The following is a 72,089-nucleotide window of genomic DNA, read 5'->3' as shown; positions in this document are numbered from 1 at the left end:
ATCGGCCCAACTTGTACTGCTTCCCAAGTTCATGGGGTTCCTGCCGAATGTTTTTTTTTTTTTATTCACTCTAACTTGTGTTCTCAGTTCCTCACGTCTGGCCACTATTCGCCTCAATTGCTTCTTGAAGATCTCCCGGAAGATTTTGTATATGTGTTGGTATTCCGACACGTGGTGCATCGTGGAGTGTTTCATCACCGTCTTTAAACTTGTTAAACCACCGCTGCACGTGGTCACGACACCTTAACCAAAAGGCCTAGCATATATTCCACCCCGCTGCAGTGGTGTTTGACCCCAGTTTGAACTCGTACAGCATACGCGCCCTTATGACGCTATCCTCAAGCATGCTCAGGATGTAACTGAACTGCCACAACCAGGTAGTATGTTGAATATACCCACACCAACAACTGACCTCCGCCTTATATCCATTCGCATTCAATTCACGGCGTGAGGGCCAATTGAACACAGACCTCCATGAAAAGCGACATAACTTTTTTAGTTATCTTTATAGTAGTAATAGTAGTAGTAGTGGAAGTAATAACACTAGTGTAGTGATTTTGAACAACTAGTTGTAGTTTTACGGTTAAATAAGCAATTGCTTATAATAAAAGAAAAATGGAAGTGTTGGGTAATCCCAATCGGTTAAGAATATCGATTTTTTTTTTTTTTTTTTGAAAAACCGTAAACCAGGAACAACGATTTATATGTTAAATGAAAGATTTGTGTATTGTGTTTCAAGCTGATATACTACTTGGTCATCTTAAAAAAAGTAAATGATACATAACAAGTTAAGTATCATATTCGACAATTACGATTTGCCCTGCTAGTGGGGTAAGTCCGAGCAACCTACCTATAGTATCGAAATATATATATAACACGATTATTGCATCTTATACAACCCTATTCCAACCTAACCTAAGAATGACAAATAACAGTTGCATTGTGATGTTTGTCATCAAATGTCTGAATACACTTGATTATTCAATCCTAATGGTTGCAGGAACTAGCATATGATATGCAAATTTTGCAGCCTCCTAAGCTTTTGTACTCTTAATCAACAACAACTGACAACTGATTTATTTTATATTATTTTATTTTATTTTTGAAGCAGTACAAATCACAAGTACATTTTTTTCCCCTGACATTGCTGGATCGAAATCAATTCACTGGTTTAAGCATGACACCATATTGCACACTTGCAACACTGCATCTAATTTTCTGTTAAAGGAACACGTACTTTTCCTCCCCAAAAAATGCAGAGGAAATTATTCAATATTAAGGTAATAATTCAAAGAACACCAAATCTGTATTAATACTTTGAATTATGCCTTCGTGTTTTTACTAAGTTTTTTCTATCTTCAGAAAGACGTATCTGGTACTGGACGTATCTACTCACTTTTTGAGTTTAGTTCCTGAAATACAGAACAATGTCAATACCACGGTGGTTCAGTGGTCGAGCGTTCAACTCTGGTGCATGGCCTGCTCGGTTCGATTCCAGTTCGCTCCAAGTTAACTTTGTGGTTAAACACAAAGTTTCCTCCCACTTTCTTCATTCCACTATTTCATTCATTTCTCATAATCACGGTCTCATTTAGCCTAGGCGGCATAAGCGTGGTACGTAAAACTTAAATGTGTGATTTAATTTTCAATGTCAATATTTTGTAGTAGGGAAAATTCGAACAGGCAACATAAATATGTTCGTCATTACCCCATTCGATACTTAACTTCCAGCCTAAACAAAGAAAAAAGAAGTCGAGATGATGATACAGATCACTAAGTCAATATTCATCAATGACAGTAATACTAATAAATAATATTACTAGAAAGAGGCCAAATATGAAGAAAAAATAGAAAATATGGAAATTGAAAGTAGAAAATATTGAAAATATGACGTGTTGATGATATATCTTTTAAATTGCAGTATATATATATATATATATATATATATATATATATATATAAAGGTGTATTATGTATATAGACCCTGTATATAAATCACCGTATATATATGGCATCCATAAAGCCCGTTGCCATTCCTTGTATCTTCGAAACGACTGTGAATGTGACAAAACGCAAAAACAGGTCCATAATTATTGTGAAGGGCTTGCATTTTGAGCTATAAATGGTTCATTCCGGACACCTCCATATAGGGGTACGTGGGGTTAACTTGAAAATTTGAAATGGCAAAGGGGGTTGAGTAATATACCGTTGGAAAGGTCTCAAAAAGAAACACATTTTGCCGAAAGTTTTAAGCCGCTATGTTGACCCCATCCAAAGTAACGGGGATTCACATTTCGTGTCCATAAAGTCCGTTATAACCCCGTGTATCTGCGAAAGGACCGCAAATAAGAGAAAACAAAAAACACGTCTTTTATTATTTTAACGGGTCGGAATTGTGTGCTGTAAAAGGTCACCCCGGACCCCCCAAATAGGGGTACAGATGTAAACTTGTCTACACTCCGGTAGTACTGGTCCCTTTTTCTGATGTCAATATTTTTGTAACTCTTTATTCCCACTTTTGACACAACCATTTGGTACTCTCATGGCAATACAGTATAACAGCAAAATGGGTCTCCGTTTCCCAAACTAGGGGCAACATGCACAGAAACAAAGTCTCCGCACAATAACTCATCATTTTCTCGTTTTACAAACGTATTTATGATACTTACACTCTGCCTAAAAATCACACACACACACACAGAAATAAAAAGCAGAATGACTGCTCCGAAATTTGATTTCACCGCCAATTTAGATGTCGGCCACCTAGCAAATTTTGAACTTACAGCAAAAGATCTCTTGTCGAGCCTGTTCAAATTACTCGACTCCTTTGCTGTTTGAAATGTTCAATTTTATTCCCGTGTCCCTATTTGGGGGAGGGGTCTGGGGAAAACTTTTACAACACACAACTGCAACCCCTTAAACTAATGACGGACGTACATTTGTTTTTTCTCATATTCGCAGTCTTTTTGCAGATAGGCGAGTTGGCAACGGACTTTATGGAGACCCTGTATATAAATCACCGTACATTTATACCTTACATATTCATTGAACCTTTTGGAACATATTTCCTGTATGTTTACGCCATTTATTCAAATACTAAAAGGCATGTAAAATAAGTTATTTCCAAATGTCAAAGAAAAATGAAAACTCCAATACTTAGTTAATCATAAACGACCATCGCTCAGTCAACGATTGGATTCCGTGGTGAAACAGATTTGGAGTCTATGATGTGAAGAATGCACGTTGCCACGCCCTATTACCAGGGAAGATCATCCCGCTCAATAAGTTTTCGAATGCCGGAAAATATTTCAGTCAGTGCAAGAGATGTCAGGAAAATACGGTAGATGAGGAAGGTTTTCATACTGCAATTCATGTAGAGTCTGCAAAGTGTTTTGAATGATATTTGCGCGTGCACTGTTATGCAACGAGGGGCCTTGTTTTTGACAATTTCTAGATGCTTGCGGGTAATATTGCTGTCAATTTTATGACCGAGAAATACGTGACGAATCAACCTGAACAAACATCACCTTGCGATCAAGATCATCGATGGGTTTGGAAACTTTTTCTGGACTTTGATCAGACACTGTCCTCATCGTTTACGATAGTTGTAGCAGATCCACTTTTCATCAAAAGTGGCAATCCGATGTAGGAAAATTTCCCGGTTATTCCTTAGAAAATTTCCCATCTCCACAAGGCGACTCTTGTTGGGCAGTGTCAACACATGTAACACCCACAAGTCCAATTCTTCACCTTACCGACTGCACGGAACCGTCGAACGAGAGCGCATGGTGTGTGACGGCGTGTGCCTAACTTATCTACAATGTCAGAGATACTTTTGTCAAAGTCCACTTCCACTATGTTTCAGAGTACATTCAAACACTATATTAGTCAGTGCCCACAAATTTTATTTTGGAACACTCTGTCACCGGAATTGAATTTGACAACCGGCAAATCATAAGTTCGTTCGCAATGTTCATCCCTGCCAAGAATCGCCCAGTTCTAAGTCATAAAGACAAATGATTTGCTATTCTGTATTCTCCATGGTTCATATAACGCTGCTCAAAACTCACTTTTCTCTTGTTGTTTGGATACCCCATCCCGTCTTCTCGATGTGTACAGAGTTCTGACGTTAGAGGTGGTACTTTAGTCAATTTCTGGGTCGGATTGCTGAGGTGAGTTTCCCACCATACGCCAAATGCAAACATTTCATTCTCACCAATCAAATAGAAGAAAATGCGTCTTGTGCAACTCTATTATAAACCAACATTTTCACATTTCGTGTGACTATATAATAAACAGACGTTTTCATTTTTTTTAATGGTAACACATTATGTATTATGGCTTCACTAAGCACTAAAGATGCTGCAAATTAATATGTATTATAATTTGTTGCAAGTAATATACTTGTATTACAGACGACATTGTATACAATATTTACAACGCTAAATTCATATATTTACACATGTCAATATTCTATAATTTCCTTACCCTAACGCATAAAAAAACTATCTTATTTGAAATTTGGAACAAAGGTAGAACCACTGAAGTTAAGTTTGTGACATTTTTTCTTTAATTTCAGTAAATCTATTCAAAAATACAGCTAAAACCCAAATTTTGATACAAAAATAACTAAGAATATTTATTCTAAAGACTAAAAGTATAATACTATCTTATATAGTTATTACCAGCAATTGCTGATAGTGGTTGAAATATGCAATTACGGGATGAAAATTAAGCTATTTTTAACCGTTTTAATTGTAATATACGCATAAGACAATTATTCGTCTGTGGTAAAGCACTTATATTTACTAGATACCCAGTCGTGAAGTTTCAGGGATGTTTCAGTGTTCTTGCGTTTTATTTTTTTTTTTAAATCCAACATGGAGGAGGACACTTTGGTTCAGTGGATGAGATGCGTGTTCGTTGTCCATGAGGCAGCATGTAATTCGCTGGTGCTTTGCCCAGTGTTTTACAATGCGAATGGCATTGAATGTGTTTGATTTGACTTTACGCTTTCGTTAGTTGTAGTATCGTTAAATTATGTGATTGCTTTAGAATTCCACCATGTATACCAAACATGTTAATGCATTAAAGTTAGAATTCCGTGCGATTCCTGTCTTTCAACCGTGTAAATACATAACGGTTGTGCAATATAGTCTAGGGGAGACAAATAATTATTGAAAATTAATAATTAAAGTTATGAAGAATCCGGTGGAGCGGTAATGTGGAAGAAAACAGGAAATGATTCGAGAAAGTCCACAGACATCATGATATGCACCAGAAATTCACACTTGCCTGGGATCTAAGTAGAGAGGTGTAGCACCAGGAATGTTATGGCTCTACATACATTAGTAAGATATAAAAAAGAGAATAAATACATACAATATATACGGGGATAGGTAAAGGAATAATTACCCTATATACACTGAATAGGATATCAATTATCGCGAATTATTTTTTTTAAAACGCTATTACTAACTCCCTTCGTAAACTGTGACAGAAATTGTGGACGAATTTTCTCGATTGCCTTTGCAACAATAGGAAGAGCGGAAGACACAAAACGTTCTTTATTGACAACGAATAACTCCGGAAATATATCGGAATAGTAAGCGCGTAAGTTATCTAATTTTTCCTTGCGTAGTGGAGTAATGAAAAATGATATTGAAAATGCAGTGAACAGCTACCGATCGATAGATGCTGTACGTGGTTAAGTTTTAAACTGAATGGTGCAGACACATACAGGAGTGGTATCGATCCCACTGTACCTGGAAGCTAGAAGACCCGGAGCATTACGGAAGCCATGAAGCAGAGAATGTCTTTCCTTTATTCAACTCTTCTGTTACGGACAGGTTTCATTCTCACAAAATGTCCAATTGATGAAGAAGGGAAAATTAAGGAGAAAATGAGAAGGACTGTAATTACTTTTCTCCCTAAATATTTAAACAGTTTCGTCTGATTTATCGTTAAATGCTTATTTTTAATTTGTAAAAAACTAACCATCACTACATTTTTCTTTAAATCCAGATGCTGACATTATAGCGTAACATTAGTGTACCATTCAATGCAAAAACAAATATTTACAATAGATATTGCCTAAATTTTGAGATGTTAATAGATACAAAGTTAGGCAGTTCAATTTTTTTTTTTACCTACAAAAAGTACATGATTATAGTAATTTATCTTAATCGAGCTTTTACTTTGCTTCTAAATAAAGCTTAACACTTCAGATTTGGGCACAGCATCATTATATCAAGCCATAATACATCAATTTCAATTTTCCATAGATTAGGCCTATCATTCGTATTTCCTCTTCGATTTTCAATATATATATATATATATATATATATATATATATATATATATCAAGAAAGAAATGAAGAAAGAAAGAATACTTCTTAGCGGTGTCTTCTCAAATCATTTGTAGTGCCAAAATTCCAAGTTTTAGCCTATGTAGTTTGGCCTGGGTGTTGATCAGACAGTTAAGGCTAAATTTTATGTTCATGTTTATCAGACATTGATATGTTTATATCTTGGAATCCCTTAATTTTACCGAGATGAAATTGAGTATTTAGAGTTTTCATTGAAAATAATTAAATATATGATTCAGCCATTCTTTTTTTTTCCTCCAATATTTGACCTAAAATGATAGAACACTGGGCAGCAAGGAGAAATATGAATTCTCTAACGTAGGCACAAACAAATTGTAGCACATGTTTACTTATTTTAAATGTCAAGTCGAAATAAAAAAAAAAAAATATCTAATCTTAACTGATTTCAAGGTATGATCGTTTTATTATCACAAACTTGACTTGGAAGTGAGTGAAATTAGGACCCCGCCGAATCTTAATATATCCTAAAAATCTTCGCTCCCATAAATGCAACTCCAATTAAAACACAAATAATCAAAATTAAATAAGAAGTAACACATGCTACTTTTATTTGTCCATATATCAGAATCCTTGATTTAGATAAGAGAATAAACCCTAAATTTTATTTGTTTTAGTTTAACGTCCCACGATTATGCCCCCTTTAGGCTAAGGGATACAGATGATTAAGTCAAATTAATGATGATGGAGTCGTGGGATGAAAAATTGGGAGGAAACGGGGAATACCATGAGAAAACCCACGGATACGATGCCGCCCACTAAAGCTTATTTGGCCGGAGATCGAATTAGTGACCCCAATGCAACAAAGGCCAGCGCTTTACCACTGGGACACCGTGCCCCGATGCCAAGGTAAACCGTGATGATGATAATATATAAAATTGTGGAATTAAGAAAGTAGGACGAAACGGGAGACCCCAGGACATCTCATGTATACAGTGTTTGTCTATCATGAAGTCCACTTGACTCCGGTTAAAATTGGCCTAGGGACCTCTAGCACCAGATGTAGTATTAATTAAATGTAGTAAATTGAATGAATAAATGCAGTATTAATTAAACGTTATTCTCCCTGTGCAAAGAACGGTGAATTCTAGTTTATACACTACTCACCATTTAAACTGTAACATCAAGGAGATACGATAGTAGTGTCGAAGTTTGCAGGCGGAAAAAAAAATGGTGCAAGTACCAAACGATTAAGTTTACCGTTCTCTGCGTCGTGTGACAACGTGACGTCAGGAAAGCTGAACTTATGACGGCTAGCATCCTATGGACCAACCATAGGCGGTCAGAACGGCTTCAATACCGCGAGGTTTCAAGACGAGGAGCACTTAGGTACCACATTGGAACCTGCATAAGGAGGAAAATATAGGCGTCGTGAGCCTATTACCGAAGTAGAGCCATATATGTATGCGATCATCATGATTATACAGAAAGAGGCGGGATTTACCTAAAAAAATAGAGTGTTCTGCCATTCGTCCCCCCATACACAACATTCACGACACCATTGCAGTTTTCCATATCTTTGCTGTGCAACCAGCAGAAGATCCAGCAATGGACACCGTGCAAATCTTCTTCGCTATCCAGATAGCGTATATCTACTTGTGTGGACGCTGGACGCTGTGCGATAGCCTCCTGTGTTTTCACCAGCATGTGGAATATAACTGTTCAGTCCGCCAGAACCATACGCACAACCCGTCTGTCCATGCAGCCTGTGGTTTGCCTTGGTCGTTGGGATTCGTCGTGTCTCTGTGCTGTGGTTTGGCTTGGTCGTTGGGATTCGGCGTGTCTCTGTGTTGAGCCTTCGTGGAACCACCTAGTCTATATACCCTGCAGTTCGCCTGCATTCTGTTTAATATGGGCACCAGTGCTGAAGAAGGATAAGCCACACTTGCGTTATGCACTATTCACTCGTGATCAAATGCCTAAATCTGCTAGAAGGACTGTCAAATTCTACGACGAAACATCTTTTGACCGTACGCACACACCCACGCACGCACTCAAATCACACCACCGTCTACTACTAACCTGTGGCTCTTTGAACGACTTCAGCATGTCCTCACTAGATAGTACACCCGGCGCTTCCGAACCTTCTTAGGGCTGTCACACTAATATGCCCTTTCTTCCTTCCATATACTCTAAATATCCTGCAAATTTTGATTTTGTAGGATGTCTCATTCATGTTTTTTTTAATTTTTTTTGGCGAGCAGTGCATAGTAAAAACAATAAAACCGATGTTACAATATAAAGCAAGTTGTGATTATTATTATTATTATTATTATTATTATTATTATTATTATTATTATTATTATTATTATTATTATTATTATTATTAATAATAATAATAATAATAATAATAATAATAATAATAATAATAGTAGTAGTAGTAGTAGTAGTAGTAGTAGCAGTAGTAGTAGTAGAAGTAATTTTCCCATAATTTGCTGTAAAATTCACGACGCTCATTCAAATAGCCAGGAAGAAGTCGTTGGTCTAACGTTTGAATTGTAAATAGATTGGACCTTAATACTTATATGATGCTTGAATGTTTCTAGGAGTTAGTGTAGGGATAGTCACAAAGTTTCGGTTCCGGCGTTCTCGGAGATCCGGTTTTCAGAAGATCCGAAAACCCGGTTCCACAACCGGATCATAGGAACCGGTTCCAGACCTGGATCCGAAAACCTGGTTAAAGAACCGGATCTTAGGAACCGGTTCCAGATCTGGATCTGAAAATCCGGTTCTAAAACCAGATCTTAGGAACCGGTTCCAGACCTGGATCCGAAAGCCCCCAAAGCCCCCCAATCGAGGCACAAAGTTCACCTTCAAAATACTGCGAAGAGGACCATGCGCTTGCTCCCTCCCCGCCCAGACCCGCTAGCCGCTACTGACCCCAGAAAAAAATGGTCCACCAGTGGATGTTTAGCCACATGAGTTGGCCAGTTTGCCTGTATAGCCAATGAGTTTGCCAGTTACCCAGCTTATTTAGCCAAATGAGACAAGCGGCCGCTGCCTGGGCGCCTGCCTGTCGCTTCCACCATTTCACCTAGCACACTATTTACAGCCTGCCAGAAGCTCAGGTTTAGCGTAGGGATGGTCACAAAGTTTCGGTTACAGCGGAACCGGTTCCGCGAGGAAGAGATCCGGTTTTCAGAACCGGTTCCATACCTCGATCCGAAAACCCGGTTCCAGAACCGGATCTTAGGAGCCGGTTCCAGACCTGAATTCGAAAAACCGGTTCCGGAACCGGATCCGTTCAGACCCGAAAACCGGTTCCACCAGGAACCGGTTCTGGCCATGCCTAGTTACGTGTAAGGTGGTTGGTTGATGACGAGAAGAGCCGGTGAGGAGTACACTGAAAAGTTAGTGGCACTATGTGTATACATTAAACCTGGATTTTTGTCATGCTACTTTGATTAAAATTCGTATTCTAGGGCAAAGAAAAGGGCTCAAAATGTAAGCTAAAATAGAGTATCACACTAGTTCTCATGATATAAATTTGAAACTTGAAATATGATATGTTTAAATAAATGGACTTACCCAGAATTACAGTCCAGAAAAAAAAAAGTTTTTAAGGTGAAAGGGAGAAGGGGCAATTTCAGCAACATGATTCTCAATACATAAAAAGCTTTATCGGCGTTGTCTCTCTTTACTGTCACGGGAAAGCATTTGAACTATTTCAGGTGAATTTTGGTAAGTAGTTAGCTGGTGTTCATAATTCAATTTCAACTCAAATACGTATCCTAAGGGGAAGAAAAAGGGCTTCAGATATACGTGTCAAATATTTTGCATAAATCGTGAAATATATATATATATATATCTGTTAGTCTTTGTATATTGCTTTCTGGTCAATATCATACATCATAGAAAGTTGTACTTTTGTTTAGAAAATAAGTATATATACTTATTCGGATGATCCCGGGGTTGGAAAATATATTATGTTTCACACAGGGTCACGTGTAGTCTTGGGAAGTAACGTAATGCAATGAACGTTACTTGTAACTCTTACTTTTTAAGTAACGTTTCCTAGTAACGCGTTACATTTTTTCCAAAGTAACTGTGACGGTAACGCGTTACAAATTTTTAAGTAACGCACCTAGTTTGCGTTACTTTTTTTCGCGTTATATTTCGGATGAGTAACTACAATACATGTATTTTTTTCGGAAACAAATGTTTCTTTCCTGTAAATGAATTTCTCAGAATGAAACAATCGAGCATGAACTACGTATGTCAGTGACCGACAGTCACAGACAGAGAAACAGATAAGTTCATAGTGCCACTTGCTGTTTTTGGAAGATAAGGACAGCCTTAGGAAAATCACGTGTACTGATTGCAAGCATCTGGAATATTTCGTCGTAGATTTTGACAGCTCCATATCAATACATTCAGTGAGTGAACTAGGAGTGCAATGATACCGGTAGTCTATTTCATTTTGATTGGTGTTGTTTTTATAAAGATGGAGAACGAAAATATTTTACCGTTCGAACTTTTTTCTTAAGAACTGAGGATGATGGTGGACAGAATTTAAAAGTAAAGTGTCTGAAGTACCCACGGCAGAAAATATTTATCAACAACTAGGGTGCCATAATTAACGATTTACAGTAAGGGGTTAATATGAATAAACTGTGTTCTGATGAGCAGGCCTACTTTATTACTAGAAAATAGTTTGCTGATGGTATGTAATATTGGAGTTCTGAAACTAGTTTTGAAAAGCATGTATTGACTGGCAAGTTTATATTCACTCCCATTTCATATGTTCTCATTTTATTAGTTGTAGTGTAATGTTTTTGTATATTCTGTGTTTTTAATTTTACATAACAACTTTATTATTATTATATAATTAGTTTAGCAGAATAATAATAAGCAACCATTTTTTCTAGCGCATAGGGATGAGCACGAGTCAAGCTAACACTCGACTCGACTCGAATTCAAGTCGAGTTTCGAGTCAAGTCAAAGGTAATATCCTCGAGTCGAGTTCCGAGCCGATTCAGTTTTTCGAGTCGTGATTCGAGTCCAGTCGAGTTTGATAAATGGCTCGTTCGTTTTAACTCGTCTTGAAATCATGGCCTGATTACACTGGAAAACGAAAGCCATGAGAAATGTAAGCTAAACAGTAATATGTAATACTTTTAGTGTTGCTCACGAGAGGGACACTGCTCGCATTTCTTCTCGTCTTGATAGCGAGATCACAAGAGATTTTTTATAACAACCTCAGCTCGGCTCGGCTCAACTGAGAAGATGGCTCGAGCCGGTTCACTTGGGGTGAACAATCGGTTCGAGCTGGCTTGGTAGGGATGAGCCATCTGCTTGGTTCGGCTCAACTGAGCCGAGGGTTCTAGCCGAGTCGGTTGTGTGAGCTGTTGGCTCGGCTCACTTCTCGCTTCGGGTCGATAGTGAATGAGGTGTGAGCCGAGCTGCTCGAGTCGTTGACAATTCTAAACCCGGTCCGAGCAGTTTTGAAGATATTTGGCCAGTGCCCTATAACTTTTAATAGTGTTTGGCTCGAGCCCGAATACTCAACCAAGACCCTCAACCCAAATTCAGAATCTCGTGAACAATGTCCTTGACTCCTAGACTTCATGACTATCGAGGTTGGCAATCAACTGGTTTTTTTAGTATTCAAATACAAACCGCCTATCTTTTATGTTTATATCCAGTGTTGTTGTTATTATTACTATTATTATTATTATCATTATTATAATTATTATTATTATTAATAATAATAATAATAATAAGTTGTAGTAGTAGTAGTGTCATTGATAATAAATATACTGTCTATGTAATGTACTTCAAGAATTTCCTCGAAACTACACACCGGATTTGGCTCGAGTCGCCTCGAAACTCGACCCTAATTCGAGTCGAGTTGGAGAAAATTTTTTCGAGCCTAGTTCTCGGTTCGAGCTCAAAGATGTCTGTTTCTAGTCGAATCGAGTTTCAAAGAAAACTCGCTCGTGTCCATCCCTACGAGTAACGCAGTATGGCATTTTATCAATGTTACATTATATGAAAATGGTCATATATCAAGTAAAAATTTGTCTTTGCATTTACATAAAGCGATTCAGAGTGCAATAATAATAATAATAATAATAATAATAATAATAATAATAATAATAATAATAATAATAATAATAATAATAGCGGTAGTAATAGTAGTACGGACAATTGAAGTCATAATTTTTTTTTTCACATTTTTAAAGTTTCAGATCTAAAAGTAACAGTTACTTTTTGTTGCAAGTAACGCATTACTAACGCGTTACATTTTAAGAGAAAGTAAAGTAACTTGTAACGCGTTACATTTTTACAAGTAACTTACCGAACACTGGTTATGTGTTGGATTAAGTTGTGTAATATAAAGAAAATAGGATGTAGATACATCAGTCTGAGACAACTAAACAAATAAAGGTAGCTATTAAGTAAAACACTACTTCAATTGTCAATTTCAGTTTAATATGGTCTACATGAAGAAGAAACAAAGGAACAAGAGACAAAACGCAAAATTTCTTATTTGGCTTCATCGGCGCAAGCGGGATCGTTATTAAATGAATCAAATGCTATACCGGAAAAGAACAGCAGGTTATCGAATATTTTTTTTTTTTTTTTTTGCCCTGCTGGCTTCAATGGATTTTTCACAAATTACTCCTTAATTTTGGTTCCAAGAAAGGTAATTAGACGATTTTATGTTTTAAGGACACTGGATTTGGCAGTGAAAGAATTAGCAAATCGCGCGAAGCAGATGCTTAATCATTGTAGTATGTTTCCAGTTCCGATGTTTTCTCTACTTCAATCACTTATTTGATCGTTCTAGATTAAATATATCAATAATGTATCGCATTTTCTGTATTGTAGCTATTCTGTTTGTCTACAAAGGTAATAATCATATAGATACTGCAATTTTGTAGTTAAATTTCCATCCCCGACTGTGCCAAAATGCAGAAAAAATTAAATTAAATTAAATATTTCAGCTTAACATCGTATGCGTATGCGCTTTAGGGTAAGGAAGACGATGATTAAGGAAAGTGGATGATGGTGGAAGAAATTGTGGAATGACAAAGTGGGAGGAAACGGCAGTGTCTCGAGAAAATTCACGGACACAATGACGTCCATCACATACTTACTTGTCTGTGGATAGTACCAGGTCCCCACGCACCAGATTTATGCAGGGACAAAGAGCTAGACCGAATTAGAATTCGTAACGATCTAGGGTAATTTCTTTGGACTTATTCTCTGGAACGCAATCACACTTTTTTGTGACCAGAACTGTGCCATGCAAATACCCACAAGGTCACATTGTTTAGCATACTAAGTGATATCGCAAGGTAAACGGTGTTGTCAAGCCAGGATTGAGTTTTTTTTTTTTTCAAATTTGCACTATGCCAGGCTATTATATATTACAGATCTGTATGCAAAAGGAGAGCATGCAAATCACATTTATCATGCAATGTTTCAAACTACTGACGCTACAGTATCACAATCATCCACATTTTGGTAGTCTCTACAGGAATAATAAAGCAAATGAAACAGACTGTGGAACACACATCCAAAGTACGAGAATCTACTATTATGATGTAATAAATACTATAATTGGTCAGAAAATAAGTTTTTCCATCTTGCCTCTGCAGATAGTTTTATTCAAGACAAACGTAATGATATAGAAAGGTCAACACACTATTCAACTATTTTTCCAAATAATTCCAATTGACTATGGCGCCTTCTCTCCACATCTTCGTAAGTTTGAATACCAGCTGTTCGTAAAACTCTGTGTCTTGGTCGCGGGCAAAACTCCATGCAACAGCTTGCTTAAATGTTTTCATTGGTGGTAAAATGTTGCTCTCCTATTGCCTTCTTCAAAAGAGGGGACAAATTGTAGTAACTGAGTGATTCTTCAAACTATAGAACAGATAGTCGTGGAGATAACTACGAAAGCTTGCAAACTAGTTGCCAGTTCTTGTCCCTGAGTAAATATGATGGTCCCTTCTACTAGTTGACTGTCTCCGAACGACAGTCGTCGTCGATATACATGTACATATATGTATAATCACAGCATATTACAAACTTCATATATTTATTGTTTCTTTAAAAAGAAAAGCAACGAAAGCATTATTTCGACTTTTCATCGCGTTGCATTGTAAGTGGAACATAAAACAAACAAAAGAGTAGCCTTCATTTTTCCATAACGATATTGTGATATGTGGTAATCACAATAGAGAGCCACTATTATAGTGGACAGAGCAATGAAGTTCCTAATTATTGAGATAATGCAATATTTTAGTGCTAAAATAGAGCAGTTAAGCATCATAATATTTTACAACTTACTTATAGCGCCTCATAAAGATGCAAGTGTATAGGATGCTGAGTTCCAGCACGAGTTCTCTGTAACTCTTATCCGTAAACTAAGACAATTTACACTATCGGGGCCACCCCCTGAGTGGGACAAGTGAGGCGTTCACACCAGGTCAATCAACAGGAGCCTCCGAAAAGTAATAGTACTCTCTACGAAAAGTAATATTACTTCTAAATCATTCTTGAGATAAACATTTTCAGAGACGATGAAATATCATTTTGTGAGACATTTATACGTCTGCATATTATAAAGGAAACCAAAAAATCTGTCGCTTTTTGGCGGAGATTTGTGTTCAATTGGCCCCCACACCATGAGTTAAATGAGAATGGAGATAAGGCGAAGGTCAGTTGTTTGTGTGGTTGTATCCAACATACAACCTGGTTGTGGCAGTTCAGTTACACCCTAAACGTGTTTAAAGACAGAGTGAACATGGGACCTCCACTGAGCGCCATAAGGGCGTGTATGCTGTACGACTTCAAAATGGGGTCAAACGCCGCTGCTGCGGGGCGGTAGATATGAAACGCCTTTGGTTAGGGTGTCGTGACTACGCGGGCAGTGCAGTGGTGGTTTAACAAGTTTAAGGACGGTGATGAAACACTCCAAGACGCACCACATGCCAGAAGACCAACACATGTACCAAATGAAGAATTTCACACAGCAATTGAGACGAACAGTGGCCAGACATATGAGGAACTGAAACTAAAATTCAGTGTGAGTGGAGAAACCATCTGGCAGCACCTCTATTAACTTGGAAAGCACTACAAGTTGGACCCACATGATTTGACTCCGGGCCAGAAGGCAACGCGAGCAGATACCAGTGTTATTTTGCTGTCTCATCTGAAGAAGAAGACATTTCTGGACAGGGTGCTAACATGTGATGAGAAAAGGGTCGCGTACGAAGCTCCACGGCGCCATCATCATTGGTTAGCATTCCGATGCACCGGTTCCAAAACAGATGAAACCAGTACTGCACGAGAAGAAGGTCCTTCTGTGTGTTTGGTGGACTGCAATCTGCATCGTGCATCGGGAACTGCTACCAGCTGGTCAGAGCATCATGGCAACTGTGTACTTTCAGCAGTCGAACCGTGCTCAAGAAGAACTCAAAGCTCTGGAGCCAGCAGTTCTGAATGGTGAACGGGTCCTCCTGTTACAGGGCAACGTTAAGCCCCACATGTGTAGGATGACACGGGACGCCATTCTACTCCTTGGATGGGAAACACTATAGCATACACCATACTCCCCGAACATTGCACCCTTCGATTATCACCTGTCCCATTCCTTTGAAAATCACCTTAGAAGAAACCAGTTCAAATCCCCAGAAGTGGTACAAAATACATGCGATACCTTCTTCGCTTCGGGCCCAGCACGTTCTACTGCGATGGAATCCATGGCCTTCCAGAAGGTTCAAAGAAGGTCGTCGATGCTGATGGGGACCATCTTTGATCTTCCAGGTACGTCTTAGGTGGCATATCGATATTCGAAAGTGGTTGGTGAAAAAGCGATAGAATTTTCTTGGTTACTTTTATATTACCGTCGCGCAGTACATTAATACTGGGAATATGGAATTTTCATTTACATAATTGGATCAGCAATTTGCTTTTGCCTAGTGCTTCTCATGAGGCGAGGCAAGTCGAGAATGGAATTTTATCGTCTCGTGTAGAAAATTTTGTAGAAATATCGTCTCACCTGAATAATCGAAGTATTGTGTCGTCTCGTCTCGATTTTCGAAAGGACTTCTCCCTTTCATCTCGTTTTGTGAACATATGCACTACTCTTGACAACTACTCCATTATATATACACAGATGTATTTATTTCTATCATATCCTAACATATGACAGTAATTAATATAAATAAATATATAAAATGACAATTAAAATTACAGATCTCTTCACTATACCATACTAATTTACTAGAAACTACAACATTATATAATTCATTTAGTACGTAATAATCTAAGTGCATGTTAAAGATTTCAAGGAACGATGTAATTACATAATTAATTATTTAAAAAAAAAAATCAGAACTACAAACTTTCTGTATGCAGACGATAAATATGGTGTGACTGCTCCACTAGAGTCGATAACTATCAGAACTATTTTAAACCATTTACCATCGTTAAGATACTACCTCAGTGGCCCATACATTATCTTGTTTTAATTGAATTGGCCTCAATTTCTCTTTCTTTGAATTTTATTGTCACATTAAACGTATCTACTGCTATCTCTCTCTATAATCATACCAGGCTTCAGTTTCCAAAGGTATATTTTATTTTCAGGTTGTTTCTCTGTCGTAAATCCAGTAATTTGGAAATGTTTAATCATCATATCGACTACCTTATCATGGCATGCTATACGACGAGAAGCATGCAGAACACACTTCCCAATAACATGGGCCATAGTTTCGAGTGATTTCTAGCAGCCACGATAATCTTTCGGAGTTGAAGGATTTACCCTAACCAACCGTGTTCACCTCATATTTATTCGTTCCCTTATGGTGTGAAATATGTTATCAAAAAAAATTTAAATAGCCTTTTTCATTGAAAAGTAAGTAATAAGTTAATGAAGTTGGTTTGGCAAATATATTATGTCTTGGTAATAAGCGTCATTGGCTTTATTTAATAGAAGTTTTCTATATTTATTATTTGCTATAGTTATGTTTGTAATTATAATTCTTTTCAAAATTTTAAATACTAAATTAGGATATATATTTTAATGTGTTTTAATTCATTTCGATTTTTTTGTAAAGGAATAAACAGTATGTTCGTGATTACGCAGACCACTGGGGTAATCCCGAACATAGGTACATTTCTAAAACTTCTCACTGATTTGTTGAAAAATATTACTTTTGACTCTCCTCTGCACTTTAGTAAACAGGAAAAACTCCAAGTTTTCTGTATACAAGAAATCTTAATTTTATCTAAAAAAAAAGTCATTTATAATCAAAGCTTAAGTGTCCGTGAATACCCCGGTCTTCCCTATATACAGTAAATGTATCTGATTATTTTTTTCTCTTTTTTCTTCAAAGTTTCAACTAAAGTTCCAATCTTATCAATAAATGTTCTAAGTTGACTATATGAAATTTATTTTCGACGCAGTTTTGAATGGTAAATGAACATCCTAGATATGTAAACGGTTCATCTACATCTGCTCTTTTAATTTTCAATAAATAATTGGAAAGGTTTTACAATCCAAGAGTTTCTCTGAGGATTGACTCCGGAATACAAATACTCATCCGCAGCTGTTCTAAGTTTTGTATTATCCAGAATATTCTTAAATTATCTACAAACGTCTGTAAGTCTTTTCCGTTACTATTGATTAACAATGCATCATCTGCATATGGATGGAGACTGACTGATGAGCATCAAAATTATACTTAATATTTAAATTAAGCATCTTTCGCACCACAGTGTCCAACACCAGGTAGAAAAGGAGAGGAGTAAAGGGATCCCCTTAATGATCCATTCTTAAGATTTAGCGCTACGCCATTATAACAAACTATCTGGTATGATTACTGTATAAGTTCTCCACTATATTTATATAATTTTGAGGGTTAGAACATTCTATAAGCGGTTTAACAAGGTAATTGTGGGATACCGAATCAAAGGCCACATGAATATCAATAAATACTCCAAATATTGCCTTCCTACTATTATTAAACGTAATTAATGTATCTAAGGCAAAACAATTAAATAAGGCAATATTCCTTTAGTGAAGCCCTTTTGGGCTTCAAGTACATTCACCACTGTTTCTAGAAATTCTTACAATAAACCCTTTAAAAAATCTACAAATTGCAGACGATATTGTGATAGCTCTTAAGTTGGAGACTTTACTTACTGTAAATCTTTACCAAGTTTTGGAGTCAATGCAGATCTATCATTTTCCAAGCAGTTTTTAACAGAAGATTATAACACACACACACACACACACAGACACACACACATATATATATATATATATATATATATATATATATATATATATGGCATATATTTTATTGATGTGAACATTCTTGAAGTCATCTGGTCCAGAACCTGAAGCACGTAAATTATTCTTGATCTTTTCAATAAATTATGAAAAGTTGTATATTATAATTTTTGACTGTAAATATATATATATATATATATATATATATATATCTTTTTTTCACTGCAAGTACCTTCAGTTGCCCACGAGTTACTGTAATAAGCATAGACTTCATGTGATTTTAAAGCCCTTGTATCATTGCCTATATAAATCATCCTATCCTCAAAAAGAAGTTTTACTAAGTTCACAGGACTACATTCAAACATTCTTTGTTTATCAGGATAGATCTCTTTATTACTACCATTGATTTTATTTTTCTTTCATCGTTCAAAATAACGCTAAAATCTTTAGCGTTTAGCATAGTTAATAATTTACTATACCAATCGTCTATAAATTTTAAGGAAACTTCATCACTTAAGAAGCTGTAGCAAACCAGCACAACTTTAAGTTGTATACCGTAATTGCGGGGTACTTGAACCCATACGAAAAACTCGTCTAAAGTCCCATATGCGATGTGATATTGAGTGAGTTCAGAGTTAGATCCATTAGATGCGATCATAATGCAGGCATACACACATTGAAACTAGTTCTGTTTTAGGCTACGAAGGAGCAGCGTTGGGGAGAAAGGTCGTTGACGAAAAGAATGTATTTATTGACCGCCAAACTTTTATGTGTGGACATTATTTGCAAGAAAGTGGAACCAATGCTAAGTAAACACATAAGTAGTTACATATAGGTTAATGAAACTCATATGGTAAACTTTCTCATATACAGTAAGATATGTGCGTAATTGCATTATTTATGAAGTATGCACACATGACCTGGAAAACATGGATATTTTGTCCCATCCCATCCTTTGTTATCTTTATCAATGAAAAATATAGGTTTGTTGTCACGTGTCACACAAGTAAGGACTTTTTATTGTTTCCTTAAGGAAACCGGTACAAAATGGTACATCAATATAAAAAATTGCCTGGAGGTCGAAAATATGCTGATTTTTCATAACAGCTTGAAGAATGTTTAGCAGCAATTCAGTCGCGGAATATGTTGCATAAAGAAACAGAAGCTCACTTCAAGATAAGTCGTTCCACCATAGAAAGAAGATTAAAGAACAAATCAAGGCAGAATCCGGGCCATTTCAAAATGTTCACTGAAGAAGAATAGTTAGCCTTCGCTAGTCATCTTGATAAAGTTTCTGATTTCGGATTCCTTGTTGATTACCTTGATTTCAGATTATTGTGAAGTCCTATTTAGCCATGCATGGGAGAACTGTCATTGCTTTATAAGACAATCTTCCCAGTCGAGATTGGGTGAAGTTATTTTAGACACTTCACCTCCAGTCAACGACTAGATTCGCTGCTAATATAGATAGGGCTCGTGCAGCTGTAGAAGAAAACGTAATCAGTCATTATATTTGATAGTACCTCTTAACATGTTCTCTTTGTGGTTTGCAGTAAATAAAAAGTGTAGTTCTTGGAACACCTACGTCCTACTTAGTCTCAGAGCAGATTTCAATGGTTTTCTGTAGGAAAATATGGGGTGGGTTCAAGTAGCCCGAACGCGAGTCTTACTTGGACTCATTTTTTACAATAATCGTCTGTGCTTTGTTTTCAATATATGTAACTAAAACTATCCTCGATATTTACAATAAAGCCTGTAGTTCCACTGAATATGGGTTATGACAATAACTTTCAAGTTTACGTGGATGAAAACACACCGAAAGAACGAATTTATTGCAAAATTGGGTCCAAGTAGCCCTCATCTACGGTACTCATACCGCGCTGGATCATCGGCACGCAATATTCGATCACATAATTGAACTTATTACCCTTCCCTATTATCCTCTTATTGTAGTATTTCCGGTACCAATTGTAAAACTTCTTGAATACAAACGAATTCCTACATTTGGCATTCTGTTAATAAATAAAAGGAAATTTCAATATTATTGAAATTTTCCTCCTTTTCTCCCTGAGAAATAGCATTTTCATAAACACTGAAATAGCGTTTTCTCGTTTTTAATTGAAAGTCTATATATATCGAGTTCCAGAACTCAAACTTAAGCGAATTCTCTCATTTGGTACTTTCTGATCAAATTGAAATTTTAGTAGTTTCAAAAATGTATCCGTTTCCTCCCTTAGACGCAAAACTAAAAGGAAAAAAGAACGCTTAAATAAGTATATCTTTATTTTTAACGAAGAGTTTATATGCTAAGTTTCACCTCTCTAACTCAAAAGATATATGATACTATTTTTGGCAAAAGAAGTCTAACCTTTCTTTACCCTCCTTGGATTTCGTACGCATTAAACAGAAACATCCAACTAATAGTGTTGACAACCCATTATTATTATTATTATTATTATTATTATTATTATTATTATTATTATTATTATTATTATTATTATTATTAATAATAATAATAATAATAATAATATTCAGTATTGCAAACTAAGATGCTATAGTATCACAAACATCCAAAGTCTGGAAGCCTGTATCACACATACAGCACAAGGAAGATGGACAGGATAATACACATCAAACGTACCTTAGTGTTGAATACCATGGTCATGGTATAGCTTGTTTTGAATGAATAGGAACGAAGTTAGAAGTGCTTGAAAATGTACTCTGTTTTCTTTTTTTTTTTAAAGTTTTATTACGTAAACATGCTTAAATAAGTATCACATCTAATTATTTACATGATTTTGCAATTTGCAAAATAAAAAAAAAAATCGCGGTTTATGCACTTCAATATCTCAAACAGTTTCAAAGATATGCAAAGCATTGCTGAAGTTTGCAACACTGCTTAAATCATGTATTTACGAGAACTTGTTGTAATTATAGCTACTAAAAGTTATTGTTGTAATGCTATAACAGAAAATGAAAATAACCCTTATTTTTAAATTTTCTCCAATTTTACAACAAAAAGCAAAAAGGAAAATACACTACATCAGTAGCGTAGCCAGGATGTGTGTTTGGGGGGAGGCAAGTGCTGTTATAAGTACATATAAAAAATACAAACAAAAAGATATATAAACATAAAAATATATATTAAAAAATAACTAACACACATCAAAGTACCATAGTACATTGTCGGACCTCTTTGGGGGGCGGCCGCTCCGCCCCCCCTTGCCTACGCCACTGCACTACATTGATTTTGCCCCGTTGCTGAGTTTAAGTGTGTGCATATTTTTAGCAGCTAAGCGTAACTTGAACGCTTTCTTTTGGAGCAGAGAGTATTAAGAGTACACCGTGAGATTTGCACCTTTCACATTTCTGAGTTATGATTTTATAAAAAACCGCTAATGAAAGTGATTGGATTCCTTAACATTAAGAAAAGCATGTAGTCTTTAGTCGGGCCCGTATCTATTCCCTTCCTTCTTCCCAACATTCAACATGGATGTTTTCTATGTTCCACAGCTCGGATTAAAAATAAATAGAGTATCTGAATGTCTGTCTTTTCGGGTACTATAGTAATCAATCAAAATATTGTGGTTGTCGTATCGATACCCCCTAAGTAACATCCAAACTACAGTATTACATTGTATAATGATTTGCGTAGTTTTAAATGTTCAGAGATGTTTGTTATTGTTTTCTTTAAGTCGCTTCATAAATGAATTGATTTTATAACGAATTATGCAATGTTAAAATAATTTAAATATGCAATGGATTATGAAACATATGGCACTAAAACGTTGACATCTATGACTTGGATGAACTAGTGTTATGAATGAGATTCACTAAATTTCTCATTTTTAAGACAATAATATATAGAGATAAATTTCTCATATTGTGGACATCACAACCTTTGGCCCAGGCCATCAAATTGACGGAACAACCGCGGGTGCAAAATTAGTAAGCTCAAGGCATGTAACCTCTCTCCTAGGTGAACATGTAATTTCCTCTGCAGAAAATTTAAAAACAAAGAGCTTTGTAGCTTATTTGTTGTGAATAAGACACTAAATGAGTACATTACACTTCAATAAATTATACTTATAATATATTGTTGTAAAATTAGTGCATTTGCTCCATTACACTTCAACGAATTGAGGTAAACAGGGTGTACATAGTTTATTTATTTATTTACTTATTTATTTTTTACTTGTTTTTAAATTTTGATTTCCTACAAGGGAAGGGTAACCTTTAGATCGCCCGGAGAATAGGCTTTTTTATTCCTTTTTCTCATATTGGCTTGTCTGTGTGCTCAGACACCCGTACTAATCAATCTTCCACTGAGTAACAACTTCAACCCGTCATCCTTTACGCATCTGCAGAAGAAAGGAGTCAAACCAGATGTTGCTTTTTTTGATGGTTCTGCTATGTTTTTCGCGTTATGTCTAACGACGAAGGAGAAAATAGCAAACGTTTTATTTTATTTTTTTTTCTTTTGTAATAAGACATTGTTTGTTCTAGATATCTAATGACATCGGAAGATGAAATGCCTTGTATAAAGCTTTATTAAAGGTTAAAATCTAGATATTACACACATTAAGTTGTCAGTAAGATTGGATATTGGTTTCGTTCATAACATTATCAAGAAATGAATGAGCGTTAGAGCAGGTCGTCTTACATCTTATCAATTTGTTCTTTGTAAAAAAAAATGTATAATAACCTTTACCTAGTGTTTCTTTCACAAATGAAAATGCATTTATCAATAAACACAGTACTCAGTAATAAGAATCATGCAAAATTTATATGCATGAGATAAGGGATATCGAGATATAAAACCACCATTACTTGATAACATATTAACGGATTATGTCAATTAACCGTCACGTCCGAGATAATTACTCAAGCTATATATTACAAAAAGCTATATATTAAAATATTCGCTTTCCCTCAAAGATATATCGTGTGAAGTATAGGATGAACGGACAGACGTACTTACAATATGAAAACCATTAATGAGGTCCTAATAATAGACTTCCATAGTATGCTATGCAAAGTAATGGAAGTATTATCGAACAGCTGTGTGTGTCCGGTCGTTCCATGATGTACAATAATAAATTTTTTTAAAAAAATGCACAAATCCTCAAAACATTGAAAGTTTTAAATAGCATGGCTTTGTTTGAATATAACGAGCTTTTCTGAAGTCTTTATGCGATTCATTGTACGTGGGGACCCACTGACTTGCGGGATAAGGAATCAGCCATTACAGGGTGGCATTGCTCTTCTCGGAGAGTGGATGAGCGGTTAGAGACTGGACAGCTTCTTGTCTTTAGGAGGAGTAACTGTCCTGAAAGGCGGATGGATTACAAGGTGGTCAAAGGTATGGAGATGTAAAATATTCTTCCCGAGGTAAAATATTCTGCAAGTAAAATAGTTCTCCGTTCAGATATCCGAGTCGGGACTACTATGGAAAGGACCAGAAAGGAGAAAATAATATCTTCCGTTTCAGCATAGGGACTTGGAACTCACGAACTTTACGGGTAAACTTGACAATTTAAAAGTGAAAATTGATAAATTTAAAGTAAACATAGTGAGTTTCAGTAAAGTGCGATGGGCACAAAAGAGTTAAATATTGACGGGTAATTACATGATATTCTATTCGAGCGGCGTTAAGGCCAAGAATAGTGTCACGATAGCAATGATAAACTAAAGCTAGGTGCAAAACCATTGGATATTGTGATAATACAAGTGTATATGCCAACAACCGACCATGATGACAATGAAGCTGAACAAATATATGACGAGATTAGTGACATATTGCATCAGGAGGGAAGAGGTGGAGTTTCGAGCCGAGTGTGCTTTTGTGTTATTCTGTTGCAGTAGGACGTGCTTTCGGCTCACCAATACAGTATGTTTTTGGGATAGTGCACCCACCATGCACCCTCTTCAACTGTTTGAAATAAAAGTCGACATAGATGTTACTGCCATCAGGAAAATGAAATTGTTCAGTTTCACGTCTCATGATTATGCCGGTTAGGCTAAAAGAGATGATGATGATGAAAAATAAACGGAATGGTTGAATGAATGAAGTGGGAGAGAATAGTAGAACTTCAGTAAACCCACGCACACGGTGTTTGGCCTCCACAAAGTTCACTTGGCACGAGCTGGAATCGAACAACTGACCCCACACACCAGAGCTGAACGTTCTACCAGTGAGCCACCGCGGTTCAACTACCGTCATTAAAAACGAACTGGAACCGAATTACTCACTTGTGGTTGCACTGCACACAGATCATAAGTTTATGTTCGAAACTCTCCTATTTGACGACCGATTCTGGAAGTTGTCTTCTGTTCAACCACTATTTTTGCACATTCGGATTTCGGAAAAACACCAACTTTTCGTCGCATGTGAAAACTTGTTTCAGGAAATGCACGTCACACGGATTTTGCATTAGTTATCTGCACACACCCACTCTTCTCTGGGCCTGAGCTGGGTCAACTCATGTGGCACAATATGACAACTGCTGCTATGTCGAATTCGAGAATTTGATGCACTACAGTAGACTAGGGTTGGTCTGACAGTCGTTGTATGCTGGTGGATATTTTTTTTTCTTAATGGCGTGTCGTATGGACATCAAATTTTGTTACCCTGGGGAGTCCAGGCCTTGTCTGATCTTCAATATTTTTAAAACCTGCAGCAAGTTGATGTACTGTGGTTCACTTCACCCTCCTCTTTCACATTATAAAAATTTTGGGTTGCTACCGCAGCGTTATGCCCAGATTCGAACTAATACAATACCATATCACTTACGAGATATTGTTGAGCACCCTTCGCTGCTATTAAATTCTAACAGAACATACTGACCGAGTGGTGGCCTCCGCGTTAAATAATTAACTTGCCACACTACCTCCAGCGTGAGTTTGACCTTGTACTTATGGTCAAACACGACGTATACAGGCAGCTGTTGCTTTGGTTGTGGAAACATTGTAAGACTTATGGCTCAACCTAATAATAATAATAATAATAATAATAATAATAATAATAATAATAATAATAATAATAATAATAATCATCATCATCATCAGCAGCAGCAGCAGCAGAAACAAAGAAATACTATCAATATCTCTGGATGTAAATATATAGACCTACTATCTGTTAACATAAATTATCAAAACATAGAACTGAGCAACCTGTACCTGCAAGATGGTTGCCGGCAAAATCCAAGATATTTCTCCTAAGTAATATTTTAAATTGTAAAATACTGTATAAACAGTTTCATTTGTTACATATTTTACGTACAAAAATCAAATGCTCTCAATTGATGCATTTTTCTTGACCTAAATTACTACCAAAAAATAAGGTAGCACAATTTCATCCCAAACTATGGAAAAAATTAAGTTCTCACAAAAGCGTTGTTGTACATATACTAGAAATTCCATACAATGAATATAGGTAAGGAAAGGTATTTATGTGAATTCTAATAAGTGAAATATATATATATATATATATATATATATATATATGATAACGGATATAATGTTAAAACAATGCAACTAGTAACGTAAATAACTTAAGATAGCAATATTAACCAACTTCGAATCATCAGATCTCCATGAAATTTACAAGTAACACCGGTGGAAGTGTACTCTTTCCATAAAAATATAGTTAAAATCGGTGCACTGTTGCAGTTATATGTGATCATACACACGCTTATGTATGTTAATTACAGTTTTCACGCTGCACCTGATAAGGAGTTTTATGGTCTAACACCACGGAGTAAAATTATTTTTTTTAATTAAATACATATGCAACCTCAATGAAAGTATACTGTTTTTAAGCAGAAACAGAATCATCAAAATTTGTACACTGTTTAAAAGTTATATGTGAATATACACATAATATATAGAGGTTGATTCATTTATTTTGAGGGAAAGGCAGTGTGTGCAATTGCACAGCACATACGTAACTTATCGTCGTGAAATTGCCACAACATACGAAACGGTATATCCTTAGTCATATAGTACAGCAGTGTGGTTGGACCTAGTCTGATGCAGCCGAAACTGAACAGATACTGGGAGGGGTTCCTTATTGCACTTTTCGACGCTAAGTTTACGGCGTCCAAAGTCGTAGACACGTTCCAAGTGAGTTATTTTAATGCAGGTCGTGCCATTGTGCATTATATTATACGGAACCATACGGCACACAGTCCTGGAACCATCACGTTGACGCGACCAGCTAGAACTGTTTCTCAAAAGGGTTCATGATTGTGGTCGGTTTATTGTACAGGGTCAAACCGTGTCTCCAAAGGTGGAGCAAAACATCAAAAACAATGCTGTGTATTACTAGACTCATGTCCTGACTGAAATATACTAGCAAGAAATCTCAGCACTGTACGAACAAACCGTGAACCAGATGAAACTGCACCAACATGTCGCATACAGCCACATGGCTGAAACATGGCTGGAATTCTGTCGCCGTATGGAACACGAAACTGGAATTTTGGCAATACCCTTCCCTGACATTCCTCTCAAGAATCCAGATTCCAGCCCAATTGACTATTGTACTTTCGGATCCCTCAAATAGTGTCATTCTCGTCGTAGGGGTGTTAGATAAGGCTGAGGACCTATCGAACTTTGGGAGTGAAAATTTATTGAGTTGTCATCGGTTACTCGAAACCGTTCGAGTATTTGAAATTATCAAAGTTTCGGGTATTATCGAAATTTCGGGTTTTATCGAAATTTCGAGTATTATCGAAGTTTCGGGTATTATCAAAATTTCGAATATTATCGAAGTTTCGCGTATTATTGAAAGTTCGAGTACTATCGAAGTTTCGGGTATTATCGACATTTCCAGTATTATCGAAGTTTCGGGTATTCGAGTATTAGCGAAAGTTCGAGTATTATCGAAGTTTTGGGTATTATCGAACGTTCGAGTATTATCGGTTTCGGATATTATCGAAATGTCGAGTATTATCAAAATTGTCGAAAGTTTCGGGTATTATCAAAATAGTGATGGTCGGTTTGGTTCCTTCACCTCTCCAATGATTGATTGTTGCAGCCAAACTAGTCAAACAACTTTTTTCATATAATAAGTTATTGGAAAGTTGTATTTGTGAAGAGAAAGGAAAGCGTACAGAAAGGGATTGCTTTTTCGTCCCCCCCCCCCACACACACAGGAAGTTCAGTTTCTTCCTGAATTTTATCTCTTGTTTGTTATTTGCTGACAGCTATTGTATCACTGTTGCCAGACATGCAGGTATTAAGCGTACAAATAGGGTAGTTTAGTTTTCATACGATATAGTATACGCCCAACACCTCAACCATATTAATCACGAACGGTGTTGCTAAAATGTTGTAGAAAAAAAAAAGCAAAATGTGTTACCTTCTGTCGTGTTTGCTTTCTCTTAATGGCCACTAGTTCACACATTGCCACAATCAGATATGATGATGCTTTGGCGCAAACTTCCCCTTTAGCCTTTCAGTAAAATAAATGTTAGCCAGTGGTGATTTCAGATTGTTGCTCAGGAGGAATATTCCCCCAAAACATATCTCTGATCATGTTCACCATGGCTTACCCGTATTTTTGCTACTTTTACCCTCCGTGTATTCAAGATTCCCCGGGGTAGGATTACCATAATTTCTGAATATTTTAAAGAATGGTGTGTGTTTGTTGAGCAGTTAAGAAAAGTCTAATCTTAAGTTCCAAAAATGCTTATGCTCATTTTCTATACTTAAAATATATATATTTTTATTATTGTCTTAATTATTTTCCTGAGTAAAGTATTCTTGCGAAGAACACCTTATTGCTATTGATTTTTCATAAATATCAGCACAAGACAGAATTGCAAGCCAAGCACTTGACCAAACGCAGCGAAATTTCCCAGTCTTCCATTTCCCCTAAAATTTCGGGCATTTGTTAATCCCAGACAATTTTCTGGACCGGGGTTAAATTTTGAACGTATGGTAAGCCTACCCGCGGGAAACCTTTAAATCATCACTAAGTTTAATGAAGATAAAAAATTGAAACAAATCTATTCCCTCGACAGTGAATATACGGTGTAGCATATGTTCTACACAGTCGGTTTGTACATTATGATGAATCCACACACTAGCGGATCCAGAAGCGTCGTTTGATGGAGGCAGATTGCTTCCTGGACGAATAATGTAGGCTTTAAAAACGTAAGAGTTTTGCCTCAATTCAGAATAACGTGGAGCATTATTTTATACAGAGTGTTTTAAAACAACACCGTGAACGTTTGGGAGGCGATTCCTCATATAGGGTTGCCATATTACCTATTTTAGCGGATACCACCAGATTTTCAGGGCTTATATTCGTTCCCCGCTTAATCATCTCTTGATCACGAAAAACCACCCGTTTTCTGGATTGAAGAAAAATCTAAGACGACTTTGTTGATAAATTGTTGTTATATCCAACGTAAATCGCTACATTTCCGTGTCAATCTCAATCGCGAATGGACAGATGACAGAAACAAGATGAACGTAGAAACTGTCAAATTATTACTACTGGTTTTGTACAATATTAAAGTTGTATCATGCGTAGAATTTTATGATAAGATTTTATGCAATCGAGATTTTTTAAAGAAATTTAAAGGGAATGAAAAATGTAAAAAAAAATGGTATATCATGCACATTTTGGTTCAACTCATGAATACTAATGTATGATCTCATGGGTGCGTGTTTCTTTGATAACATTCTGTCCAGTTCAACTGAACAAGCCTATGTTGTTACGTTATTTACATGTTCAGCTATTCTTTATAAATTCAGAAAGGATTGCAAATTGAACTACGGTATCCTTAGCATTTTGTTTAGATTAGATTCATTATTAGTATTTTTTAATATTTATACTGTATTTCATATATTGTGAAACTGTGGTAATTTCGTAAGAATAACTACTTGAATTCGGTTAAATTCCCCTTGTCGTATGGCAACCAAAACAATAGGTGTCTGGTGAAAGCAAACGAGAGCATTTTAAAATGAGTTCCATCAAAATCAGACAATCCGTTCGAAAGTTATCGTCGGATGCCACATACAAACAGACAGACAGGACAGCCTGTAGTAGGGAGTTTCCCACCCAAAATTTTCAAGGTTTGAATCTCAAATACTCGAAGGCATCCGAGCGCCAGATAGTAAATTTTCGAAACGTAAGTTTGATAAGTCTTCAGCTTTATCGAATTTCCTTACCTCTACCTATATCAGTAGCTGTCTCTATACAGAACTTTAAATTAAACCCTCGAAATCATCTGCTTGCCCCGTTATTGGCGCAATCGGCCAAAAAAAAAATTCTACTTTGCAACCGAGTTCACGCAAAACTCCTCCTCCACCACGGCGACCTCCTATGTTTTCTGTAGTTATTCGTGGTGTAGAACCTGATCTTACTGATGAAATTATTGCTGAGCTACCTATAAAGCGTTGTATTAGGATCAAGAACAACCAGGGGTAACCTATCTCGTATGATTGATCAACTTCTCTCCAAGGGCGCCTATATATATCGACGCCACAACCTGATCCAGCTAAGCCTGAACTTGCTGTTCCTATACGTTCGGTTGATGCACCAACTCCACCAGCAAATTCATTACGTCATCCAGTTACTGTACAAGATCTACTCCGTTTTCTCACTATTTCATTACAGACCATTCATCCATTTCTTCGCAACCATATTCTAACTCAAATAATGCACGCAGCCAAACTATTGTTTAATTTACAACTACATGCTACTTATTCCGGACCAACAGTGCACTTTCAAATCCAACCACTTGATGTTTATGTTTAATATGGATAATTCAACCTATTTACTTATATTCTTTATCATTATGAGTTACAACTAAGTTTTTCTTAACGTACGATCTCTGTTGACACATCAAGTACTCTTCACCCAGCTCCTTCAGGAAGAACAAATTGCCGCATTTGCACTAAGTGAAACTTATCTTGCACCATATTTAACGTGTTATATACTACTTCGCCACGACCCTCCAACAGGCCCACGTCTCTATGGAGGCACAGCTATTGGTATCCGGCACAATCTTCCTTATCGTGCAGTTGCCGTTCCACCTGCACTTCACCTTCCCGAACACAACATCACGACGGTCTATTTTCGAGGCCAAACAGTTACCATTGTCACCATTTGATATCGTCCAGGACGAGCTATTAACTATGATTTATTCCGCCACATTGATTCCAATTTCCGGCATTACATTATCATGGCCGACCAAAATTTTCATAGTCGCTCACAATGTGACAAGGACAACTTTTTAGATTTTGTTCGGAATGAAACAGGAGCTGAATTACATTATTTACCGAAACATATACGTCCTATCAGTAGCACTACTCCTGATGTAGTCATAACCTCATCTTCTCTCTCTCAGTCTTTCCTTATATCTGTGCTAGACTCCATAGGTAGCGACCATGTTCCCATCAAAGTCGAACTTCACTGTTCTCCTAGCACTCAGCCTAAGCCCTCTCCTCAGAAGGTCTACTGCTACCAAAAGGAAAATTGAGAGCAATATCGTTCCGACTTAGACGCTGCCACACTTCATTCAGTGTGCCTAGCACAGCATACGAACTCGATAGGACAATAACTGATCTAACTACAGCCCTTCAGGACGCAGCACAACGTTCAATTCCAACAGTTGAAGTTCAGTTACATAAACCTAAGCTACCTCTGCAATACTTAACATGTATTACAGCCTCATGCAGAACTTTCCGTGAATATCTAACCACGGGCAACCTTGAAGTGCTTCGTCTTCATCGCCAGTACTTATGGATAACTCATAACTTTATCGTTGCGTTTAAGAAACGTCACTGGATCGAAACTTGCAACACACTTGCTAATGAAGCACATCCTACCAAATTTTGGAGCAAATTTCATCAACTAACTGGCAGAGTTTCTCGTACGTCATACTCCATCGTTCATAACCATCAAGCAGTCCTTACGAATACAGACAAAGCCAAAATATTTGCTTCTTACTTTCAAGGTATCTTTACCCCACTACCCGGTTGGTATACACCAGACCGCTTACAATTAGCTATAAACCGACATACCGATGCAGCTTCTACTTCCTTTCGACCATACTTCCTGCTGGTCACACTTTAGAACCAAATAATCCTCTAACCATGGCAATTCACCCCGAAACTATCAGTAATACACTTCTAGGCAAACGGAATACAGCACCAGGCTTTGACGCTGTTATATATATTCTCGTCAGACAGACGTCTCATTTTTTACTCCTTTCTCTTAGCAGCATCTATAACTTTATTCTACGAACTGGATTTTTTTTCCGCTCGACTAGAAGTACTCCGAAGTTCTACGTTTCCATAAACCAAAGAAATCTCCATCAGAAGTCACATCGTTCCGTCCTATTCACCTCACAAGTTGTCTCTGCAAAATCTTGGAACGAATCCTTGTACGTCGCATGCACGACCATCTCAACTCACGTAACCTTCTTCCAATTCATCAAGCTCGATTTAGACCACATTTTAGTACTCTAGATCAGTTATTCCGTCTCACCACAGCCATTTATAATCAGTTTAATACACTTTCCTTCTTGCCTTGTAACGTTTGATATAGGAAAAGCTTTTGACAAGGTTTGGCACCTCGGTTTACTAAACAAACTTCGTAATTACCTTCTACCAACCTCCTACATCCGATTCATACACTCCTTCTTAATAGAGCGACTAGCTTATATCTCGATCAATGGAACGCTATCTCATCCAATCTTCTTGCACTCTGGGGTACCGCAAGGCTCATCTCTTTCTCCATTATTATACTTATTGTACGTCGCCGATCTAGTCGTTCCTAATACCACCACAATATTCCAGTTTGCGAACGACACTGCATTTTTCGCAACTGCCCGCACAGTACGATCTCTTAATGAAACCATGCAAACAGCTATTGACGCATTCGTGAGTTGGTGTCATATATGGAGGTTGAACATTAACTCTTCCAAAACACAAGCCATGGTTTTCTTGCCACGTAGACGCCGCTCTCGAGTACATCGAAATTCGAATCTAGTTCGCCTTTAGGTTGATCTTTCGCCTGTTCGCCTTAACTACTATTACTTGCATCGGTGTCATTTTTGAGACTCATCTTACCTGGGCTCCACATCTTACCAAACTCATAAGCCAAGCACAAAAACGACTTAATCTTCTGAAACGGCTAGTTGGCACAACTTGGGGACTACGAGCAAGTACCGTAATCAATACATATAACGCATTCATGCGGAGTACGTAAACATACGGACATACAGCTTGGATATCTGCAACGTTAAAATTCTACCAAAAACTTGCTATCCTCGAGCGCCATGTTATACGCCTAGCATATCGTATAAGTCTGCCGCATCCAACGAGATTACTTCATAAGATGATCGACTTTCCGCCATTACTAAATCATCTTGAACAACTTCGTATACGTTATATCTGCAAACGAATTGTTCAGCACCATCCCCTGATGTTTTAAATTCACCGCTACCACCGTGATAACGATGCGCCGACTCACTACGTTGATACTCCCTTTCAGCACTTCATTACACTATATCATTTACAATTAGATAATGATAAGCTGGACCCCGAAATCTTCGCAGTACATTATCCGCATGAACTTTCATCTCATATCTATCCATCATACGCACAGTAAGTACATATTAACAAAGGCCTCTTCTGTCCTTATCAGTTCCTGAATCACCCCAGGAACAGAAGATAACTTCAATCGTTTGTACTAACCTAACCTAGTGATGTGACGTACAGAGCATTTCGTTTCATCCATTCCATTAATTACATTCTCACCTTTATTTTTCGAGTCCACAAATTCCTCAATGCTTTGTGTTCATTTAATACCTGGCAATGTTAACATATTCACTTATAGCACCTAAAATATTATTGTCCATGTATGTGTTTATTTTTGTATGTATGTGTGTCTATGATTAATATTAATATAATGAATAAATAAATGATAAATATGAAACCTCTTAGACCACCTACATTTCATTCAATTCAATCAATCAAATTAATGCACTTACCCGAAGAAAGGGCACAACCCTTTAACTGGGATGACGGACAATAAAAAAACAACGAAAAAAGCGTTTTCATTGCTGATGTAACATTTCAATATATATTAGCCATTAACTAACCATTTTCAGTAGAAAGTTAATTCCCGCTCTCCCTGTACATGTCACAAACTGAATTAAACTTTCTTGTTTTAGTCGTAGGGCTTCAATTTAGCAATACTTAGTTTTAATGTTCAATTTGAAGGCCTGAAGGCATGTGTTACCAACAACATATTGCTATGCTGAAAATATATAAACATATATCGGATATATCGTATCAAAAAGTTTTACTCCAGTTTAATCAAATTTTCATTGAAACCAAGCACCATTACTCTCATCATTTTTTTTTAATATGAGTCTAGGGTATATATATATATGGGGTGAAGTGATAACCTTTTCCTCCTTTATCATAGTCCGTTAAAATAATGAAAACATATCTTACACAAAAATTTTATGTAACATATTATATTAAACTTCTATGTAAGAGATAAAGTGAAGGTAGTATAGATATAGTAGTATTGAGATAGTACGGTATGGGCATACTGCGAATAGAGTGCAAAGATAGGAGTATATAATATTCTTAGCTGAGGACGAAGTGAAAACGGGCAGACAAAAGAGTGATGCAGATATTCAAGTGGAACACTAAATTTCTTAGGAAAAAAAAGCAAGAACAGATGAAACATAATGGCAATGTAGAGATAGGTAGACGTGAAGGAAAATGATGGCAATGTAGAGATAGGTAGACGTGAAACTACTTGATTCCATCAAACGTTAGGGAGATTGTATTGATGATGGCTATTTAATTGCTATTTGAAAGACTAAGTTGTTTTCTTAGGAACACATTACCTTGCGTTTCCGAGCTCAAATAAAAGAAACCATTTAGTATATGGGAAGGTAACGTTCTATTTGGGTTTTAATTTAAAATTATTTTAGCTTCTGCCTCTTTCTCTTGTATTTCAAGTCGTTCAATAAAAATTGGAGGCAAATGTCATAAAAGAGCAAAACAAATAACCTTTGTACCCATAGCTTTTCTTTCTTTTTTATTTTTTTTTCATTCTCGCACCGTAATTTGAATTTGAAGATTCAACAAAATTTTCTTATATATTCAAGGCTTTTTCCTCCTTCGGATCGTAGTAATGAAAGTTTTATGCAGTGCAAAATGATAAGCACATCTCCGTGACGTGCATCTTTTCTTTCCTATTCGTGAACGAAAGGTACATCGTTTGTAGTAATTTGTTTCCAGAGTTAGAACAGAAACAGAAGTTTATGTTGATTGTCACAGATAATAAAAGTAGCTGTCTCAAGTCTTAAAGTTAATACGCGCAGCCGTTTCAAAAGATCACAAGAGAATTCTTGACGGAATAAGTGACTCTAACTTTGAGTAATCCTTTCCCATTATTTCGGTCTCGCTTTGTGAATAAGCAGCCCTTCAGTGTGCACAGGAGAGAGGTTTTCATCTTACTTCTGTCGGGAGAAACGGCGCTCATTTTAGCCGTGAAAAATCAATACCTCTCTTGTACACCTGATATAGAGTGCAATTTTAATGAACCGAAATTTCCAACTTCGTGATTTTTCTGAAAAGAGAAGTTGGAAAAGGACAGTGGGAAGAAAAGAGCAAAGTTTTTGAATGAAAATGAAGAAACACTTTACAGTATCGGAAGGAGAAAAAAAATGTCGAGAGGGTTGTATTGTCGAAGGATACCTAATTGTCTTGAAGTTTTTACACAGTTGAGCTGCAGTTACCTCAGAAGGTGTTCTTCCATCAGACTTCAGAGCTACTTTGTTCAGTGATGGTAAAGATAACAATTGAGATTTTCATTATAGTTACTGTTAGAATAGATTCACTGCGTTAACGTTATTTTTTTTTTTCAAATCTTACAGAAATGTTACTAACAAACATAACTCAAATTACTAGAACTTGTCATTTACGTACAAACGTCTTAATGTCATTTATGTGTTTTTGTCTTCAGCTCCCTTTGTCAATTATCCAATGTCCCATCTTAATATAGATCACGATGATGCCTATTTAAGCTCATTATTTTTAAAATTATTCATCAAAGGTATTATTATTATTATTATTATTATTATTATTATTATTATTATTATTATTATTATTATTATTATTATTATTATTATTATTATTATTTCAAGCAAACCATCATCTGTTTATAAATTAACTTGCACAACACAGTTATCAGACATAACTAAAAATATAAGCTAAAACATAATCAGGCCTGTATTTATATTGTGCGCCCCTGTGCTGTAAATAATTTACAGCTCCCGCACAAAATTTGTCTCCCTCCCGAAACTGTCCAATATAAGACTTGAATTTATAGTTTTCGCTGAGATGAATAGTGACAGTTTTAATCCAAATCAACTTCAAGGTCATACTCTAATACCGAGGGAGGGTGGGGGGTGAGATTTCCAAAGGTACCGGTAATCGAAAATGACATTGTTGAATTCATAGTTTTCGAAATCGCTGACTTTAATGATACCAGTTTTCATGACGTTCAAGTTCATCCTCACCCCTTGGGGTGGGAGTGTGAGAGGACGACATTTGAAAAATAATCAGATAAGCTAGCTAATTTACTAATTACTAATTTACTACTGTAATTTGAGCGAATTAGCATATTTTCTCGTGCTTGCGCGGGACTCTGCTGGTTGCAAGTTTTAAATATTATTTACTGTGAGTCTTAAAATGAATTCCAAAATGTTGCCGCCCTCTAAATTCTGCCGCCCTGTGCTCGAGCACAGAATAACACTTACCTAAATACGGGCCTGACAATAACTAGTAAAAGGGTTCCTATGGATTTTACAAATAATAAATAGGACATAGAGGATTTCTAGAGATTTAGGATTTAGTTTTCTGGACTCTCGGCATTTGAGGTCATTTGAGGGATGACGTCCCTCGGCGAGCACACTATCCGGTGAAAGGGGAAGAAGAAAGGCTTGGGAAAGGAAGGAAGCGGCCTGGGTCCTGTAATTTAGGTACCACCAAGGCATTTGCCTGGTGCGAATGAGGAAAACCTCATTCAGAGTGACATTTTAGACCAAGTGTCCCCACCGGGAATCGAACCGGGACCGCTCGCATCGAAGGTGAAAATAGGACATATATATATATATATATATATATATTATTGATTGTTAATTTCTTGTATTGATAATTCACGTGTTTTTATACCGTTACGTTAATTATATATATTGTATGGGGATATCTTGTATGCGAGATAGGCCCCGTGATGTGTACTTTTTCCATGCTCATTAATAAATATTATGTATTTATTCATGTGAATTTATGTATATTTAGAACTCTGGTTTGTACATCCGAATAAAAAAAAAAAAAAAAACTTTTTGGGAATAACGTTAAACTTGAATCGACAAGTGGGAAATCAGTGTGAGTCCAAAATAATTCATTTTGAGGTAAAGGCAAAAATAACACTAAAGATGTAGAACTACAAGCTGTAATGAAGAGCAGTACAATTTGCAAGACCTCGCACGTTAAGGCAGAACGCTTTAATGTCGATCGTATATTTGCGGCATTAACAAACGAAAGTTCTTTCTTCAAATGGCGTATTTCAATTTTCTGTGCTGTGATATGGGGGGGCTATCTAGGCGCTAAGATAGCCCCCCAGTTGACCTCTCAAGTAACCCTATAAGGAAAATGGTACAAACAAAAATATTTTCGGAACAAACGGTACAAACATAGTACAAACGAATAACCTAGTCATGGTTTCAATTTTCTAAAGTCGGGGGGCCATCTTGCCAGACGTCGACTATTTTCATGGACTCAAATGCAAATGCCAATCCCCTGTCATTTCGATTGTAATAAAGCTGCAAAGTCCAGAAGTAGACAAAACACAAACATTTACATAAGAAAGGGAAAATGCAAGTACTTAGACCTAACACAACCTAACGAAACCTAACCTAATGAAATTAACTAACTTAAACTATCCTAATATTAATAGAAAAAAGCGAAATTCTATCACTTTTTGAAAATTATGCTGGACCCATATACTAATATAATCTAACCTTACCTAACCTAAACGAAACTAATCTGAACCAACCTAAACTAAGCAAATGTGAATAGAAACTACCGAAATTGTAACATTTCTTAGAAAAAATAGCTGGACTCTTTCTGCTAAACATTGTACGTTTTAATACTTAACCCTGCAACCGACAAAACACTGGAGACGTTTCGATTTCTCTTCCATAATGTTATTAAATTTAATGATAGAATCTATAAAAAAAATAACACTGTTTAAAAGTAAGCAAACATTTTATTCTTCAGGTTATACTGCTCACTGCTTACAGCACGTTCTTGGTGCCAGACGTGATACGCCAGACAGACATGCGACAATAATTTTGGACATGAGTGTACATATGACCACTGCACAACACATTTAATCTGCACTGCACTCAGAAAAAGATAACTTAGCATATTAAAAAGTCACAACCTAAAAGAAAACCAGTATATTAAAGTTTAAAATTATATTTGTTATAAAATTATCTTTAAAAAAAATCAACTAATGATTATTATGATTTTCAAAATAACGCAGCAGATTTGTGTCTATGGAGTTCTGAAAACAACAAAGTTTCTTTTAACATACGCACGCAGCTACTATTTATAGCCAGCGGAACCACATGTCACAAATATGTTCCTCTATAACTTTTGAGGTATGACCCCGATTTTAACGGTCTAGGTATCAAAATGAAGGTCGAAGAAAGACAAAAAAAAAAGTTTGTAGTTTTCACCCTAAAGCTAATAGTTTTATTGAAATAAAATGAAATATCTACATATATGCAATTCATTTGAAGATGTGCTTGCGACATATTGAAAGTGGCCATTTTGAGGGTGTTCCCCTACATAGATTATTTTATATATATTTTTTAGTATGTTCAATAAGAACATAAAATAAAACAATTGGCGTTGGTTTCATTTCTTTTGTAGTTAATCCTATGTTAAATCGTATTTTTACTGGCCTAAAACTGACAATGCAGCATTGGCGGTACTTTACATGACACAGGGGAATTCGGACAAAACACTTGAACTCCGAAACCTCCAGCACAAAATCTTATAGGATAGGACTGAATTAAAGCTGAGACATAATTGATGGCATGTGGGTTAGGCAAATGAAACAAAGGCTGTGGCAAGACGTTATCATGCTCTAAAGGCTCCTGGCTAAACGGGCACGCTATAATGCTAGCAGGTAAGCAGGTGACACATATATATAATGAATGTGTATAAGTGTATTGCATGCTAACACCATTTAATGGAAATTCGGAGTTAAACAATTGTTAACTTAATATACATGATAATTTAGGAATTAGGTAGATAGAAATTAGTTTTTGTTAAATAATACTAGCTGAGCCTTCTCTCTATATACAGCACATTATTCACATATGAGCACGAATCTCGTTGTCATTCGTCACAATTGTACATATTCCTTTACAGACTCAAGAGAAAGACGTCTCGATAAAAATCGGTAAGGGGTGCTATAAAGGGCATACGTTTTGATTATTTTTTTTTCAATATCTCGCACTGTTTGCAAAATGGGGCCTACTTCCGGTTAGAGTTTCTAATTCATGTATGATCAGTGTTTTTTTTTCTTCTTATATGCAGTATATAATAAGCAAATTATTACATATACAATTAATTATAATGTAAGTGATATATGGTGTCCATCGGCCAAAAGACTCGAAACAATAAAGGTTCATCTTAGCCTGGAGAAATAGTTATCTTTCGTTTTTTATTATAATTTCGCCATGAAGCAAACTCCTGAAAGATATATAACTTATCTATGCAATTATGTTGTGTTGGAATGTATAACTCATAGGATGTATAACTCATATGTTCTACTTTTCTAAAATTTCAACATTTCCAGTGTACCCCTCAAATATGTAATAAAGAAATAAGCCCATGTTGGTTGGTTTTATATATATTCAATTAGAACTGGAAAACCTACATAAAATTTGCAATCGACCGGGGAAAACGGCACGTTTCTAGCTCTTGTGGTTTTCGTAATCTCATTGTTGAAAGAATTGGAGACAAACATATACAATTTTCCTTGAAGACAAACATATAAACCTAACATTTTAATATATAGACTAGTTGAACCTGCGCTCTCTACACAGTGAATCATTCACTAAGAACATGAATCTCCTTGTCACTCCTCACAACATCTGTACATGTCCCTTTACAGGCACAACTGAAAGACGTCTTGACAAAAATTGGCAAGGGGTACTATAAAGGGGATATTTTTTTTCGATTATTTCTTCAATATCTCGCACCGTTTACGAGATTTAAGCCTACTTACAGTTGGAGTTTCTAATTCATGTATGATCAGTATTTCCTTTCTTCATGTATGCAATAGGTAATAAGCAAACACATTACATACAAAATTAATTATATAAATAATAATTAATATTTTTCTCACCAGAGTTTGTATTTCTTTATTTCAAAATATACTATTTCGTAACAATTTCCATTACGTAACTTTATCTTCCTCAGACGTTAATATGTATGTTCGTATTAATGTAAATAACATATACATCATTAATTGTAATGTTAGTGATATATGGTGTTTATTGGGCAAAACACTCCAAACAATAAAGATTCATTTTAGACTGGAAAAATGATTATTCTTCGTTTTCATTATTTTGGAAATGAAGCAAACACCTGAGAGATATTAATCCCCTGTATACAACTATGTGGTGTTGGGTATGATGTTCTTCTTTTTCAATTTCAACACTTCCAGTGTACTCCTAAAAATGTAATAAAGAAATAAGGCCCATATTTTATAAATATTCAATTAGAACGGGACGACCTACATAAAATTTTGAATCGACCCGTGAAAACGGCACGCTTCTAGCACTTGTGGTTTTGGAGATTTCACTGTAAAGAGGATTGGAGACAAACGTATAAACTTTTCTTTGGAGACAAACATATAAACCTAGCATTTTAGTATATAGACTAGCTAAACCTGCGCCCTCTACACAGCGCATCATTCACATATGAGCATGAATCTCCTTGTTATTCCTCGCATCTGTGCATGTCCCTATACAGACACAAGTGTAAGACGTCGTGATAAAAAAAATGTCAAGAGATACCATAAAGAATTGATTTTTTCGCTTACTTTTTCAATATCTCGCACCATTTGCAATATTTGAGCTTACTTCCGGTTGGAGTTTTTAATTCATGTATGATCATTGTTTTTTTCTTCTTGCATGCAATATGTAATAAGCAAATACATCAGACAATTAATTATAATATCAGTGATAAATTATGTTCATTAGGCAAAATACTCCAAACAATAAAGATTCTACTTAGAGTGGAGAAGTGGTCATCCTTAGTTTTTCATTATCATTTTACCATGAAACAAACGTCTGAGAGGTATGCAACCTCTGTATACAATTATTTGGTGTTGGAATGTATAATGCGTAGGATATTAGGCTTTAGTTTTTTTTTCTTTTTTAATTTCAGCGCTTCCTGTGTACCAGTAAAAATGTAACAAAGAAATAATGGCCATGTTTTTTAAATACTCAATTAGAACTGGACAATCTACACAAAATTTTCAATCGATCAGTGAAAACATCGTCTTTCTAGAGCCTGTAGTTTCCGAGATCTCATTGTCAAAAGGATTGGCCATAAACATATAAACTTCCACAAACGTATAGATTGAAAGAACTCCAAAGATGGCAGCACAGTTCATTTGCTTTGATTTTGGAAAAGGATTATTAAAATACAAAGGCTTTGAACAATAACTTAAACACAAACTTTATGAAAAGGTCTATTCAAATAATTTATTTAAGAATACACATATTTTAAAATATTTGTTTTTGTTAAACGTGAAATCACAAATAACCGTAAATCAAAGGTTTGAAATCAGAGTTTATAGGTTGGAGCTCAGGCGCTTTTGTTGCTATTGTAGCATTTTAATAGATAGATGATAATAAAATTGGGTAGGAATTAGATAGTAATCATTTTCTGTTAATTAATACGTATGATTGATTAGGTGGGATTAAATAACTCAAGTCCTTTTTGTTTTGTCTCCATTTTTCTTTCTTTTTTTTTTTAATTTTGTTTCGGTTTGTTCGTTTGTTCATTGTTGTTGGATGTTAAGTGTTGGGTCTCGTTCTTCCCATCCTTTCCCTTGTTCCCTTTCTTCCTAACAACTATCGCAAATGAAGAATGATGGAAAAGGCTAAATAAAAATAAAATGCGATGATGATAGCCCGTTTCGGTTGAAGCCTTCAGTTGTCGAAACTGAAGAGGCGGATCTGAGCATTCAAAAAAAAAAAGTTCAAGCTTCAAATACTATAAACCCTTTCCGTTAGCATAGTAATTTTTCTGAGCAGAAGTCAGCATTCTTTCCCACATCCCCATAACATTGCAATTTCAGAAATTTTAAATTCAGAGAAAGTGCTCTTGATAAACATTTTGGAGGGTGGATGTGGGACATTGTAAATATTGCGCAAAACTATTGTTGGAACATGAAATACATTTTTACATTATATGTTGTGATACATGAAAACAAATAATTTTAAAAAAATGTAGTTTATAAATCCTCGTTTGTACCCAGTAGTTTAAATAGATGCGATGATATTTATATTCTAACTATATATGCTTATTAGTTGTGGTTCAGCCAACACATACAAACACTTGTTTTAAGAAAGGAAACAATATAGTACATATGTAATAGGCCATATGCACTGAAACACTGAAATGGTTACTACTGTCGTCCTTAGACTCGATGGATAATAATGGGCAAGAGAAAAAGTGAGGGGAAGCGCGGAGTGATGTCGTCCTCCCACTTCAAGAAAATATTTGTGGCGTCCCATCACTTTCTAAAGAAACTTCAATGGGCAAACATAGGTACGGGAGACCGCGTGACGTCATGCGTACGTTAAACTCCAATAATAGTAATAATAATAATAATAATAATAATAATAATAATAATAATAATAATAATAATAATAATAATAATAATAATAATAATAATAATAATAATAATAATAAAACCATCCTTAATTTATAAATACGAGCTGAAATCTCCTTTCTTCGCATGGGGAGAATAAGATTAATTATGGGAAACATTTGAATCCCTTTCTTCCTAAGGATATGATTCTCAATGAAATTGTTATGATAAAATCCGTAAGATACTCTACTTTTGCCATACATTTTTAAATACTTTATCCTCCTAGAATACACCTGCAATCAAAATGGCATGATAAACACCCAGCTGAAGATGGGTAACAACTATGCTCTAAAAGTCATTTCAAACGGATCGGGCGACTTCCCGACGTGGAAAACTGTGAATTCGACACTAACCTTGGTTTTTTTTTTTTTTGGACATTTTATTTTCATTCCCTTTCATCTGCCCTAACTCTGAACTTGGTCTTAAACAGCAATGGGAGTGCCCATTCCAAGTATGTAAATGTATATGGATGGATGGATTGATGTGTGTTAATATGCATGAAAAGTTTACAGTAACTGAAAAGCTTACAGCAATCAAAAAAATGTCCAATTTTTTTGCCAATTTTAGTCAAACATTGCCAGCAGAGTAAACTCTGTATTTATAGCCAAAAAGATCAAGGCCTCCATGAAATAAACTTGCACCGACTAATATAATCTCATTTATAAAAGATCATTTCTGAAGATACTAAGAGTCTACCTTGTCCAGAAGACAGTATATACTGTATATTGCATAATTATTTTGTATTGCAACGCCTATTGTTAACTTACAAAATAGAGCACCTAGTAATATGAAAATGCATGATGTAAGTTTTGTGAATTTAAATAATTGATTGATTCTTTTGATTCTAGAATATAATTAATTAAAAGCTTTAAAGCCCGTTGTGTTGAATAAAGAACTGTGTGTAGTATTATATAGTATGTCCATGTTCCTTAGTTACTAAATCAAATTCTGCTTGGCATGGAATAGCTGTTTGTGGATTTTGTATAATTAATTACAACCTTATTGCTAATAGGGTCGTGAACTTATCAATGTTTAAAAAAACTTACCATGAAGAGTGAAAAATTCGCACTTCACAACATTCATAAATATACTTGGACCATAACAGATGAGGAAGCACATAATCAAATTGTTCATGCTTTAATAAGTAGAAGAAAGCAGTCTAATAAAATTATTGTTCGGCCATTTAAAGGAGCTGACTGTGGCACTACCTGGTAAGCACAATTATGAGATGAATACTCTTAGTATCAGTGAAGAAATGGAATCTTCAGCATCTGAAATCTGAAAAGTTTAATTTAAAGTAGTTAGAGGAGGTTCAGGCGAAAGGGAATACCATATTAAAGTGTCGAGTAGATTCTCGGTTTTAGAAAATTCGAAATACAGTTTAGGATACTCTGTTTAGAATTAAGGATATCACTAAATTTGAGTAAAATGCAAGTTGAGCCGCATGCAAATACTAAGAAAAAAACAACGGTTCGACCAGGAATGCACTAAACAAAACGGCGTGACAAACATCTTGGCATTTGAAGGCTGTGCTCCAAGTTCCCTTTAAATGCTGGTAGCAAATGAGAGTCCAGCGGTAATACCACATTTATTTTGTACCCATACACGTCTATCCTCTGCCACCTGATCGCGCTGTAGTTCGTCTGCTTAGCCATAGCCACACCCCTTAACTCTCGGCAACATCGCGTCAGAGCTTGCGTTTTATTCGTTTAGCTGAAATGTCAAGATGTTTGTCACAGGCTTTAGTAGAGAAGAGAAAGCAGGGAAAATAACTTTGGAAATAAAATCCGAACGATAGAAAGGCACAAAATTTCTTTAACATTAGACGGAAAACTTCAAACGTTTTTAGAACAAAGAAAAATGCTTTTCAAAGCTAAAATTGTTAAGCTTGAATATAATAATAAAAACTAAAGTATTCCTTACATGCACAAGGCATCAACGAATTTAGGAAAGGCTATTGACCTCGCGCGTATATAGAAAAAGCGGGCGGCGCAATTCTTCGGATACGGATATTATTTTAAACAGGTGGAGATATTTGTTTTCCAATTTGTTCAATATATAGCTAAAAAAAGATAATGTACATAGAGAAAGTAAAATGCATACAGCAGAACCGTAAATTCCAAAGCCTAACCCTATAGAAATATAAATTGCGAAAATAAATTAAATCTCTAGGTGTAAATGAAATTCCTGCTGAGTTAATTTTACTTGGTGGTCAAAAGTTATAGAACGAGGTACACAAATACATTCTCCGCATCTGGAACAAGAAGGAATTACCAAGCTCCAATTCACAAGAAAGGTGACAAAATTGATTGTAATAATTATCGAGGCATCTCTCTTCTGTCAACATTCTATAAAAGTCCTCTCAAGCATACTGTCAGAAGATTGAGCTAATAAGCAGGTGAAATTATTGGAGATTATCAGTGCGGATTTAGGGGAATAGATCAACTAACAACCAGATATTTATCATTCGTCAAATACTCGAAAAAAATGAGAATATAATACTCCGGTACGCAATATTTGAAAATAAAATCTCAAGGTGAATATTCGGGCCCAAGAAAGACGGAAATGCGGTATATCAGAAATTTCATAACGAAGAACTGCACAATTTATATGGTTTACCGAACATTCTTAGGTTCATTTGGTCTAGAGGCTCAGGTGGGCAGTTCATCCAACCATATATTTTTTTAATAGGAACGCTTTCAAAGTATTAAGCCAATCGGGAGAAGATCATTAGGAAGAACAAGACGCAGATAGGAGGGCAATATTAATATGGATCTTGCATAAATAAGAACGCAAAATAGAAAGTGGATCCAGTTGTATAAGAGGCAAAAGTAATGGTGAGCTTTTGTGAACGCGGCATTGAACCTCCATGTTAAATAGTCCATAGAGTTAGTTTTTAACTACAGCCTTATATCGATTCAATAGCGAGTGTTAATGGTAATACAGCTCATGTGGGTTGACGGTAAAACTTACGAAATATTGTATTTGCCGTACCCAGTGAATTAACTATTGTTAACTAGTAGGAATTAGCGTTACCTACAAATAAAGTATTGCTATTATAATAAGATAACCTGCAGAAGACACATTTTGTTAGAGACGAACTTTTTCTTGATCCACTGTACATTCCTCTTCATCTACAATATCAAGAAAACACAAAAATGTATCGAAATTATAAACTATGCATTTTGCGGAGTGATAAACTCTGCATCTCATATTATCCGTACGTTAATGCAATGTAGTCACTCATTACCACAATGCAATGTAGTCACTGATATTTTAAGTAGCATATAATAGTATGTGATTTTCCTTTAAGTCTGTAACAGACAAGGTGATTGTCCGGCTTTTACGCCATTCCCAAGTGTAAGACTGACCCAGTTATAGTAGATAAATAAAATACATCACAACAGATCTCGCTGTTTCTTGAAACAGAAAATTTCGATTAGTCAAATTCCATTAGTTTATTTAATTTATTACCATTAACTATGTTTCTTCCCGTGTTTGTTTAACGAGTTTGACATCCCAGGTTGTCGTTTTGTGGACAGAAAAAAATATTGGGAAATTAACTATTAGATATTAGATGTGATTTCTAAAATAACGATAAACGTAAGTGCTCTAGTCGCAACTTAGACCCGAACCTCTCATGTCTCATACTTGTTAGGCTAATACTGAGGTCAAGTATTTTAACGGTTTTGTAAGAATTAAGAAAGAAAAAAGAAACCTTATAAAATGCAAACCGTCGTCTAGAAACTAATATTTATTTTCTTCGCCAGAAAAGCTTTAAATATTATTATGCATTAGACATTGTTCCATTTAATTTCAATTTGCTTATAGATACTTTTGATTTCCAATTAAAAAGTAATTATCGTTGTCGTTTCAAAATAGCAATTAATCATACAGTCACAAACGAATCATTTATCAACAGTTATTGTTCCACATATGTAGTGTAAATAAAATATGTCTGCGGGTTACAATAGAGTGTGATATCTTCTTAATACTGCAAACGATGTGCACCGTCATTGATAGTAGTATTTTAGTTTATTACAATTAGATGATTGGATATTTATGATAATTACGGACCAAATGCTACAAGAAGAATACTTTAAATGTGAGTTTCATTTGCCTTGAACAGTGAGTGTGTTTTCATTGGTAGCAGAACTTTTATTTTCAGCCTTAATCGTGTCCATGTATAAATGAAATGTCGACTGAAGGTCGGAAATTCATATTATTATTCAGTCCAAACTATTTTGTATTCGCGAATTCTGTAGAAGAATTTGAAGCTTAAAGTACATATATATAAAACGATAATTATACCTGTCCTGTATGGTTGTGAAACATGGTCGCTTAATTTGAGGGAAGAACGCAGACTGAAAGTATTTGAGATAAGATCCTCAGGCAACTATTTGAACCCAAAAGGGACGGGAATGTAAAATGGCGGGAACGTCATAACGATGAACTGTGTAGTTTATACCGTTTACCTAACATTACTAGGATCTTCAAGTCTGAGAGGCTCAGGAGGGCAGGCCATGTGATGAAAATGGAAGATGACGCGTTTAGAAGGTAATATTACTTATGGTGTTAAACACAAAGAGATACAGTGACCTTGAAACATTTTTTACCATAGATATAGCGCAGGTGGTACTAGTTTTCAACATATTTTTCACTGGAATTCAGACAATTGCTTTATCATGGGATCACCTTTTGTATTTTTATGTCGTAAAAGTTAGCAGCTTCACAGTGCGTTGACCGATAGACAAAAATGAGAAAAGAAACAATTTTCGTCGGACTTGTACATTGCACGGAATGAAACACAAATGATTCACAAAACAGAAATTCCTAGTCACAAACTGATGACACCCAGTCAGCCTACAGAGGGCGCACACAAAGTTACAACATTAGGCCGACCCGAGTCGAGATGACATGGAGGTAACAGAATTCACATGCACAACTACTATTAGGCCAACCTGAGTCGTTATCTTCAAAGCGCTCGCACTGGTATTTGAGACCAAATCGAAGGGTGAGATTTCTTGTTACTGGTGGGCAGTTATAGCACAGGCACGTTCTTTCCTTTACTACGAACGTTTGGTAAGCGTTTTGCTGCTAGTATATTTGGAATATCTCAAAAAAAAGCCTAAATATGTCTGGAGACCTCTGCAAAAATATATTTAATGATTCGCTGTGGATTCAGCAGTAGTTTGTGTGCAAGTGTCCGCAATTGTGAATGTAATTACTGAAATTGCAGAAGACACCATGAAAAAGGACATTTTTGAAAGTTAGATATCAGCCAGCAATGCTCTTCGAAAAGAAACGGACATTCTGCAGGCTATTTGTAGTGGTTACAAACTTGAAGACTCAATAGAATATGTATACAACAGTTTGGAAAATTTTAGTAAGTTATTATATGTGACCTTGAGCAAAAATGACAGATGCACAGAATTCGGTCGATTTCGCAGCTAAAATTAATGTGTGACTTGATCGTGAGGGTACGTTTTCGGACTATGTAACAACAGTGATAACTGTTCGGTATCACAGCAACGTGAAGACCGGAAGAGCTTGTTCTACTCGCGGTAGACTCTGTAAACAGTTCGCAGAGTGTTGGGTAAAAACAAAGAAACGGTGGGTAGATTATCTCGTACTGACTACATATGCAGATAAGCTTGCCTTTGCTGCTAAACAAACAGCAGCGAAATAAAACACACAAAGAAATAACGAACAATCCAAAGGCCTATCAATTATGCAAGCCTTATCCTTATTTATGGATCTCGAACTTCCCGAAAGGCAATACAACACGTTGCGGTCGGTTGTCAACAGCATTCATGGAAACTGTTTCCCTAGCCTATATAGTGTCAGGAAAGCAAAGAAAGAACTTTTGCCCCATTTTATTACAGTTGCCAAAACATCTGCGCAAGTAGATCTACAAGAACTTTTGTATAAAAGTATTGAAAGTATTTCCAAATCATTGACTTTAGATGAAGATGTAATGGCAAAATTGGTCTGTAAATGAGTATTTGATGGCAGCAGAGGTCACAGTATTTACAAAAGTTCAATGATCATGATGTCAAATATACAGATGAAAACATGTTTTTGATTTATTTGTTCCTCTTCAATTGATTGATGTTTTATCCGGAACAGTTCTGTCGTTTAACGATCGTCCAGGATCAGCATCCTATTGTAGACCTATTAGATTCGTTTTCTCTAAAGAATCGATAGAGTTGGTTTTCCGAGAAGCTGACATGAAGAATCTTATTGAGAAGCTTGTGAACTGTACCTTGTCTCTTGGTGATTGTGCATTAGATGTCACATTTGATTTGCATTTAGCGAAGGTGCACGGCAGCGGGTGTACATTCTAAGTGGAACTACCACAACTTCAAATTGTTTCACTTGTGGTTCGAAACCAACACAAATGAATTCAAACTCAAATTGTGATAAGCTTGCAAACGAAGCTCTCTTTTTGTTTGATCCATCCGCCTTCACGTCATAATACGAACTTTCGATTGTTTATTACTTATCGTGTACCGTCTACCCTTCAAATCGTGACAGATGAGCGATCCAGTAAAGAAGGTAGTTTTTGAGAAAGAAAACAGAAAATTCAAACTGAGTTTCAAGAGAAAATGGGTCCGATTGTTGATAAACCCAAACAAAGCTTTGGCTCCTCAAATGATGATAATGCATCCAGAAGGTTCTTTGCTGATCCCATGAAGGCTTCTGAAATTACACGCATTGATGAAAACATTATTCGAAACTTATCAGTGATTTTACGGTCAGTTGCTAGTGGCAGAGTCATCAACCAAGACAAGTTTAAAGTTCTTATTTGTAATACTAAATACTTATACCTACGTTTATACAAGTGATATTACATGTTCAGCATCTTACAGAAGTTCCTTGTTCATGGAGTAGATATATTACAGTCTCTTGCGTTGCCTCTAGGACAGTTTTCGGAAGAAGCTTTAGAAGTCCTCCACAAAGTCCTCCGTCACACTAGGCTACATCATATAAGGAACACTTCTGGCTCTATTGTTTGTTTAGACCTGATGACACACATACTTATTCTATGTGACCCTATTGTCTCATCCAGGATACAGATTTACGCAAAGAAAAGGAAGACAAATACAGATCTGGAATGTTATTTCAAACCTGATGCTGCTGATACTATCAAGCTCCATAATTCTGTATTTGTATTTCCATAATCCTACTATCAAGCGCATGAAACTTAATAACTTAGACGGTTGTTGTAATGATTGGTCTGGAACTGCTGCTGTCATTTAATGAATTGCTTTTCAATATAGTTTTAGTGTTACATAGTTTTAGTTTTGTGTCGTTTGGGTTCGTGTTTAAAAGTGCCATGAACATCGAATTTGTGAAAGTTTCTTTACGTTTCTGCACATGATATTATTTTCTGCATATAGGTACAGTTGTCAAGTTCGACAACTGCAAGCACATATGTTTAGTCTAAGTGGCAAAAGAGCGCCTTGCGACACAATAAACATGGGATGAAAACTTCATTATTATTTGTTTTAGTTTTGTCCATTGCTCCCATATGATCGACGCACTGTGCGCCTGGGAGTTTAACCAGTGTACATGATAGGCGTCTACAATTGTTCACTAGTATCAAAATACTTACTAGGCAGCAATGTTTTGATATGTAAGAGGACACGAAAATGACCGGAGCAAGATCCGGACTATATAATGGGTGATAATCAACCTTATGCAGTTATTCCAAAGAGACGCAGTTGATCTTATTGCTTGGAAGCCTCTACAGATAGAAGAGATTATGATAGTCTCTCAATCCCGATCCGCACGTGCTATTCCGCCCGAAATAGAAATTGTGCACAGTGTGTCGCTTATGATACTTCAGCATGTAAACTTAAAGTTGTCCCATTCTGCTTGGATGACCCTACCAAAGGAAGGGATCATCTTCCAAATGGTCATGCATGCGGTAACATACAGTCTGTATCAGTCATTGCGTCCGGTAATGTACGGTGTATATCTTCTATGAACAGAGGAAGTTCCCTTTTCTCTTTTCCTTTTCCTTTTTCTTTTTCTTTTTTTTCCTTTTTTGAAGCCTCTACTGGGAGGTCATGGTGTACATGGTAGATCAGCATGTTATCCCGTATGTAATCCCGTATTGCTTGAGTCTACTAGGTTATGATTCTTTGGCCTACTCTCGAATGACATTGACTGCATCAGTAGTTCAGCCTACATTTAACGCTGAATCACGGAATGTACGGTATATGCCAACCATAATTTGAGGTATATCTGTATTACTTAGAAGGCCCTCTTTGGAAGGAGGACCGAACCCCAATTCCGGAGATGGTAAGCTGACACTGGGCAAACCATTTTCGAACTCTAGTGACGGCGAAGTTGTCATTTGGCCAACGGTCGAGGGAATCTCAATTCCATACAGGGACCTGACACGTTCCATTGGATCAAGGATGAAGTATTTTAGTGTTTTGATGTGTTCGCGGTACCTCTGTACAATATATTGAACGATAGAGGTACACCGAGAACATCTGCAGAGTTAGAATATTTCTTCAAAGTATGCAATTTTAACAGAAATCCGGCTATTAGTAACGAGTTTTCTTTTATCCCTCACTTAACAAGTGAACAACTTTCTCCATGTAGGCAGGGTTGGGACACAAGCCTCTTTCCTCTCCAGAGGTTCCAGGTTTGGTTGGTCTCTGCAAGGCTATGGACATACCATAGGGTTTGGTAGCTGGTGAAAGGTGATTCTTATACTGGTGAAAGGTGAGATTGTCTTATAACACTTCGGATCTAAGGCTGCAGATGTTCGAAAACTCTTACTCGCTAGAGAACTCTCCTCAACCAGTAGGTGCAACCAGTAGACAGTAAGAACTTTGGTGCTGTCGTGAAATCGGTCTATTGCGTTACTCAACTTATGTGGGTTCTATAAGCAACTGTCCGTGGTGGGAGATCCGCAGCATCTTTTGGCAAATCTCTAAGCAGAACGGCCCACCTGATATTTAGCCCTTTCGTCTCTAGTGGTAACATATGTGTACACTATATTTCAAGACAACATCCGGACCAAGCAAGACCTGCATAGCGTAATTAAAAATTCACATTGTCAGACTTTCATGTCTTTGAAGTATTCAAAATTGTCTGAATCATTTTCCGCTGTGCTTACATTGCTTTCATTTGTTTTTCGAGAAGCTACGCACAGTACTTGCAGGCGCTATTACGATGGATGAAGTTCAGTCAGGCTTTTTAAAACAATATTTTAGTGAAAAAAATAAAATAAATCATTCTCCTACTTGGGTGATGTGTTTAGTCTCTAAATTACGTAGATTACAATGATATTTTCGATGAATATAATGTTGTATTTTACATACATGTTTTCACAATGCAAATTATGATGTGGAGAATTGTTCGTACTAGATCTCAGTGGTTGTATTACATATATGAAATGAAAATGGAAACTTTCAGTTTAAAGTACCACAATTATACCCTCTAGGTTAAGGAAGACGATGATTAAGGCAAGTGAATGATTATGGACAAATGGGTGGAATGATAATGTGAGACGAAATGGGAGAACCACCTGCAGACTCGATGTTGTCTACCAGAAACTTAAACTTACTGGTCCAAAATTGTATTATAGTTAGTCTCTCGTTCTAACTAAAATTCACACTAAGAATTTACGAGTTTTTGTATAATCAAGATGGTACAAAATAAACAAAATAGGTGTGTAAATAAAAAGTGCCAAAAGGGCCAATCTGGGAAGGGGACTTTGGTCTCCAACTAATTAGACATAGTCTGATCAACCACTTATCTCCCAATGCTGCAGTACAATTTCAACGTGAAGAAATTCAATATGCATAAATAACAGACCTTTGTTATTCAATATGCATAACAAAGTCATACACATGCCAAGTACTCACCGACAGATCGGTCTATGAAGGTAATAACTCCACAGGAAATGCATCAGTTCAAATATATACATATCGCATACCTTTATTCAAACTGTTGTTCAATGACCAACTCCAGCACTTTCATTTTATTTTGAAGTTGTGCGTACTCGTTGAATTGATTGACTTTACCTATAGTTTAGTGACCATTTCAGCAGCGAGGCTGTACAAGACGTGAACTTAGAGCTTAACGCGGGATCAAAACCATATGAGCACTCTTCAAGAATCAAACCCGGGTCTCCCATGCCAAAGGCGAGTACGCTACTGTTTAACCACGAGAGGGAGCTCAGCTTGCATACTGTAATTATACATGTTTCCCCTTTATTTTTGATTCTGTGTCCAGTTTTGTTTCATCTATTGAGAGAAAATGGGTAAGTTAAGGCCAGTCCTTGCATCAAAGCTGTTAATATCTTTCAGAACTGTGAAATGAAACGTAGATAGTAGCCGTTGCACCATTGAAGTTTGGAAAAAAGATAAATAATAAAACAAGAAATGTACATGAAAGCTTCCAGCTGTCGCAAAGTTTTCCAAGGGAGAAGTATTTCATTTTTGTTTTCGTTTCTTTTTTTTTAAGGTTCCCTCTCGTGATCACGTAGAACATGTCGGTAGATGTACCTTTGGATATGACAGCTGCCCGGGCAACCAATTTCTCTTGCGAATTTCGGAAACGTTTTTGACGTGACTTAAGTTCTGCCAACTTTATCCCCCAAAACCCACCGTTGCTCGCTTCTTCATATTTCATAAGTATGCATCTGATAAGGAGATCAGAGACATTGAAAAAGAAATATATCGTAATCCCATACTTCTATGATATTCATGTACCACTCATATCTCACTCGAATTCTGTAATAATTGTTTAGTTAGCGAAAACCCTAGGGACAACAACGGTCAGTGTCTGTTGTATGATAAATGATATGTTGCTCTCTTTGTTGTTTCGAGTATCCATGAAAATGAAACTAGAGCTTCAGTGTGCCTCATAAGTTATTTCTTTATTTTTAAGGTATGCTGTCCCATAGCTTGTCACCTTTATATTTTACATACAAAATGTACGAGTATTATGGTTTAAGCTTATCTGAAAATTAATTAAATTATTATACAATATTTCATTGAAAAACCTTTTTTTTTTAGATTAATAAATCATTTTTTTTGTTGTTGTTGTATTAAAACAAGCTTCAATATTCCAATTATCTGAAATCTAGTAACCCGAATTTTCAAATATTGGAATCGATATCTGGAAACAAAAAAATGTACGTAAAAAAATCGGATATATCTGTACATAAAAAAGCAATGTCATTATCAGTCTTATTTAAACTAGTTTTAACACACACACACACACACACACACACACACATATATATATATATATATATATATATATATATATATATATATATATATATATATATATATATATATATATATATATATATATATATATATATATATATATATACTATGTGATCAAAAGTATCCGGACGCCCCCAAAAATATACGTTTTTCATATTAAGTGAATTTTCCTGCCACCTACTGTCAGGTTCTCATTATCAGTGACCTCACCAGTCATTAGACATTGTGAGAAAACAGAATGGGGCGCTCCGCGGAACTCACGGACATCGAACGTCGTCAGGTGATTGGGTTTCACTTGTGTCAGAAGTCCGAACGCGAGATTTCCACACTCCTAAACATCCCTAGGTGCACTGTGTCAGATGTGATGGTGAAGTGGAAACGTGATTGGACACATACAGCACAAAACCGTACAGACCGACCTCGTCTGTTGACTGACAGAGACCGCCGACAGTTGAAGAGGGTCGTAAAGTGTGATAGGCAGACATCTATCCAGACCATCACACAGGAATTCCAAACTGCATCAGGAACCACTCCAAGTACTATGACAGTTATGCGTGATGTGAGAAAGCTTGGATTTCATGGTCGAACAGCTGCTCATAAGCCACACATCACGCAGGTAAATGCCAAACGACGCCTCGCTTGGTGTGTGGAGCGTAAACATTGGACGATTGAACAGTGGAAAAACGTTATGTGGAGTGACGAATCACGGTACACAATGTGGCGATCCGATGGCAGGGTGTGGGTATCGTCATTTGTCAGCGTATGTAGTGCCAACAGTAAAATTCGGAGGTGGTGGTGTTATGGTGTGGTCGTGTTTTTCTTAGAGAGGGCTTGCAGCTCTTGTTGTTTTGCGTAGCACTCTCACAGCCCAGGCCTACATTGATGTTTTAAGCATCTTCTTGCTTCCCGCTGTTGAAGAGCAATTCAGGGATGGAGATTGCATCTTTCAACACGATCGAGCACCTTTTCATACTGCACGGCCTATGGCGGAGTGGTTACACGACCTTAACATCCCTGTAATAGACTGTCATACATAGAGTTCTGACTTGAGTCCTATAGAACACCATTGGGATGTTTTGGAACGCCGACTTCGTGCCAAGCCTCACCGACCTACATCCGTACTTCTCCTCAGTTCAGCACTCCGTGAAGAATGGGCTGCCATTCCCCGAGAAACCTTCCAGCACATGATTGAAATTATGCCTGCGAGAGTGAAAGCTGTCATCAAAGCTAAGGGAAGGCCAACACCATATTGAATTCCAACAGTACCGATGAATGGCGCCACGAAGTTGTAATTCATTTTCAGCCAGGTGTCCAGATACTTTTGATCACATACTCGGACATATTTTTGTTAATTATTTGAAGTAAAACGATATTATTTTCAACCTATATACATTAGGTCTAAACAATACGAAACACAACTGATTTTAGAAATTTTTATATCATAATACAACATTTTTTTCTCATCATTTCCCTAATTATGTGGATTTCCGTATTTTGGGATTACATGAGAACTCATTAGTTCGGATAGCTGGAATTTCACTGTACCTTCTTATTGACACTTTACGTAGCAAAATCAAGAAATCCAGTTTCATATATATTTCCTACCTCTAGTATCAATTTACTTATCTAAAACCTTGAGTTTAATATAGTCTTTCTTTACTTTTCCCGAATATGAGACCTTCTGTTGCAATAGAACACACAGGCGAGGGTCGTTTTACTTGCTGTAAAAGTCACAGATTGAAATTTTGACAGTACACACATGTGACGCTATTTTCAAAAATCAATGGAAGATTATTACATGCTGTTGAAGTAATACAGTTCTACACGAACAAATAGATACTTTTCTGTTCCCAGCTTAGATCTCTCAGAGCCAGGATCTGGCTATTTCAAGCATCAATAAAAAAAAGATAGTAAATTATCTAAATATTGCTTTTGCTAAAATTTCTTTCGGAGAGCTAAATACTTTTAAACAGAAAAATGAGCTTAAAAAATTCAAATGTAAATAACTTCTTTCTTTCTTTCTTTTTTTTTTTTTTGTTTCAACTTCGAAATACAGTACACAGCAAAAAATGAGGTGTGGAAATAACGTGTTACTTGTGTGTCAATTCAGCACAAAGCCATCGCCTTCCGAACTATCAAAAATAACTAGTCACTACCTGAGAGAATTTGCATTGGTATTTATCGTTTAATATGAGCAAAGCTTTGTGAAATATCTTTGGCACTTCTGCCAAGTAACGAATAATGTTCTACGTTTTCAGTAATTGGTCACAATAATATTGTTATAAAACTGTGAATCATCTGACAACAGTTACACATATAGCTGTGCTTCCAAATGTTTTCTTTATCTGTTATTCTTGTGTCTTAGCATATATGAACATAAGATGGCAGAACTGTTGCTTGTGGTTAACACTATAATCATATTTTTTGTGTGTGTGCGTGTACACATGTCCTTTATGCTGAACTTGTATAACATTTTCTTCCTTCATTTACAGATACGTGTACAATGGAGAAGCAAGTAGACAGTCGCATCTGCCGACGGTTGGTTATTCAGATCCTGTACAAGACCACCGATTACTCAACCACATCTATCTAAGGCAAATTGCTTCTTGTGTGGGGGAATGACATTGGACCATAGCAATATTCAGCGATGGGTACAATGATCCCACAATGGTGATTTCAGTCTGTTGGACAAGCCATCAACTGCAGTGAATGATGTTAGCAAAGATCACACTCACATATTTGTAACCACAGGACAGCTTATTGAAGCGACTGGATTTTCGATGGGTAGCGTCCAAACATTAATACTATCTTTAGATTGCAGAAAACTTTGTGCCTGTTGGGTGTTACACTTACTCACAAAAAAGAACAGAACTATATTCATTTTGCCAATCACAGTCAGCAGAAATCAGAAGTATAGGATGGGAAGTGATTCCTCAACCCCACTATAGTCCGAATATAGCTCCGTCTGATTTTCTTTATCCGTTTAATCGTCTGAAAATTCAACCTCCTGGTAGGCAGTTTGCTAGTGACGAAAATCTCATTGTGTGCAACACTCAGAGCCCGGGATTGTGGGCTAAATATGTCACAAATGATCCTGGTGCTACTATTTAAAAAGGCCTATTGTTCAAAATCTTTCGAGTGCGCTTTATAGTGTTCTTACATATTAATCGGTTTCAATAATTAGATACTGTTTCAAATTCCTCCAGTAACATTGGGCTATGAGCCGCAACTACAATACTATGTTTCAAAATTTTCGAACTAAATTTTTTACATAAATATTAAAAAAAATAATAATAAAAACTTATACAACAATTTGATAGTGATGAGCCAAACAGATTGTACCATCAATGAGTTGAGACTGAGTCGTAACTGTAATACCACACACACACACACACACACACACACATATATATATATATATATATATATATATATATATATATATATATATATAAACTAGAATTTAAAATATCAAAAATGATTTAAAAGAAAATTTAAACTAAGAATAAATAACAAACCTTTACAAAAATGATTGGGAGAAAATAAACAATGGTTTGGAAATGATTAGTTAATTAGATTACATCAAGAAGGAGCGTCGACCAACGATTTTAGACGGATTTATAAACATAATTTAAAGAACGAAGTGTTTTTTGTTTCATACTGATCGGTTTTAGTAATTGCCTAACAGATTCCAGGTCCTAAACTTTTACATCAATGATCATATATTATGAGTGTCCCTAAGTTTCAAAGTAGTTGCTATATTAGGTCAATATCTCAAATGTGCATCTTTGATACATTTTACCCATAACATTACACAAATTGGATCATTCAAATTTATATGAATCGTAGAGAATTATGAATGAATTTATGTGCAGGGTGGTTATGAAGTCACTACCTAATTGTAGCAATGAATATTTCAAAAAATAAACAACCTTTCACAGTTTTATTTGCATTGAATACAGTACTAGAGTCTACCTTTTGATTATGAAATTACATTTCAACGTATGCACCTGCATTTTCCTCACACATATGGATTTTTTTTAGGAACAAAATTCACGACTCTTCTTAACATCTCAACTGGAAAATTTGCTAAAACTTCAAGGATATTTTGTTCAAGACTGTTAATACTTATTGGTTTTAACTTATACACTTGTTCCTTAGCCCAACCCCAAAGGAAGAAGTCATATGGGGTTAGATCGGAGCTATGTGCATACCATTCCATCTCTACACTTGCACCAGCGACCTCCAAACTTCATAAGTGGCGGTAATCTTAGCTCTGTCTTCCACGCATTATTCACCAGCCATTTTGCGGTTTTTACTGGATCAACTTTTGATATCATATTAGTAAACAGTATCAGATGCCAACTAGAGGCTGATGTTAGTTTCTTATTGTAAATTAAAAATAGGTATTGAATTTATAACCACATTATATATATATATATATATATATATATATATATATATATATATATATTAGGGATGGCCAATTCCGGAATTTTTACTTTCCGGAATCCGGAAAGTAAAATCGGAAAATTCCGGAATTCGGAAAAATTCCGGATTTCGGAAAAAATCCGGAATTCGGAAAAATTCCGGAATTTAGAAAAATTCCGGATTTCGGAAAAATTCCGGAATTTAGAAAAATTCCGGATTTCGGAAAAATTCCGGAATTTAGAAAAAAATCCGGAATTCGGAAAAAATCCGGAATTCGGAAAAATTCCGGATTTCGGAAAAAATCCGGAATTTAGAAAAATTCCGGAATTTAGAAAAAAATCCGGAATTCGGAAAAATTCCGGAATTCGGAAAAAATCCGGATTTCGGAAAAATTCCGGAATTCGGAAAAATTATTTTTTCTTTTTGTAATCCTAAGAATTTTGTTCAAACGCAAACGAACAAATTTCCTTTTTGTAATCCTAAGAATGTATGATGCAAGTTAAGCTGAAACTTACATGCTAAAGTATACACTACTCAATCTTCCCATGGTTAATGAGATGTAGTCCAAAAGTACGATGTACTCCTAATATTTAATATTTGTTTTACTGTGATATTGTCCAGAGGTAAGACATATATCACACTGAGATAAACAACTTGACATAATGAAGATGTTATCATACGTAGTTTTCCAGAAAATCGTGAGAAACTAATTTTTGTGAAGTTAAAATATGCGTCGCTTGTTGCCAGTGGGATGCAATTGATAACTTTTATGCTGGAATAGTCTTATTATTATTATTATTATTATTATTATTATTATTATTATTATTATTATTATTATTATTATTATTATTATTATTATTATTATTATTATTATTATTATTATTATTAATCGTTTATGTACTGTAAAAGAAAAATGTGAACCGTTAAGTAGTAGATTTTATCTGTTGTTTTTTGATATCTTTTAACAGTAATAACAAACTGCTTGTAAATACGCAATGATTATCAAGGACAATGGCATATTAATGTAAGGACTACTCTGCAGACTAGCAATAAACAATAACAGATAAACAATAGTTGCAAAAAAAAAAAAAAAGTAACTAACTTGGGCACGTCAGAATGTTCGCGAGAATATAGGGACGCATTGAGACTAGCAAAAAGCGTGCTATTATCATTACTCAAAGGGCCGTACGATGGAGGCATTAATGTTAATGGCACTAATGAGCACTTACTTGCTCTAACGGTTAACCTCATTTTTGAGATGATTCTTAGAAGTGGGCGTGTTGGCATGCAGTTAGAAGACCTATATCCATTATTTAAGAAGCACACGTTATCTGTGAAGTACTAACGATTTGCGTCACTATCGAACACTAACGTAGCACTAGCGACGTTTAAAGTCGAAATGGAGTCTGACATAAGTGGCTTGTCAACTTCACGGACATTATATTTTCCTTGAATGAGAGAATTTTGCGCCCAGGAAATTTGCGCCCTACCACAAAAATAGGAAAAAATGCGCTCGCAATATATTTGCACTGGGATGTTTGCGCCCTACCCCAAAAAGAGGGGAAAATGCGCCGGCTACATATTTGCACTGGGATGTTAGCGCCCTACAATTCAACTTATTTTTGTATTGTGTAAAGTAACTTCCACTCACACTTGAACTAGGCTTGCCTATCATCGTCTCAGTGAGTTACTCCATCCGTTATAATATTCCGAACAAATGAAAAAAGTACAATTTTAGTTCACTAAAGGGCAATCCATACAAATACAATTTTTCATTATACTACAAAATTTACAAAAAAGTATAAATGACTGATATATAATTATTAATATAATCAAAGAGTATAATTTAATCTACAAAAGGCTGTTTGGCTCTACCCAGATATCTCTGTTCACAATCCTTGCGAGTTGTTTGGCTTTCCAGGACACAAAATATAGAAAAGAAAATGTAAAGTGAATGTAAAATCAGTTCAGTAATATTATCAAGAAAACTATGTACAGTGTGTTTACTTGCTGGAATTCAAACACACAATTGCGTTCAGTCGTTCTTTCAGAAAAAAAATTTCCGGGGGGCACACTTAGTATTCCGGAGGGGGGTCACTGCTGGTACTATTCTATTTATTATTATATTATAGACGTATTATTTTGGTCTCCTCCGAGGGGGCACTCTGAGAGCTCTGGGGAGGCCAGTGTTCCCCCAAAATCATCTCTGGAAGAAGCAGTGATTGCGTTGATCCGTTGTGTTCTTTTGGCTTATATTGAAGTTTATTCTCTCCTTATATAGCCACAATGAAAATAAATCACAAATGGCATGGTTGTGGGGGGAGGATTGTTTATGCTGTAATGTCAGCCCCTCCGAGCAAATGCGTAAGCTCCAATAGGTTCTTTTATTTCGCAGGGCTCAACTTTCCGGTGGAGGTACATCGCAGGCGCAATTTTCCCTGTTCTTGAGGTAGGGCGCAAATTTCCCAGACGCAAAATTCTCGACACCGTTCGAATGACCTCGGAAAACTATATCTTTTTCAATACTTTTTTATATTCTTTTACTCGAGATTTCTTCATAGCTTCTTATTAAAATACTTACTAATATATCCTCATTTTATTGTCCTAACCAATCAATATGGGTATGTTGTCAGTAAAATATTTAGATTGATCGAGCCTCTGGTGTGTAACCACAGTATTTCATATCATCCCCCCATTAGAAATCTTGGCTAAACGAACCAATATATGTTGCCAATAAAATAGTTTAGAATGATTGAGCCCCTGGTAAATAACCACAGTATTTCGTGACAGACCCCCTCCCCTTCCTATTACCATATTCTAGCTACATGCCTGACTCAGCTAATTCTCTACATTCTTTACCAAGCACACATTTTCTAAAGCGGAAAATGCTCTCTAAATACCTAAGCTCATTATTTTCAGCAGATGCACAAATTGGGTAACATTCTATCTACATGAATGTTATATATATGTCGATTACTGGAAACCGCTTCTCGCTATCTATTACCATATTTACTATATAATGATTAACGTTAAAACCGGAAATGGTTGATTTGTACCGCTTCCGGTTTGAATATTACATTTATCAGGGAACTCGATTCTTAACTATTGACTCTGTACATCATGGCCAAAATTGATTGGTAATCCATCAGATAGTTCTTGAGACTGTTTGCTTCACTGACGGACAGAATGAATATATGGCTATAGAGTTTTGATAAACTAAATTCGTTAATGAGTGATGATGGAACAAATATAAGAAAGGTAGGCCTTCCACCGGGAAAATTTTCGAACACAAAATTAGCCATCGAAAACCCACATGTCCTGGGTTAGAATACCATAGATGAAAACTCTACCACTGAGTCATCAATCACCCGCTTATTAGTTTTATTAATTATTATATTAATATAAATTAATGAATGCCTGCTTATGTTAATTATTGAACAATTACATTGTACACTTCGTAAAGTCAAAAATTATAAATTTGTATTTACTGTACATACAGTGAGCGCAGAAAGTGTTCGTACACCTATGCTATTGAAACGAGAATGTTTGCGAAAAAGAAACAGAAAATTTAAGAAGTGTAATAACACACACAATATGAATAATGAAAACTAAGCTTTATGAATATATCAATAAAGAACCACAAAGACAAGTTTAATGGTCAGAAAGTAAATACATTCCGTAGAAAGTGTATAGAGTGGACGCAGAAAGAGATCGTACACCTGACGTACGAATACGAAACAAAGATACCACAACTGGGGTTCACTAGTATTCACCTGAGTATACACCTCTGTATAGCATGACGAGTAACAGAATGAGTTTAGTTGTGAATAGAAGTGAAAAAACTGCACGGTGGGCTGTGTCAAAGTGGGAAGCAACCGAACAGAAACAAATGAGGAGACAAGAAAAGTAATTATTAAATTGCATAAGAAGGGTAAGTCTTTGAGAAAGATAGCAAACCTTGCAGACAGGCCTCGTTCAACAGTACAAACAATAATTGCGATGTATAATGTTTCTATCACTGTGCGAAAAAAAAAAAAAAAAAAAAAAAACTGGAAGACCAAGAGTGTTGAGTGAACAAGATAACGTTACATTATTAGGGAAAGAAAAAAGGTTCCAAAAAATAGTGCTGTGCAATTGGCAACGGATCTGGAAACACACGGTGTTAAAGTATCAGCCAGTACAGTGCGGAATATTTGCAAGGTATCATGGTCGGATAGCCAGGAAAATGTTCTGGGTGAACAAGACGAATCGTATAAAGAGACTAAAGTTTGAAAAAGAGTATAAAGATAAGGGATCAGGCTTCTTTCTGGAATAGGGTCATATTTTCGGACGAAAGTAAATTTAACTTTATCGAGTCCAATGGGAGGCGTATTGTATGGCGCAAGGTGAATACAGAGATAAATCCTCAAAATCTCGTCCCTAAAGTAAGACACGGAGGAGGGTCCGTGCTCGTCTGGGGTTGTATGAGTGCTTCAGGAGTGGGTCGTCTCCACCTTATCGATGGAGTGATGATCCACAAAGTGTATATTAACATATTAAAGGAAAATCTCCATACTAGTGCGCAGAAGATGGTTCTTGAAAACAATTTATTGTTCAGCAAGACAACGACTCCAAACATACAGCGGAAAATACTCGATTGTGGCTACTCTATAATACCTTGAAACAGCTTCGCACACCTCCCCAATCCCCAGATATGAACCCCATAGAATATCTATGGTCTGTTCTGGAGACAACAATCAGAAGGCACAGCTTCTCTACTCAGGGCCGGCGCTAGCAATTTTGCCGCCTTGGGCGGTGCTTTCACATGCCGCCCCTTTAATCCGCAAACCTTATTTTGACAGATAACGTTCAAGTGTCATTTAAAAACATGTATAAAATGGAAAAGTAAAAAAAAAAAAAAAAAAAAAAAGTACTACCTTTCTGGAATGTTCACGTAATATTTAAACGACTCTATACTGACACAATATTCAGTATGCTCGATTTCGCTGTATATCTGTAATATAGAGCAGTGCATACAGAAAATAAAATTTTAAAAATATACTTTAATCATGACTAAGAATTTTAATTTTTAGGCTTATTTTATATAAAAAGGCGTTTTCAACAGAGTATGGAGCAAGAAAATAATACAGTAAATCAGATATTATGGTAAATGTATTTGGTCTAGGAATTAATTCGTGCGGTTGGTACGCACACATTGAAGCTGTAGTACAAACACAAAATACATAAATACCTTAAGAAAAATATTGTCCATCGCTAGCCACCACCTTCGCCCATCTGTCAGGCAATGTACGGATTCCGTGGCGAAAGAAGTCCTCATCCTTGGAAGCGATCCAGTCAGAGACCCATGTTTCGATATCTTCTGAAGAAGTAAACCGCTGTCCAATCAAATCGTTGTTCATGCAATCGAACAAGTAGTAGTCCGAAGGAGCAACGTCTGGTGAATACGGCGGGTGGGGTAAAACTTCCCATCCGACATTTTCTAAATAGGTTTTGACCGGTTTTGCGACATGTGGGCGAGCGTTATCATGTTGAACAATAAGTTTATCATGTCTGTTCTCCCATTCTGGTCGTGTTCTGGCCAGAGCTTGCTTCAAACGCATTAATTGTCGTCGATAACGTTCTCCATTCATAGTTTTACCCGGTTGCAGCAGCTCATAGTACACCACACCTTTCATATCCCACCATATGCACAGCATAACCTTTGCACAGTGAATATCTCGTTTTGGTTGTGATGGACCTGGTTCATCTGGTTTCACCCAGGCCTTTTTTCGTTTAGGGTTCTCGTAGTGGATCCACTTCTCATCACCCGTAATAATTCGATGCAGAAACCCCTTTCTGCTCTGTCGTTGAAGCAGCAATTCGCAAATGGTTTTTCGTCTTTCAACGTCTCTGTCTTTCAATTCATGTGGAACCCAATGTGACATCTTTTGAATCATTCCCATGGCTTTCAAGCGTTTGGAGACTGTTGTTTGATCAACGCCTAATGCTGCTGCAAGTTGTTCCTGCGTTTGACACGAATCCTGCTCGAGCAATGCTGTCAATTCTTCGTCTTGAAATTTTTTTGGCTGTCCAGCTCGCTCTTGGTCTGCCAAGCCGAAATCACCACTTCTAAACCGTGCAAACCACTTCTGACACGTTCGCTCAGCTAGAGCATGGTCACCATACACTTCCACCAAAATACGATGACTTTCAGTCGCACTTTTCTGCATGTTAAAGTAATGCAGCAGGACACCCCGCAAAAACACTTTATCAGGCACAAATTGCGCCATGTTTACTTAACTACAAACTGGTGTTGTTGACGCTTTAATCCACTGCCCTATACTACGAACGATACGCGATGACAGAGGTTTGCAACACATGTGTGGATACACGGAACTGTGGGACGCTCCGTTCGTTGCGCCATCTCTTGTCCACCCGCACGAATTAATTCCTAGACCAAATAAGTGATTAGCTTAAGCCTTATAATGTACTAAAACACAATAGACATACATAAATTTAACATACCTTAATTGAAAGAAACTTTTCTTGCTTTGATATGAGCAAATTCCTTTATCACATCACGTAGTCCAATGTTTTAGCCAATTTGTGTTCTATTGATATCGTCGCTAGACCACTCAAGCGTGTTTCAGACATAGAAGAGTGTAGATAGTTTCTAATAAACTTAAATTTCCAAAAACTTCTTTCTCCACTTGCCACTGTTACAGGCAAGATTAACAAAATTCTACGTGCAATACTAACATTGGGAGCAAAGTCATGTTCCTAATATTTTTTTTTTTTTTTTTTTGAACTTTCACAGGCTTAATTATAGTGGATAACACTTTCAGTTTGTCTTTCAAATCACTGGGGTTAATATCTTTCAATTCTTCGTGTGTTAAAATGATGGTAAGTTTAGTACACTTTTCAGACAAAAAAATCAGGTGGTAGGCTATATCTTTACGATTACTTATATCGCAAAGAAAATTGAAATACTCGCTGTGATGTTTAAGTTGCTCAAATCTTTCTCTTAAAAGCTAACACAATCACTTCTAGAACTTTGTAATAAAAATCGATCTTGTATCTTGTTTGTGGATGTTTTCAGTAGCTTCATCCTCTGCCTCGTACTGAAACTGTCTCTTCTTTCGACTTCGAGCTTGCACTGTATTACGTATCAGTGGATCACCCGTATCTAATGGTGATGCCAAGTCCATCGTATCAACTAAGTAAGATTTAAACTTTGCATAATTTCTGCTCCTCTCAAAGTACCCAGATATATTTTCAAGAAATCCTACTGCATCCAACACATGAGAATCAATGCTTTAAAGTCATATCAGACAACGAGTGAGTAAAGGAAAGAAAAGTAACTCAGCTGGTTTGCCATACACAGAGCATCGTGGACGACCATTCTATCGGTTCTATTGTCATTACTTATTTGAAGTAAGGCATCATAAACTTCCTATATTTGATAACTGAGTCAGAGCATCAATTCGGCTCTCCCACCTTGTGGTGGATTATGATTTTAAAGTGAGACTACTAATATGTTCCTTTAGTATGGCCTAACGTTGAACTGACGCAGAAAAAAAGTCATAAACTTTTTTTTAGCTATACAAAAAATGAGACATTTCTCAAGAAATAATACGCTGTACGATTTACTATATTCGGAATGAACAATTTGTAAATTGGTCAAAAACTCGCTATTAGAACCTAAATGTCTCTAGATGCTACCAGGGGCGGATCCAGGGGGGCGATCGGGCGATCGCCCCCCCCCCAGAAGAGGAAACTTTTTTATTTTATATATAAATAAAATATATAGTTTATTTTTTGACGCTCTTAAAAGTAGCTCTAAGTAGCAGTATTACAACCCACCGCCCCCCCAGAAGTCCGTCCTGGATCCGCCCCTGGATGCTACAGGCTAGAACGGCCTGTCTCAAGTGGGAGTGTACCTTTTGCATACTTGGAGCGGAGCGTTAGAACATTATTGAATAGAAAAAAATATAAAAAGACACCGTGATAATCTTATGCACTCTAGCTCAAAATCCTATCTACACTGCTGCAAGGGAAATATTGAACGAGATACCTGTGGCTAGTAGTTTGATAATTGAAAACGAGGAGGAATGCTCTGAATTTCCTGAGAGAGTATTTTCTTGAATGTGAGTAAAGTAAGTTCAATTACATTCTCAGGTTAACACAATCTTATTTTTCCATGTGAGCCTATTACGAAGCATTATATTTTGATAGTATTCTTTTCTTTTTCAAATTTTGCCGCCCATTAGACTTGCCGCTCTGGGCGGTGGCACGGCTCGACCCTCTCTCGCGCCGGCCCTGTCTCTACTAAAGAAGGCCTAAGAAAAGCTATTCAAGAAGAATGGGACATAATCAGTCCCGAAGCTACAGAACTACGAACTACTACAGGTGAAATCAATGCCACGAAGACTACAATCATTAACGCACAGGGTAATCCCACAAAATATCAAATAACGTAATATACTTTATAAGCACTAATTCAAGCATAAGTGTACGGTGACATTTTGCGTTTACAAAAAAGGAATTCTCTCTTTTCTTCTGAACAAAACAGTGATTGTGTTTGTTTGGCCTTTCTCTTGTATATAGAAATAAAATGTATGAATGTGTAGTCTTAATTCTGGTTATATATATATTTTCCACCTCCCGTTCTCATGCTAGCTGTTTTCAATATAAAGTATGCACGGTGTACGAACACTTTCTGCGCTCACTGTAGGTATGTTGACAATAAGCGAATGTTATTAGAATATTTGTTGAGATTTCTTTTCCTCCACTGCCTTTCGCCTGGTTAAAAAGTAGTTTGCAGTGCTTTGGAGCAGCTGCAGGTGGGAACGCGATAATGTTTGAGACATACCGGCGACTTTTTTGTGTGTGAAAATAAGACCTTCTTTATAAAACAGTAAATAACTGCAGTAGCAATTGTCTACGTAAGTGATAAAGACATATCCAACTACAAGAAACTAATACAGTATATATATTCATTATTGTGTTTCTCTTTTAACAGCTACTAGCTAGGGATGGCCAATTCCAGAATTTTTACTTTCCGGAATCCGGAAAGTAAAATCGGAAAAATTCCGGATTTCGGAAAAATTCCGATTTTTTTCTAAATTCCGGATTTTTTCCGAATGTCGGAATTTTTCCGAATTCCGGATTTTTTCTGAATTCCGGAATTTTTCCGAATTCCGGAATTTTTCCGAAATCCGGAATTTTTCCGAATTCCGGAATTTTTCTGGATTCCGGAATTTTTCCGAATTCCGGATTTTTTTCCGAAATCCGGAATTTTTCCGAATTCCGGATTTTTTTCGAAATCCGGAATTTTTCCGAATTCCGGAATTTTTCTGGATTCCAGAATTTTTCCGAATTCCGGAATTTTTCTGGATTCCGGAATTTTTCCGATTTCCGGATTTTTTCCGAATTCCGGATTTTTTCCGAAATCCGGAATTTTTCCGAAATCCGGAATTTTTCCGAATTCCGGAATTTTTCTGGATTCCGGAATTTTTCCGAATTCCGGATTTTTTCCGAAATCCGGAATTTTTCCGAATTCCGGAATTTTTCTGGATTCCGGAATTTTTCCGAATTCCGGAATTTTTCTGGATTCCGGAATTTTTCCGAATTCCGGATTTTTTCAGAAATCCGGAATTTTTCTGAATTCCGGAATTTTTCCGAATTCCGGAATTTTTCCGAATTCCGGAAAGTAAATTTTCCGATTCCGGAAAACAAAATTTCCGGAATCCGGATTCCGGAAAATTTTGGCCATCCCTAATATATATATATATATATATATATATATATATATATATATATATATATATATATATTGAGTATATTTCCAAAACCAAGGGTGGGTTAAATATACTCCTCATGCTCTCAAACTACTCATATTTAATGAAAAACAATGGAACCTTGCATTCACCCACATGGCTATATACTACATTCTATCTTAACCATTTGGGAATCCTATGGTACAATTTGTACCATACGCGTTTTTCATGGTACATTGCGTTATTTCTCTTCTATTTGAGCTTTTTCGTCCGTTTTTTTTTTATTTTCCAAGTCCAGAGGCCTTGTAGAAGACATTACGTATGGTTTCAGACCGTCGTCCGTCCAGACATAGGAGGTGATGACGTCATAAGTCAAAAATTTCTTTTCTCATTTTCTAAGCCTATGTTCAATATTTTTTGGCGGGCTTATTTTTCTACGTAGAAGATTGAAATTTTGCACAAACATTCAGTCCACCGAGTAGTATTTACCAGATTTTTTGTTCCGATGTCAGTGCTAAAACAAGAGGGAGAACCAGAGGAGCAAAGGGGTAAAAAAGGGATTTTTTTACCCCCAAAATCCCGTTTTTCGTCATTTTCCCGCCTTACATACATGATTAGGACCGCGCGAGTCATACCGTCTGAAAGGCAGTTCCATTCTGAAGAGAACGACGGTCGAATTATTATTCTAGGGTAATTAGGGCCGTCTCAGTGATTTTTTATCCAAATATACTTCTCTATAGGGTAAAAGTGGGGCATAGTAGGGAATTTTTTTCTGGCGGGCCTATTTTTTCACGTAGAAGATTGAAATTTTGCACAAACATTCAGTCCACCGAGTAGTATTTACCAGATTTTTTGTTCCGATGTCAGTGTTAAAACAGGGGGGAACCAGAGGGGCAAAGGGTTAAAAAAGGGATTTTTTACCCCAAAAATCCCTTTTTTCAGGAATTTCCCGCCTTAGATACATGATGGAGACATGTGAATGGTACCGCCTGAAAGACAGTTCTATTCTGAAGAGAATGATTGGCGGATTATAGTCCTAGGGTAATTAGGGATGTCTCAGGATTTTTTTCCCCTGAGATCATAGTGTTTTATGGTAATTTGGGGCATTGTGGGAATTTTTGATAAAAATTCTCCCGCCCTTACTATTCAAGATAGAAACTTGAAATTTGGCACACACATTCAGTATACCAAGTACTATTTATCAGATTTTTTAGATGACTACGATCACACAGGGGGGTCCAGGGGGGGGGGGCAAAGTTCGAGAAAAAAATTCCCTCCGAAATTTTCACTTTGACATTTTTCCCTCTTCTGGTATATGGTATGAGCATGCAAGTGGTACCGTTTGAAAGCCAGCTCTATTCTGAAGAGAATGAGGTATGAACCATGATCCTAGGATAAATAGTGATGATACAGTAGCTGCTTGACTGAAAGTCTAAAAAATAGCCCAAAAAGCCAGGATCCTTTAAGGGTTAATGAACGTTGAGCACAACATTCGCGCCACATGGCAATTAAATTCTCTCAGCAAAATTTAAAATTCCCGGTGTCAGTTTTGACTGGCCACTTTATATCCAAATTAGGATGTAAGCAGGACCAGCCAGATTTACATAAGTATAAATCCAAGACCTAGATAACAGTTTTTCACAATTGGGAATTGAGAATAGTTTTTCACAATTCCCAAATTTAAGAGGCAGGCCAATGTACCATCCCAAATTTTGAAATGAGAGTATCAACTTACCGAAATGAGAATGCATAATTGTATTCAAATGTATAACAACATAATTTGATAAAACCTCATCAAACAAAATAATTCAGGTCAACTACCTAACACGTGTTACGACATATTGCTGTACAAGGTGATCTTAATTCCTCCATTTTTATTCCTCCTGTTGCAGATATATCATGGCTGCTCCATTAGAAGTTTGCACCAAAGAGGAACAACGAGCAGTGATCCGACTCCTCTGCTCGGAGGGTGTCAAAGGGTCAGACATTCATCGCAGACTATCATCGCAATATGGGAGAAGTGCACTGTCACGTAAAGCTGTGTTTTTGTGGCTTGAGAAGTTTAAAAGTGGTCGAACAAGCGTAATGCATGAAGAGGGAGTAGGACGGCCATCAACCTCCGCTATAGATGACAACATTCAGCAAGCTCGAGAGATGGTTCTGGCGAATAGGCGAATCACTATCGACCTAGCTCCATCTTCCTTTCACTTGTTTGGGCCACTCAAGGATGCTTTGCGTGGGCGCCGATTCGCCTCAGATTTAAATGTGCAAAATGCGGTGCAAAATAGGCTTCACGGCAACTGAAAACCTTTTATTTGGAAGAGATATGCAAGCTCGTTGACCGTTGGGCCAAGTGCATTGATAAGGAGGGAGATTACGTAGAAAAATGATGCGAATAGTATAACCCTAGCTTCATGTAAATAAACTGTAGAATGAAACGTGTAGATAATTTTTGACTTGCCCTCGTATTTTGTGCTTTTTCTTATGCATAGAAGGGGATAAACAAGACCAGTAAATTTACAGAAATGCATATTTGTATCCTAGAGAGCATTTACTTTTTTTTTTTTTTTTTTTTTGACAATTCCCGAACTTAAGGCTGGTCTTATGTTCGCTCCAAAAATTTAAGAGCGGGTTTCTATTTACTAGTAACTATTCTGCTTAAGATGCAGTACAAGCTCAGAAACAGTACGATCATTTGTAAACAAAATTGATGGAAACTTTTTGTTTCATCTCTTGTGTACACTCAGATGTTTTTGAAAACTATTTTTCTTTCACTTCAGAAAAACAAATATTATTGTCTTAATAAGACGCAAATTATTTCTAAAGGAATGCCAATGATAATCAAACTAGTGTTCCAATAAGGTAATTAAATTAATCAACCAGAAGTTGAGTATAACTTTAATTGAACCTCAATTCACAAATAAACACACACACACACACACACACACACACACACATATATATATATATATATATATATATATATATATATATATATATATATATATATATATATATATATATTGCTTATGACCTTTTCGCGAAGTTTGGTTCAATTACAACACTCCTCGATCAATATAATTCTTGATTTCTAACTTGTTTGAGTATTTTTGTAAGTTATAATTGTCTTTTTAACACCAGGGTTGTTTGAGATATACGTACTCTTTCCTTATAAAGTAAGACTAGGCCGCCCACAGATCTGTGAAGACCCTGCAGCTATACGAATAGACTGAGTGAATAAAAATAATTTAAATATTTTTTCAACAGATTAAAGTTTTTATTTTAAGGCTATGTATTAAATGTTTCTTCGTAAGGTTTCAAGATTTGTTTTTCATATCGAAAGTTGTGTTGCCAGGTTTACATATAAACAAACTTGTAGATTTATAGGGGTCTACTTGAGTTATGAACCGAAAACTATATATACCCGTTGAAGATAAAAAAAAAATGCACATGGAATATGTATTTGCTACCCAGCCATGTGTACGGATGCTTTCTAAATGTATGTGTTAACTTTTATTCACAAACATTGCATTATGTTGTCGTTAATACATAATGACTATATTTAAAGGTACTATTCAGAGTAAGCAGTATAGTTGTATAATAATGGAAACTAAGCAATAATATCTGTTTATGGAGTATAGAATATCGGTTTTATAGAACACTATGTGAAGAAATACTTTAATCTAATAAGGACTTCGGATGAGAAATGTAGATTGTTTATAATTGTTATTGTTCTTTAGCTGATGTGTGTATTTAAGAAAAAAAATAACTAATTTCAAAATGTCATTCCACAAAGACAATATGATTTCTTTCTCAACAAAAGAAGAAACAGTACCACTTTCATAGCACAGTGATTACTTTCACTATGACGCTGGGAAGTCATCATTATTTTTTTTTTAATATCGTTTTGTTCAGTCCCACTATTCACATTGGAAATACCTCCATTGTGCCACATGAAATAAGTTATGTTAATCCACCCTT

The sequence above is a fragment of the Thermobia domestica genome, chromosome 6, assembly GCF_964235325.1.
Source record: "Thermobia domestica chromosome 6, izTheDome1.hap1.1, whole genome shotgun sequence".
NCBI lineage: Eukaryota > Metazoa > Arthropoda > Insecta > Zygentoma > Lepismatidae > Thermobia > Thermobia domestica.
The sequence above is the reverse complement of the archived record's forward strand: the minus strand, read 5'-3'. Positions refer to the sequence as shown.